Source organism: Homarus americanus, unplaced genomic scaffold (genome assembly GCF_018991925.1).
Source record: "Homarus americanus isolate GMGI-L3 unplaced genomic scaffold, GMGI_Hamer_2.0 scaffold57206, whole genome shotgun sequence".
NCBI classification, from domain to species: Eukaryota; Metazoa; Arthropoda; class Malacostraca; order Decapoda; family Nephropidae; genus Homarus; species Homarus americanus.
In genome coordinates this window covers 472,670-544,758 of record NW_024720077.1, presented here as the reverse complement: position 1 = coordinate 544,758, position 72,089 = coordinate 472,670, and the positions used below count along the sequence as shown (strand labels likewise).

At 42.9% G+C, this 72,089-nt stretch overlaps 1 protein-coding gene across 1 annotated transcript; it reads left to right on the top strand.

Moving 5' to 3' along the window:
* Positions 1-13,411: 13,411 nt before the first annotated feature.
* On the top strand, positions 13,412-59,611 carry LOC121860377. Its single transcript, XM_042357498.1, has 5 exons — positions 13,412-13,459; positions 15,480-15,599; positions 16,271-16,375; positions 17,105-17,189; positions 58,463-59,611. Exons 1-5 carry the CDS (start codon positions 13,412-13,414, stop codon positions 59,083-59,085), a joined length of 981 nt encoding a protein of 326 aa, XP_042213432.1. The 3' UTR covers positions 59,086-59,611.
* The last annotated feature ends 12,478 nt before the right edge of the window (positions 59,612-72,089 follow it).

The window sequence follows — 72,089 nt, the reverse complement described above, 5'->3', positions numbered from 1 at the left end:
AAAAAAAAAGACTGCTCGTATGTAAGTGCGTACATGTGAAAATATATCATCATTATTCTACATAAGAATATGAAAGCAACACTTATTTACTGCTCATATATATTGAAGGGTTAAATGTTGTACTCTGTATAGACAAGCAAGAAACGCCGAACTGCGGATGTAAACAAACCTTAATTTTCCGGCTTTTTTTTTTTAAGGATTAGCCCACGGCATAGGTCACTGACCCACATTGGGGCCTGAGAAGCATTTAATACTCCTGTAAAATAATAATAATTCAGATAAAAACTGCCGATCTACCTATTGGACAAACTAAAATCGTTCCGGACCACGGGAGTTTCCGGACTAGAGAGGTACAACCTGTAGTGTGTTTTTTCTCAGCTGAGAAATGATGCCCCGCCCCCCCCTCCTCAAAATTTACAGCTGATTGGCTGTTGCAAACCTGTCCGATTTTGTCCTGAAGTAATGATGTACTGTATTTCTAAATGAGTTCATTCATAATCGTTGGGATGACCATTTCTGATGAGAAAGATATTTAGTTAAATTATATAAACATAAATACAATCATTATTTCAAACATAAGCACGTAGGAAGTTTATCAGAAGTATTATTCATGAAAAACTTAAAGGCACTCTTAAGGACATAAATAAATAAACACTAGACCTTGGTATCAACTGACAAACATAACACCTCACCTCTCCCCCCTCCCCTCCCCCAATCTTCACATCAGCTGACCACTAGTAAACAGACCATTTCACATCCCATAATTTTAGCTGTGTTGATTTATGAGTGTTTGTTTTAACATAATACTACAAAAAACAATGTTTTGTTTATTCTAGGTTATGGGCTGAGGTGCATCTGGGTAGACTCTCAGTCTTTTTAGTACAGGGTATTTTGTTTCTCTCAAGTACCAAACTAAATTATTCCATTGAAACATCACTTCGATTCAATGTGAATTCGGTTTAAAGTGACATCTCTTGGAACGTATCTCGTGTTATATCGACGTTCTTCTGTATTTCATATACATACTGTTTCTTAGAAATAAATTACCATACTTTGCTGAATTTTCTATAAAATACTGTATAAGATTTTAAGGTAATTACTGTACTTTGTAGTAGTAAGTAAATGAATGTTAAAGTAATGTGAAGCCTGACTGACAGGCCGTTTCTTAATTTATTCTGAAATTCTGCTTGTTAACGCTCATAGGAGCGTTATTGGTTTGTTGCTGGAGAAATAAACCCTCAACGTTGACGCGTACCATATAATTCGGTCAAAACCTGTTAAAGAACATTTCTCATATAACAAATGCTGTTATCTCAGGACACATATTATGAAATACAATCAATATACAGTACATAGCCTGTTAACATCTTAAATATAACTCACATGTTATAACTATTGATACAGGAGACAATTAGTATAATATGATCAAATTACAGTACACAATTATACTTATTAAAGTTATTTAGAGTTTCTTAGCAGATTCTAATACTTCACGATCACTCACGTTTTAGGGTCTAGTGGTGTGAACCAACGTGTTATCTGTCCTGTAGAAATCAGTAGACTACCCTCGGGGGAACTCGCATGCGTGCGTAGTGTCAACAAAGGCTGTATGAGACTGCTCCTTAAAATTCGTATTTCTGACGAATTCAGCGCATCTACCAATCCCAGCCTGTGCAAACAACTATAGTAAGACCCAGTTATCAGCACAGTGGCATATATTTTTTTGTTACTTTTGGACTTTGTCATTTTTTTGGGATAAAACATCTGGTCCTACCACCCGATCCCTCTGAGCAAAGTTTTTCAAGTTTGCGCATGCGCAATGTGATAGTGTGACGTAGCAGTGACGTCATTATACTACTCCACCTGACTGCAGTGTTGCCAACGTGCCCTATGCCCGCCGTTAAACGCTCCCGTTCGTTGGAAACGGTGGCAGTAGGTGACAGTGATGCTGACGACTTTCTTCTTGAAGACACGTCAAAGAAGAAGCAGAAACCTCAGAAGTCAGGGTCTCCAGCAGGGGCCACGGCTCCCCCTTGCACCCCTTCTGGGGCTGTAGAGGGTGGACTCCTGTCATCGGGGTCCCCAAGTGAGCCTACATGTGGCTCAATGACCGACCCTCCGCCGACGATGGACATAGGGATTCCCTTTGTCTCCCTGCCCCGTCGCGCCTTCGTCGTCTCGCCTTCCCTCGGGACTTGCCTCTGAGCACACGGACGACCTGGTTCTTCCGTCACTGCTCTCCACTTCAGGACTCAACACTTCGCCTCCGCCGAGGTCCCACAGCCGTGATAGTCACCACACAAATGGACGAGACGGTACGCCTGCTCACTCAGGTGGGCTTTCCTGCTCCCCAGGGGGAGGTGATGCTGAAGTTCACCATCATCACCCCAGAAACTCGTCGTACCAAGGTAATGGTTCGCCACGTACCCTGGGAGATCCCTATCGACGATCTTCGCCCTCTTCTCCCACAACTACTGGACATGGAACGCCGCATCAACCCGGTCTCCAAACGTCCATCCAACGAACTCATCGGCTGGTGGGTGGGCCCCCTCCCCCCGAAGGTGAATGTAGGACCAATTCACAACTGTCCTCTCGACCGATTTATCGGAACCCCGAAAATCTGTGGTCGTTGCCAATCGTGGAAACACCGCACCTGGGAGTGCACGAGGATGGTCGCCTGCGGTTTCTGTACAGGTTCTCACGAAACAGTGGAATGCAAATCGAAAATTCAGAACAAAATCCCAGTTATTCCACGGTGCGTCAATTGCCATGGCAGTCACCACGCCTGGAATGCCAATTGCCCACAGCGTCCTGGCACTCGCCCGGGCAAAACTTACCTTGTACCACCGCCCTCGTCTCTGACGAAGCCCCTGTCAACCAAACCTCAATCCTATCCAACACCGCCTCTTCCATCCACCAAGGATTTCCCATTGATCTCCTCTCCTCTACCACCCCCCCTATCACCCCTACCACCCATCCTTTCTCCCCTCCCTCCCTCTCCCTACCTTTCTTGGAACAAGGTCGTTGCCGGCCCTGCCACACAGTCACCACCATCTCCTGCCCACCCGGACCCCCGCTGTCTCTCACCAGCACCACCACCTCTTACTCAACTGAACCCTCACCGTCCCTCTCCGTCGTTACCACCACCACATGCCCAGTCGGGCCCTCGGCAATCCTCGCTGCCACCTCCAGCTCCTGCACAGGTACACCAAGTTGGTTCTATGGAAACAATCACTCTCCGTCTGGATCGCCACTCCAAGCAACTCGACTTGTTTGTGAAAACAATTGCGACATTGCAGAAGCAACAACAACTCATTCTGGACACCCTGACCCAACAGGGGCGCACTTTGCAAGCCCTGATGACCCGCCTCCTTCCATCTCCCGAGATGGAGGATCCATCCCTCGCTCTCCCACTCCTCCCTCTCCATTTCTCTCAACAGAATTTGGTACCTCCTCTGGAGCCCTGTCTAGCCCCTCCTACTCATCTCACACCGGAGGCCGTTCCCTCCTCTTCTTACAATGGAACATCCAGGGACTTAGACCTCGCCGGACAGACCTCGCCCAGTTTGTGCTCTCCCATCAAGTAGATGTTGCTCTACTTCAGGAAACCATCACAGACGATGTTACTCCACTCCGCCTCTCTGTCTATACTGTTTACACCCTGCCTCGGTACCGTGGGCAGGCTCGTGGCCTCCTCACCCTTGTGCGTAACACCATTCCATCTGTTCGTCTCCCTTCACCTGACTCACATGGACCCCGTCTGAATTACTTTCTGTCTCCCTTACTCTTGGTGACCGGACCCTTCGTGTAGTCAATGTTCATTTCAAGAGTGATTCTCTGGACCCCCAGGTTCTTCACGACCTCCATGATGGGGTTCCCACTATTGTTCTTGGCGACTTTAATGCCCGCCATCCCACTCTTACTCCGGATCATCCCACTCCATGTACCCTTAACGGATCACATCTCTCACAGTTTCTTAATGGGGATGATGATGTTCGCTTTCTTTGTCCTGACGATCCTACTCGCCTCCCCCATAGTTTCCTTGATGTTGGCTTACTATTGAACGGTCATACTTCCTTTCATCCTACCGTCTGCACCGAGCCTGCTCTGTATAGTGACCATCTTGCCGTTACTACCCATCTCAGGCTCTCCTTCTCTGCCCCGACATCAACTCCTTATCGATCCCCTCGCCTTCGTCTCACACAAGATGCTGTTCCTTCCTTTACCCAATACCTTTCTACCTGGGCGGATTCCTATGTTGTCCCCCAGTCCCTTGACTCTTACAGCGCTGATTTTGTTGATGCCGTGTATGACTCTGTCAATCGCGCTACCCCTCCACGCCCTCCCCGTCACCCCAGAAGTGCCACCAACTACTGGTATCGTATCCCTGCCATGAGACATCTCCGGCAGGTAACCCGTGATCTCCACTCTGCCATACGGAGGTCTCGGTCTCCAGAGGACTGGGAAGACTTCAAAAATTGGTGCTCCTTTGCAACTCAGGAGCGCCTTCGGATACGTGAGGCGGACTGTCTATCCTTCACGGGGTCTCTATCGTTCCAGTCGTCACCCTCTTATGTATGGAATCGGATTAATGCTATACGGGGTATTCGACGGAGGCCTCCTTCCCACCCTGACCCCGCCTCCCTTGCCTGCTCTTTAATGGAGGACTGGGCACGAGCTTCCTCCCCTGAGGTACTTCCAGATCCAATGCAGGAGGCAGTGCAGGCCCGCATCGATGCGTCTGAGCCTGTTGTTCGTGCTGCTTTTACCTCCCCTGCCCCCACTGATCATCCCATCACACAGTTCGAGCTTGACAGTGCTCGTCGCTCTAGAAAAGACACCTCTCCTGGGGATGATCAGATAACCTACTCCGTCCTCAACGCCTGTACTAATATTCCTAACGGCCCCTTGCTTGCTCTCTACAATATGTCTTATGAACATGGGGTTCTCCCGTCCAACTGGAAAAATGCCACTATTATCCCCATCCCTAAGCCGGGAGATCCTGGGAAATATCGACCCATTAGTCTTACCTCCTGTGTTTGCAAGATGATGGAGAGGATACTCCATCGTCTCCTTCTTCACACCATAGGCGGCTTCCACAACTCCCTCAATGGTTTCATTCAACATCGCAGCACAGCACACTCCATTGCTTCCTTTTATTGCAATTAGACTGCCCGCGTCTCCGTCTTCCTTGATATCAAGGGAGCCTTTGATACGGCTCAGCCTGCCCTCATTTTAGCTGAACTTGCGCGGTTAGGGGTTAAAGGGAGACTTCTACAGTGGATCGCCTCTTACCTCACTGGACGTCAGGCCCGGGTTCGAATTGAAGGCTCTATGTCTCCTGTTCAAGAAATGAACCTCGGCACCCCTCAAGGTGGAGTCCTGAGTCCCACCTTGTTTAACACTCTCATGCACTCCATTGCATCACTCCCGTGGCCGACAGAAGTTGTCCACTCAGGATATGCCGACGATGTCCTCCTCCAAGCCCCTGACTACCTCAGCATGCAGGAAGCCCTTGATCTGGTCTCCAGAGAGTGTGATTCACTTGGTTTCCTTCTTTCAACTGCGAAAACAAAAGCCATGTGGCACGGTCGTGTTGTACCTCCACCCCTTTTCTTATCAGGAACGCCCTTGGACTGGGTTAATGAGACAAAATACCTGGGTGTGTATGTAACTCGCACACGTTGTCAGATCCCTGAAGTCCGCTATCTTCGAGACATATGCTTTCGGCGTCTCGCTCCCCTCTCTACCATGTGCAGGGGTTCCCTTGGTGCCACCATCCCTGTACTTCTCACCATGTACAAGTCCTTTGTCCGTTCCTGTGTCGACTACGCTGCCCCTGCCCTCGTCAACATTAGTCGGACTGCTGTCAACCGTCTCGAAGTTATCCAGGAGTTTTACCTAAAAACTGCCGTTTCCATTCTACGGGATCCTAGGGGCAACTATGTCCAAACCAACTTGACTACTGCTGTCCGAGACCGACCTCCATCTAGAAGACAGTGGCGAGGGTCACTCATCCGAGCCCTTCAGGAACACGACCTCCTGCCTGATATTGTTGTCACCCCTGCTGTTGGATCGTCTCCTTCTCCCTGGCTGGATTTTCAACCTGAAGTGATTGCCCTCGGTGGACCGCTCCCGAAATCCCAGGTGAACCCTGTTATTCTCTGCAAATACCACCTCTCCAGGATCGCTCACTGGTCCCCAGGTAGGGTCGTCCTCTACACTGATGGTTCTGTTGACCCCGCTACAGGTAGGGCCGGGGCTGGTGTCTACATCTCCCGTCCTCTACACTGATGGTTCTGTTGACCCCGCTACAGGTAGGGCCGGGGCTGGTGTCTACATCTCCCGTCCTCATGCCCCTGAGCCTATCAAACTGTCTCTCAGAGTTTCTGACGGGGCATCCTCCACTCAGGCTGAACTAATAGCCCTCCTTGCTGCCCTTCTCGCTGAGGAAGAAGCAGATGGTTTCTGCCCCTTGCTTGTCTGCTGCGATTCCAGGTCTGCTCTCGACGGGATCGCATTTGGATCAGGGGAAAATAAGGACCTCATCCTCCGAATACGAGGGTTAACATCCACACTTCAGGATGCAGGCCGTCCTGTGACATTCCTATGGATACCTAGTCATGTCGGTATCTTGGGGAATGAGGCAGCAGATGACCTTGCCAAGACTGGCTGCAACAAGGCCACACCTGACTACGTTGTTCCTCGAACACTCTTACAGATTAGGACCCAAATCCGCCGCAAACAGAGAGAAGCTCGGGAAGCAGCCATCCCCCTGGACTCCCCGCCCACCTGGTACGATGTCCTCCGTAAACTTCCTGACCTCTCGTACGTCTACGGGAAAGGGTCGCGGAAGGGGGACGTGATTGCTGCCCGTATCATCATTGGGTATGACTTTGCTTGGGAGATTGGTATCCCCGCATCCCCTGAGCAACGCTCTTGTGCGTTATGCAGAAGACCCGACAGCCGCACCCTTATCCACTACCTCCTAAGATGTCCCCACACACAACGCTTCCGTGACGCCTGCTGGACCACCACACCACGGCCCCCTGACGGAGACACGATGATCCTCCCAATACTGGCCAGATATTTTGTAAATAATATTGATTATGTGTTAAAGGAATATCCTTCCTTCCTTAGGCCTTAGTAAGCTCCTTTATAATATTTATAGTGTATATACTTTTCACACTTGCCAGATGATTCTGGTGTCATTGTACAGGGGTACCTAGTGACAGCACTAGGATCCCGCTTCCTCTATCAAGGAATAAACAATTGAAATTGAATTGAATTGACTACCCTCGAGGGCAATCTCAGCCCGGAGGCGAGGGCCATATGTTTTCGTATTGAAACACCTCAGCAGATTGGTCAGCAAATTCGTTGTCAACACTATATCTCTTATCTCACCCCCTCTCTCTCTCTCGCCTAGTTTATCTTATTATGGTTATCCCTCTCTTTCTCTCTCTCTTCTAGCTTATCTTACTGTGGCGGTAACACTCCCCCTGTGGGGCTTCGCACGAAATCACTGCATATTATTAGATTCACTCTCCCACCCCTTCCAACAGGCAGAGTTTCGTCACTGGGCGAATTAACACTGAGTCCTTTGTCTTCACTTTATCACTTCGCACCAGGCCATCTTTGCTCGGTAGAGCTTCCAGTACTCTCCCTCGCATCCACTGACTCCTGGGAAGGGGTTGTCCAGAGATGATCACGATATCCCCAGCGTGGAGATTACGGCGAGTTTTGAAGAACCTTTGTCGCTGACGTAATGTTGGGAGATATTCTTTTACCCACCTTTTCCAAAATTGGTCCGCAATGAATTGGGCATGCTTCCATCTTTGTCGGTACCCTTCTGTCATGGAGCGATCGCCTCCGGTGGACAGTGTCTCCGGGTTCATCCGTAGTATGTGGAGCGGCGTTAGTGCTTCTAGATCCTTTGGGTCGTCAGACACTGGGGTGATGGGCCTTCCGTTGATGATCTCTTCTACGGCACAGAACACAGTGCTGAGGCGTTCATCGTCTAGTGTCTGGGTGCCCACCACTCCCTGGAGGACCCTCCTTACAGTGCGGATTTGTCGCTCCCACACTCCTCCCATGTGAGAGGCTGTCGGGGGGTTGAACTGCCATTCTATCTGTTTCTGTAGAAGGGCATTCCCGACCTTGTCACTGTTGTTCCAGCCGTTCACCGCCTCTCGTAACTCTCGGTTAGCTCCAATCATGTTGGTTCCCTTGTCAGACGGAACACGCTTGGGAGGTCCCCTGCGGCAGGTGAATCTTGTTAGAGCATTGAGGAACGAGTCGGTGTCTAGTGAGGTGAGGACTTCTAGGTGTATGGCTGTGGTGGTCAGGCAGGTGAATAAGCATCCCCATCTCTTCGCCCGGGCTCGTCCTTGTTTAACCAAAAAAGGGCCGAAGCAATCAATTTCAGTGTAGGTGAACGGCCGGCCTCCTGGGCGCACTCGATCTTCTGGCAGGTCGGCTTGGCGTTGATGGGTAGGCCTCCAGTTGCTTCTTCGACAAGTCACACTTCCGTATTGTGCGGTCGAGTAATTTTCAGCACTTAGGTATCCAGTACGTCTCACGTATTATGGAGAGAGTGTGTTCTCGTCCTGAGTGTCCAGCTCTAGTTGAGTGTACCTCTCTCACGATGAGCCCCGTGATCCTGTTGTCCCTTGGTAATAGTATGGGATTCTCCTGGTCTGGGTGGAGAACGGCGTGCTTCAGTCGGCCACCTACTCTGATCAGACCGTCTGTGTCTAGATGAGGTTCCAGCCGCCTTATGTTGCTACCTCTCACGGGTTGTCCCTGTAGTAACATTCCTAGTTCTCGAGGGAATTCTTTCCTTTGCATAAATCTTAAGACAGCTAATTTAGCCTCTTCCAATTCGCTGACCTGGAGCCGATTTTTTCGGTGATGTTTGTTCTTTCGCTTCCCAAGCCGCCATTCTATAAACCTTCTAATCCACGCTACGCTCTTCAGAAGTCGATGCCACGATGAGTACCTGGCCCATAGCTTATCGAGGATACCCTCCCCCTGGTCAACGTTCGCCGTCAGCACCGTGGTTTCCTTCTTCACCTCTGGGTCTCCGTCTGTGAGGTCTGGAATCCTCAATGGACTCTTTGGCCAACTGTCTTCTTCCAAAAAGAGGAAAGCAGGTCCCCGAATCCACCTGCCCTCCTCGTTGAGCTCTGCTCCATGTAATCCACGACTAGCGTCGTCGGTCGGGTTCAGTGCCGACGTCACGTGGCGCCATTGTTCTACATTGGAGTCCTCGTGTATCGTTGCCACTCGATTGGCCACGAAGGACTGGAAGCGTCTTTAGGTGTTTCGTATGTATTGAAGGACTGCCGTACTGTCTGTCCAGAACACTGATCTGTCTATATGTAATTCAAGCTCTTGCCGTAGTTGTTTGTCTGCCTTAGCAGCCAGTACTGCCGCGCAGAGCTCAAGTCGAGGTATGGTCTGCTGTTTCAGAGGGGCTAGCTTGGCTTTGCCACACACGAAGGAGATATGGTGAGTTCCATCTTCACACGTGGTTCTCAGATACGATACAGCTCCATACGCTCGTTGGGAGGCGTCACAGAAGTGATGTAGTTGCACAGTAGTCACTGGATTCATATCCTCTGGTTGGTAGCACCGTGGAACGTGAACTTGTGATAGGTGAGGTAGTTCATGCAGCCATCTTTGCCATGCGACCCTGTTTTGTTCAGTGATTTGTTCATCCCAACCAACACCTCGTCTACACTCATCTTGGAATATGATTTTGGCTCCTATGACACTCGGAGCGATAAGTCCTAGTGGGTCATATATGGAGCTGACCATACTCAGAAGGCCTCTTTTCGTCTCCGGTTTCTTAGGGATCTGGACCCGGACCGCTAGTTCGTCCTTTTCCAGATCCCACAAGATTCCCAACGCTCGTTCAGTGGGGAGCCTGTCATCTTTCAAAATTACTTCCTTTACTCCCACAGCTTTCTCTGTCTGTGGAATTGCCTTGAGGACCTCCTTGTGATTACAGACCCACTTCATAAGTCTGAATCCGCCCCTTTTCATCAGCTGTCTCAGGCGATGGGTAATTATCGTTGCCTTTCCCGGCGAATCTACTGAGAGAAGCAAATCGTCGACGTAGAAGTTACGATTCGCTTTCTTGATGTCGTCATGGAGACTTTCCCCGTAATTTTGGAATGTTTCTTGTAGCGCATACCCGGCGCATGAAGGACTCCACACTCCTCCAAAGAGATGTACTGTCATTCGATAAGTGGTGGGGGCCCCTGACAGCTGGTCGTCCGTCCACCATAAGAATCGTAAGACATTTCGATGTTCGGGTACTACTCGCATTTGGTGGAACATTGCCTCGATATCAGCCATGAGTGCCACCTTTCCTTGTCTGAATCTGATGAGGACTCCCATCAATTTGTTGTTAAGGTCTGGCCCTTGCATCACCTGGCTGTTCAACGACGTCGACTCATATTCGGCTGCACAATCAAACACTATTCTCACCTTTTCTGGCTTGTTAGGATTCAACACAGGGTGGTGTGGGAGATACCAGGTCTTCCCGGGTGCAACACTGAGTTCTTGACGTGGGACTCGCTCAGCATGTCCCTCGTCGATTAGACGTCTCATCTCTTCTTTATACTTCTGAGAGAGCCCTGGGTTCTTCAGGAGGCGTTTTCTCAATCCTGCCAATCGCTGCTCGGCAAGTTTCTTATTGTCTGGGAGTCCCGGTTCTTCATGGCGAAATGGGGTGGGAAGTTGGTAGTGTCCGTCCACTTGAGTAATTGATGTTGACCACTGCGTCAGGACTCTCTTGTCTTCGACAGAGATGGGATCATCGTTACTGTAGGCTGAATCGCATTCCCAGAAGCGCCTGACTTGTTTTTCCAGATTTGTCTCCGAATTTAGTGTTGCCATTCTGACAAAGTGGTTGATCACGGCATAATCACGGCTTGCCACTCCAAGCGGTCCATTTATAGTCCAACCTAGCAAGGTGCGTATTGCAAACGGCTCTCCGTCTTTCCCGGTTCTTACTTCTAATGGTGCTAGTGCTTGTGGTACGTCTAGACCTATCAGGAGATCCACTCTTTTCGGTGCTTGGCGTAGCGCAGTACCACGTAGGTGTTCCCACATGGTGACATCTTGGGTGTCTGCGACCGACAATTTCAGGGAAGACGGTAGATTCTCAACAATGATGACCTTGGGGATAATGATGGATCGGCTCTTTCTGACTCCTACGCTAGCCACTCTCACACTGATTTCTTCAGTGTTTACACTATTACTTTCTTTCATGATTGTGCCAATGGAGAGGGAAACTGGCCTTCTCTCTGCCTGCAGCCGGTAAGCTAGACTACGCGTGCAATATGATCGGTTGCTGCCTGAATCCAAGAGAGCTCCGGTGACTACTGCTTCTTTTGCCTCTAGGTTCTTTTCTTCCACCCTGACTTTCACTATTGGAAGTGCGACTCTGCTGGAACTTTGTAGTCACAACTCGCAATCGTTGGGTTCTTCACGCCGATCATCAATTCCATTGTTGGTTATGGTTTCCCTGACCCATTTATGCGGATTTCTTTTCCCCATGGTGCTTGTACCGGCTTCGACCTTCCATGATTTAGCTCTACTTAATGCCGATTCCGGTGGTGGCATAATAGCCTTACGTTGACTCATTCTAGGTCGCTTGTGGTCAGGTGCTATGTCTATTTGGTAGGCGCCCCCCTGTGGTAGCTCTCTTCACCCTTTGGAGGCTAGTCTGGTGTTCTCCCTTCTCAACTTCGCCCCATTGCACCTTGTCATTGCTCGTCAGAGCTCCCGTGAAGTGCAGGAGCCTCGAGTGTACTCCAGAGCAGCCATCTATACCACATACCATCTTCTGGCTGCACTCTGTTATCCGGTGATTATGACCCAGGCAGGCATAGCAGCGACGTTGTTCCCTTACAAGGGAAGTTCGCTTTCCTGTGGACATGCTGAGGAATGTCCGGCACATCTGAAGAAGGTGATCTCCACGGCATAGCGAGCAGCGTTCATCGTCCATTTCTCTGGTTGTCTTTATTCCTGATGTCACCAGACCCACAAGTCTCTTCCTCGACGAGGATTGACGTGAGTCTGCATAAATTCTGCTTGGTTCTTCCTGTCCTCGTCCCTTTGTGACCTCCTCCGCCTTGTCGACCATATCCATTGTGAATTCCAACATCCACTCGATCCCAGGAAGCTTTCCCCACTTCCTTTTGTATTTATGCGCCTTATCCACGTAGTCGTCCTTCATCTTTCCCTTGAACCTCTCAGCTAACGTGCTTATTGATTCATACGTGTCAATCTGACATAGTTCTCCCAAGACCTTCAAGTTCCTCACGCAATTCCCCAGTTCGTCTGAGAACTGTTGGAGGCCCTTTGCGTCACTTAGTCTCACAGTTGGACCTCGCAGGGCCTTCTTTATTAGCTGGCAAACGTAAGTGTGCTTATTGCCGTGACGTTTCTCTAATATGTCCAAAGCTTCCTTGTACCCGGCTTTGGGATCTTGAATTTGCAGACATCCCCGCAAAGCGTCCTTAGCGGGCCCAGCGTAAGCAGCGAGAAGTGTCTTTAATTTCAAGGTATCAGGTATCTGCGCCATCCCAACGTGTCGCTGAAAGACTCGCTTAAATTCCCAGTATTCATTACAAGTTCCTCCGCTGAACTTCGGCATTGGCCTTTGGGAGAACCTCATATTCTCTAGCAGTTCTCTCACCCAAACCTCGGACCTCGGTGGGTCGTCCCTTTTGTCTTTCATCAAAGGTAGTGGTTTCGGCGAACTAGCTTGATGTTCGGAAGTACTTCCGCGCTCCCCCTGGTGAGATGTTCCCGGCTCTGCGGTTAAGGTGAGCGCCGGGAGTCCTCTTGGAGTATATAACGTTTCTTCGTTAGTTTCAATTACAGAGGAAAGTTTAGTCTCTGGTGGTGATAACACCTTTCCACAATCTTCTGTGCTGCCCTTGCCTTGTAGTTGATTCATACCTTCGGTGACGTTGTGCATCATCGCTGTCATGTGAGCGAACATTTGCTGCATTTGTTGGTATTGCTCACATAATTGTCCTTCGATTCCTTTGACAGGTGGTTCCTTTCTCTTCTCAGGAGACAGGTTTACGGTAGACGGGTTTATCTCACGCTGCCTTGGCGAGGTGGGTGAGACATCGGTCTCTATGTCCACAGTGTCTCCTTGTTCTACGCCGGACATGCTCCCCACTTCTAACTTATTCTCTTTCCCGTCCATGACTGCCCGAACAGCAAGCATAATCTGTCTTGCTCGATAAGTGTATGCAGTAACGCTTAGTATCAGGTGCCCACGATCGCAGATATCACACAATTGGAATTGATGTCACACAGACACGAGTGATGTCACACACGAGCGAAGTCCCTCTAAACACGTGACGAGCAATATGCACGAGTGATGTCACACAAACACGACCACAGTGATGTCACACAGTCCCTCAAGCACGTGACGTGCAATACGCACGAGTGATGTCGCACAAACACGACCACAGTGATGTCATGCACGAGTGACGATGTCACACTAACATGGCCACAGTGATGTCACACACGAGCGATGTCCCTCAAACACGTGACTTGCAATACGCACGAGTGATGTCACACAAACACGACTACAGTGATGTCACACACCAGCTACGATGTCACACTAACACAACCACAGAGATCCACAATCAGTGTAGGGACTCGTTACACAACTGATGTCACAAACACTACTGCGGCGCCCTTACTTGCACAACGTTACGGCTTGTCACAACCTTTGTTGTTATTTCTTAATTACACACACACACATACTTATATATACATATAACCTGAATGTTGAACACACTTAACCCACAAATCCCTTTCATTTATGTATTTCTTCATGGTTCCTTATCATCATTGTTTGATATACTATGGTGTCACTGGTATAGGAAGATCAGCTGTTAGTTATAATCACTTGCGTGCGTGTCCGAGCGAACGCTAACTACCAGTCCACCCAGACCAAACATTACGACACTGTCCGGGTGTTCTGAAACCTTAACTCACTAGGTGCGCGGCCACCCTGTTCGGAAATGAACGCTCACAGCCCCGTATGCGCAGACCAAAGCTTTACGACACTGTCCAGATATTTAAGACACTTCACTCAAACACAGAACACTCGCTATCACTGTCTCGCTGCTGACGACGCACGTGATCCACCCACTGTGGGTGGGTGGGTGATCCACCCACTATGGGTGGGTGGGCGATCGACGAGCCTATGCTCTCCCACGCTGAACTCCGGCGTTGGTCTTTCGACAGTCCTCCCGTATACGTTTTGACTGTTAACGCTCATAGGAGCGTTATTGGTTTGTTGCTGGAGAAATAAACCCTCAACGTTGACGCGTACCATATAATTCGGTCAAAACCTGTTAAAGAACATTTCTCATATAACAAATGCTGTTATCTCAGGACACATATTATGAAATACAATCAATATACAGTACATAGCCTGTTAACATCTTAAATATAACTCGCATGTTATAACTATTGATACAGGAGACAATTGGTATAATATGATCAAATTACAGTACACAATTATACTTATTAAAGTTATTTAGAGTTTCTTAGCAGATTCTAATACTTCACGATCACTCACGTTTTAGGGTCTAGTGGTGTGAACCAACGTGTTATCTGTCCTGTAGAAATCAGTAGACTACCCTCGAGGGCAATCTCAGCCCGGAGGCGAGGGCCATATGTTTTCGTATTGAAACACGTCAGCAGATTGGTCAGCAAATTCGTTGTCAACACTATATCTCTTATCTCACCCCCTCTCTCTCTCTCGCCTAGTTTATCTTATTATGGTTATCCCTCTCTTTCTCTCTCTCTTCTAGCTTATCTTACTGTGGCGGTAACACTGCTTCTATTACATTTTCTTTTATTATGTTACAAGGCTGGCCTCACCCTTTTAAAGCAATGTCCTTATTTTGGTATTCATGATACTTTTAAAATGCACATACCCTCATGAATTCAACAAAAAAGGGGCTCTGAGTCACTCAAATTAAGGAGAGCGGGACCGATCAGCTGTTACTGCTGGGATGCGAATGTACTAAATCTCGTACCCGAGCCCTCACACACTCCCTGGCTGTAGTACATTCATGTGGAGGCAACTGTACATGTTACATTTATTTATTTTATTTTATTTATTTATTTATTTATTATTTTTTTTTTTTTTTTACCAAATTATGCAATTTTTACATTACCTTACCTAGGGCACAAAATATTCTTACACCGTCCCTGCTGGACTGTCCAATGTAATGATTAGTTGAGTTGAATAAGTTACTACTGTGGCTAATGATACAAACTAGTTTCTGTTTAAATTGAATTGTTGTTTTTACAGTACAGTATTTTTAAACTATGAATGGTGAATTTTTTTGCATGTATGCTTTATACTAAACTATTACTAAATTGTTGTTTTTACCATTTCTAAGTTCTTTGAAATATATTTTCAGGATGCTGAGAACCCTGAGCAACATGCTTTACATGTATGGCAGCATTATATTAAAGCTGCCAAAGCCAAACACATTGCCATTATTGCTCACAGTTATGGAGGCTGTGTCACCACTGCTCTGGTGAGTCATCAGGTAGTATTTACAACTCAGGGTAGGGCTTGTCTCCTCTTGATACAGTTTTAATTTAATTAGGAGTTGAGTAGCCATGTTTGAGTATTGTATAGTTTTTTGGTACTACAGTATATTTAAATGAGATGTGAATTTTTTTCCTCGCCATAATTATGAATTTCTGTGACTCTTTTTCATGTGACTTTATTCACTGTACATTCACCCAAAGTTTTAACCCCTCTCATAATATCCTGGATTCACCCTTAGATTAGCTTAATCTACCACAAGAATTTACTGTACTGTACTGTACTGGTTAGCTATTGTTCACTGTAAATGACTTACAGAAATGCATGATTTTTAACCCCTCAAAAGTATTATATGTATTTAGTTCAACTCCCTACTTTTTGCATGAAAATATAATCATAAAATCTCAAACTATACTTGAGTATATGCAGTATGCAACAAATTACTTAAGTATAATGTGCAAATTGTGGGCCTCCCCTGTGTATCAAAATGATTTGTGTGAAATCTTCCCTCGATAATCTCATTGCGACTGACACACAAAAAGGATAAGACCTTGTAAAGACTATGTATTAAGTAATAATGTTCTAATCAGTCTTTGTTCATTACTTTTTCTTTGAATTCAATAAAAGTCTGAGTTCTCTTTTAATGTGCTCCTATAGTTTCAACATAAGAAGAAAGAATTCAAGAAGCGAGTGTTTGCAGTAGCCATGACAGACTCGGTGCACTTCTTACCCAGTTCTGATGCTTTCACAGAATTAGTTAAAGTAAGTACTGTACAAAGTTGATCCTCCTTGGAAATTATTGAGAGTTGAACTATGTTTTGCTGATTGGTGTCCCAGTGTCTAGGTTGACCTTAGTGTTAAATGATAAGATGGTGATAAGGATGCATCTGACTTGTTCAGATGTCTGTGAGTATTTCAGTGTCTGTTAGTTGGCGTGTAAGCTGTGACTGGTCATGGTAATACCCTGTAACCCAATACAGGTAGGCTAGTAAAAATTTTTTTTCATAATATCAAAGGTTAGATGTTTAAGTGAGAGAGCTCAGTAATGTTTGTCAATAATTACATTAGTTTTGGTCAAATCAGGTCATGTTTGTGGTTCATTATGTATGTTTTTTTGTGTGTGTGTGTGTGTGTGTTGATGAAGGAATGTTGTGAGAAGCGTAGTACACATGCTCATGAGTGAGGTAACAGTTACTAGTAAACACAGGTGATTTCAGCAGAATTAGGCAATGGTTTAAGGGTTATGTTAAGCAATGGCCTATAGCAACTGCTGTTCCCATGAGTTGTGTAGATTGGAAAGTTGTGTGAACCTGACTGCCAGTTAAGTTAAGATCTCAATTATAATTTTGATGTTATTTTTATGGTTTGGCTGAAGCAGTGATGGTGTACTCTTTGTTATCTGTTATCATTCACAGTAGATGTTTTGTTTTCCAGCCCAAACAATGTGCTTGCCTACCTTAAATCTTATCAAGTATTATGAATATGTTACAGATATCCTGCAACTGGGTCTGCAGCCAAAAGCCACTGGACACACCCGTTGGCACACATTCGAGGGATATCAAAAGGGTGTCTTCAGGTAATTATTAAGATTGAGGTTTATTTATAATATTCTATTTTGATTGATTGTTGTGAAAATAGACATGGAATGAAGTAATGCTCAAATTCAAGTAAACACGGGGACTTGTTCAGGTATACTCCGGAGCCTGTACATGCTCAGTGCTTTACTTGCCAACAGTTCATAAGCTGACGAGGGGCAAAGCAGATAATTAAGTGTATAAGTAAGTAATACTACCACTACTAATATTAATAATAATATTTACTAAGTAAAATCATTGTACTAGTTTATGATTGGTCTGGCATGTGTACTGTATAGGCAATGCAGTTAGAGTGCAAAAATTCCAATTTACAGTACCTAGACAATACAGGTATAAAACTGTGGTAAACTGTAGGGCAATTTGATCAAAGATAGCCCTCAAAGCCATCAGATGTTTATTTCCAGTTTGGTCCTTTGTTCAGGCTGCTACTAATCAGCACAGTAATAGTAATATCTCTGTTAGCCGGAATCCCTCAAACCCGGAACTCTCCGATATCTGGAATTGAAATTTTCCGAGGGGCACATTTTCTGGAAACTTCAGAGAAAATTTTCCCGATACCCAGAAAATTCTGGAAAATTCCAGGGATGAGGGATATTTTTCTGGGTTCGAGAGATGAAGTAATGGGCAATTTCTGAAACTAACGAGAAAATTTTTCCATTACCCGGAAAATTCCAGGGATGAGGGATTTTTTCCGGCTTTGAGCGAGTCGTCTCGCTACCCAGAAATCTCTCATTCCAGAAGTGCTCTGCACCAATTGTTCCAGCTAACGAGGATATCACTGTATATATATATATACAAGAATAAAAGTGAAAATTTGTTGATAAACATAACAAGCATTACCCTTCATGCTTGCATTATATGGTTAATAATTTAAGAATCCCCTCTCCTCTAATGTTGTGTTTTAGCTTTGAAGTGTTTAATAACATTGCAGTACTGATTTTAATGTGGTTAGGTAATTTGTTCCAGTCCATTATAGCTGTAGAGAAGGAGCCATTTTTTGCTTGACCGGTGACACCAGGTACCTTAAAATTCAGTTCACTTCTTCTAGTGCCCTGCCGATTCATATCCCCAGTCCTTACAAAGCTTGTTGTTAGATACTTGGGGCAAATTCTGTTGAAAACCTTAACAGTATGACCAGCCTCAACTACTTTATTATACCTGCCACACTTAACATGTGCAGTGATTGTAGAACTTTGTGACTAATGTGATCTCTTGGGTTCATGTCAGGATTAACCTCATATTTTGCTTTGAATAATTTACAGCTTGGCTTTTAGATTTTTTTTGAAGGCAGAGTACCATGATGAGCAGGAAATGTCCAAGTGACATTGTATAAGCACCAAACAAAGTGTCTTTCTGTCATCACCGAAGAGGCATTTGGAATTTCTATAAAGAAATTTTATCCTAGCAAAACTTTTATTTACTATTTTATCTACAATAATTCTCAATTTAAGCGAGAATAAAGAATTACAGTAGAAGTCCAAAAATCCGGACTGCTTGGGGATTGGGTCGGTCCGGATTTTCGGATTTTCCGGATTCTCAGGCAGTACTTTTAAAATTAAAATTTATGGAGGAATAAAGAAGAGATGAACAGGTACATTTTGATAGTTTATTCATTAGCAAATAAAGCATGCTTCATTTATCAAAACGAGCAGTTTTAAAGAAAAATACAGTCAACACTAGACAAAAATGTAAACAAACTGTCTAATACCATGACGAGTCTTGAAATTCCTAAGCCATCCATCACTAAATGCGCACTCTGATTCAATGTTCATTTGCTCCTTAAAACACTTTGCTTTGGCAATAAGCATCGGCCCAGAAATTGCCATACCTTCTGATCGTTTTAACAAAAACCATTCGTGCAACACTTCATCAAGATTTTCTAATTTGGGCCAATGTAAACTTTTTCTTTCAGCAATTTTAATGTAAGGCTCAGAAGAAGCTGTGAATTCTAGAATTTTATTCTTTGCCTTTTTTATATCATAAATTGTAGACTTTCCAATGTTGTATGTTTCCATTAGAACAGCATTGCTCACATTACATTCTAGTTTCTTAATTATTTCAAGTTTGTCACTCAATTTCAATGTGTTCTTCTTTCTCTTCACACAACAAAGTTTATCTAGTTTAGGGGCCATTATTATGGGCTTGTACTCTGTACATGGAAAGAGTAGGACTCAAAATTACATATGTTGTCAGTTTGATTGCTTGTTTTAAAGTGGCGATCGTGTGGTCGTTTGTTGTCGCTGTGCAGCTGTGGCATTCACGCATGCACACATACACACAAAAGATTTATAGTGCCTCAAATTTTACATTTCAGTTCAAGCTAATTACAAAACTAACAAAATTAGCTACCTATAATTTACAATTACTTTTATTATTAGAATTATGTAAATTTATTTTTTAAAGCAACTCCATTCATTCACATAACCCACAAAAGCCCGCTAAATTTAAAAAGTTTGAGTCTTCGAAAAGTCCGGATTCTCGGGTGGTACGGATTCCTGGCATCCTGATTTTTGGACTTTTACTGTAGTAGGAGGTACAATTGAGATAGGTTCTTTCCCACATAGGATATGGAATTTTTTTTTTTCTTCGGAGTTTTCTTTTTGATCCATATAATATTGCTTCTGTATTTCCAAGATGTAGGGATGATTTATTGTCTATGAGCCATTGTTTGCATGCCTCTAGTTCAGATGATAACTTTTTAGCTATATCATATTGATCTCCACCTGACACTAAAGGTGTCATCAACATACAAGAAAAGTTTAAAAGTAACACTAATGGGCATGTCATTTACATAGTAAAGGAGGAGCAATGGGCCTGAGATACTCCCTTGTGAGTCTCCACAGGCTGTCAACCAGGGTATTGTTTGCAATGACTATTGGGTATTTGTTTTTTGTTGTAAAGATTAAAACCAGTCAACAGATCCTATGCCAAGAACCTGAAGTTTTTCACATACTAGAAGTATATATGTGTTGAAAGCTTTTTATAAGTCTAACATAACTATACCTGTGTTATTTCCATTGGCCATTTGAGTTCCAATATGATCAAAGAGATGGATAAAGCTGGTTTCAGTTGAGTGAGAGCCCCGAAAGCTTGACTAGTAACCGTACAGAATATTATAATCCACCTGAACATACACTGCTTCCTCCAGAAGTTTAGTTACAATACACAGGATACTAACTGAACTGTTTACCTGCAACAGACCTGTCGATTTTCTTACATATAGGTGTTACTCTGTCAAACATATGTTTTTCTGGTACAGTGTTGGTGATAATGGAAAGTTTAATTAAATGTGTTACTGGTTTTTTAATACAGTAGCATAACCTCTTAAAAACCTGGCTGGGATGTTATCAATACCTGTGCTCTTTTAGGGTCCAGTTTATTTAGTTCTTTTAGTATGAAGTCCTCTGTCACATTGTGGAGTTCAAGACTGTTTGAAGTGGTTCTATCTTTCTATAGTAGGATTTAAAAGTCGCTGATCATACATTGTATTTGTTTGAGGCTACCGGCAGCTTGCTCACTAAAATTGATGCTACTGTTGTTTACAACTAAAGATGCAATGTGAAAGAACTCTTAATCGATGTTTCGGTGATTGACCCTAGAGGCTTCAATCAGAGTACTGTACCATCCTCATATCTGAGGGTTGGCAACCACAGTTCTCCACTCTAAACATTCTTGGTCTGTGTTTACCAATCCCTCAAGGTTTTGTATCTCTCTGGAGACCAAGTTTTTAATTTCACTCATCTATCCCAGTCTCTGCCTTCCCCTGGCCCTCCTAAAGGGTTAACAACTTTTAAAATATATTTATAGTTTCACTCTTAATATTTTTGCCAGTCAATAGATTTATGTATCTTTAGGGTGCCGTTTTTATGTATTTTCAAGATAGAATCAAGCTTTGGATTGATTTAAACCTGTTACTGTCCAATCTGAAGAGGAAAAACTTTTTGGCATAAATACAAAACACGGTGCTTCACTGAATTTTTAAAGATTTTTCCTGTACTTTGCTCAAAATTTCAATATGCATTGGGGTATGCTATAACGAACGGATTCTACTACGAATATTCCTATAACGAACGGTTTTACCTATAAAATTGAGAATGCTATAACGAACGAAACTCCTACAATGAACGTGGATGAATACGGGACTATTTCGTCCTGCGCATGAATATCGTTGTACCGCGGCTCATAGCAAGAGCGTCAGGCACCATATTGGTTCATTGTGTAATCAGTGCACCACTGAACTTGTTGAAATTTCGTCTTTTGATGTAGAAATTAGTGTTATTTTTATAACTATTTTGTTATACAAGTGTACAATTGTAACATTGAATCGTCAAAAGCGAGTGAGAAAGTTAATAACTGTTGAAACTAAGAAAGAAATTATAAATAAACAGACAAAGTGCCTGTAAGACAATCTCCAAAGAGGGCTAGGAAGGATGACTCCTCGCCTTCCACCTCTTCTCCATAATTCTCTCCTCCCCCCTCCTCCTCTGCCTCCTGTCCTGCATGCTGAACAAGACTAAGGTAAGATAAAGTACCGTATTTTTTTTAATTTTCACAGAAATTTTTCAGTGTTACTGTAAGTGGTTGTATTTGGGGGCCTGGAACGGATCAATCCTATAACGAACAAATGCTATACCGAACATGGTTCTAGAACCAATTAGATTCGTTATAGCATACCCCACTGTACCAGTAAGCACTTTTGGACATGCAGATTAAAGATACTAGTTAAAAAGCTAATAATTAGCCAAACTGGTGTCAAATAATATTTAATTCCATCTCGCCTCTTTTGGGCCCCCCAGAGGCCTGGACCTTGAAGATTTTGTTGCTCTCTTTCGTGGTTGGCCTGCTAGTACTTTGTCAAGGACAAAGTTGGGCCTTTAAAGTCAGGGAAGGGAGAAGTGATAAATGGCAGTGGAGAAATAAGCAAAGCATTGAACAGCTACTTCTTATCAGTTTTCACAGAAGAAATTCGCGAGGAAATTCCAGAGGTGGAACTGATATTTAGGGGAAAGGAAGAAGAGAAATTAAAGAATAACACTATCAGAAAAGAGGATGTTCGTAAGAGGATAAATAAACTAAAGAAGACAAAATCCCCAGGGCCGGTTGAAATTTTCCCTCGAGTCTTGAAAGAATGTAGGGAACAGATTAGCGGACCCCTCGTAAATAAATTTACAATATCATTAGACACTGGAATTGTGCCAGACTTGTGGAAACAGGCAAATGTAGTACCCATATTCAAAAAGGGAGACAGAGCATCAGCGTCAAATTACCGGCCAATCAGTTTGACGTCAGTAGTGGGAAAATTTCTTGAATCAATTACTGTATAGCAGATAGCATCCGATCACATTTAGAGAAAAGCAAATTAATCTACGACTCTCAACATGGGTTTATAAAGGGAAAATCTTGTCTAACAAATCTGCTGACGTTTTTTTTAGGAAAGTTCGAGGTACAGGTAGTTCTGCTATAACGCGATAATTGTGTTCTTGTAAAATATCGTGTTATAGAAAATCGCGTAATAGAAATAACAGGGCTTATGGAGAAAATAGGGTTAGGTGCAGATTACTCGAAATCGAAAAAATTTAGTAGTTAGCCTAACACAAAGGATAGCACAGTCTAAATAAATGTTACATTCATATCTGATAATGAAATCATACAGTAAATGTAACACTTTACTTGATGGGGGAGAAGGGTGATTTTGAGGTTGATAAAATCGAGCTTCTCTTCAAGTGTTATAGCCTTTCTTTTACGATCATCACCGGGAATTCTATCACCAGAACGCTTCTTGTTGATATTCTTCTTTACTATATTCACAGTTAATACAGTGGGGTATGCTATAACGAACGGATCCTACTACGAATATTCCTATAACGAACGGTTTTACCTATAAAATTGAGAATGCTATAACGAACGAAACTCCTACAACGAACATTATTAAATTTTTTTTTTTTTTCCTAATGTTTTTTATTACAAATATTAATGATATTCTTTATTTCAGGGGTTTAGATGCATATTTATGCACTTTAAAATTTTTTACAATTCTATATTATATTTTTCAGTGTTAAGTGGTTGTATTTGGGGGCCTGGAACGGATTAATCCTATAACGAACGAATGCTATAACGAACAAGGTTCCAGAACCAATTAGACTCGTTATAGCATACCCCACTGTACCACAAAATTGGAGAAATAGTAAGCAAAAATCGCGTTATAGCAAACAAGCGTTCGCGTTATACAAATATCGTTCCTAATTCATAAATCGCGTTAGAGCAAATTCGCGTTATCAAAACACGCGTTATAGCAGAACTCACTGTAGTAGATAATGACGAAAATTACAATGTTATTTACTTAGACTTTAGCAAAGCATTTGACAGAGTACCGCATCAGAGGCTTCTGAGAAAAGCTAAGGCTCATGGTATCGAGGGGAAGTTTTAAATTGGATAAAATCTTGGCTCACCGATAGAACGCAGAGGGTCAGCATAGATGGTGTTAAATCTGAATGGGGCCGTGTAACCAGTGAGGTCAGTACTAGGCCCACTCTTGTTCATAATCTACATAAACGATCTAGATACTGGGATCAGCAGTGATATAAGCAAGTTTGCGGATGACACCAAAATAGGGCGGCAGATTAACTCAGGGCAGGATGCAAAGGCATTACAGGAGGATCTAAATAAACTGCAGGGGTGATCTGAAAAATGGCAAATGAAATTCAACACCAGCAAGTGCAGCGTACTTAATACTGGAAGAACAAATACTGTCAATGTATACAGCCTTAACAACATCAACCTAGAGAAGTCGACTTGTGAAAGTGACCTAGGGGTACTTGTAAGCCCGGACCTACGGCCTAGAAAACAGTGCGTTAATGTTCGAAATTAGGCAAATAGAATAGTATTGGGTTTTATATCTAGAAGTGTAAGTAATAAGAGTGCAGAGGTAGTATTGCAACTATATCTTGCGCTAGTCAGGCCGCACCTCGATTATGCGGTTCAGTTCTGGTGCCCTTATTATAGAATGGATATAAATTCACTAGAGTCGGTGCAGCGAAGAATGACGAAAATGATTCCGGGACTTAGAAACCGTCCATATCAGGATAGGTTAAAGAAACTAAACTTGCATTCCCTAGAAAGACGAAGAGTGCGGGGAGATATGATAGAAGTATTTAAGTGGGTGAAAGGAATCAATAAAGGGGATAATATCCGAGCAGGATTGGACTCGGAGCAACGGATTTAAGTTGGATAAGTTTAGGTTTAGGAGGGAGATAGGAAGGAACTGGTTCACAAATAGGGTGGTGGACGAGTGGAACAAGCTTAGCAACTTTTTAGTAAGTGCTGGAATGCTGGAAAGTTTTAAAAGAAGGCTAGATAGATTCATGGATGATAGAGAGTGGTAGTAACTCTCAACAGGAGCTGCCATGCACAGGCCAACCGGCCTATTGCAGACTCCTTATTTTCTTATGTTCTTCTTATGTTCTTATGATGGGATCAATTCAAATTTTTCAACAGATACATAGTGTTTCTTTTATTATATAGAATGTAATTAACATTGCACACAAAGAACAATAGCAAATTTTAAACATACTGTGGTTACATAGTACTGTACTGTATTTCTCTTACTTTAAAAAGTATGACTAACAATGCATTGTACACGATGAACACTGAGCAAGGTCATCAGTGATCTCGTCATACATTACCTGCCAGCCAACCTCATGATTAGTACTTATTATGACAAGCCCACTGGGACGACAGGGTCGTGCATAGGACATTTCAGATGCAGGGGCTGAGGTAAGAAGGGCACCCCTTTTCCTCCGCAAAAAAAAAAAAAAAAAAAAAATATACAAATAAATAAAAATAATAAATAAAATAATTAGATAAATAAATAAAATCTCGCAGCCTTCATACGGATTTTTTCTTCAGAATTAGTATTAACAATAAAGGGTGGAAGTGTTGGAAATGAAATACTTGAGGACAATATGCAGGGAAGTGGAGGGTGCAAGAGGGATGGAGAGGCCGAGGAGGGTGTGAGGTGTGGATGGAATAGAGGTGAGTGGAATGCTGCATATTGTGAAGCACTTGGGGTAAATCGTAAAAAAATCTGCAGAGCCTGGCTGTGGATGTTTAAGGCCATTTATAATTACATCTAAGGTTTGGATGTTAATGAGTGAGCTGTAGTATCCTGATTTCTGGGGCATCCTGCTTAGGCATGTGACAGCAAGTAGTATGCAAAAATGAATGAAAATAGTAGATATTTAAATATATTTGTATAGTACAATGAGGATTTATTTTATAGTTAAACCAAAAATAAAACCTTAATGAAACCTTTCAATGTTAGAAAGGTTGGTAATGAGCTGCAGAATATTTCACATGTTCTTTCACAGAAGTATCCGCCTCAGAGTCATATTCTGGAAAATGTTGGCGACTTCATTATGATTGCTGGGGTTGTCCTTTTCTATGGCCAGGAACATTACGTCTGACAGCCTTTCCTTCTTGCAAAGGCTGCGAAGCATTGATTTCACCACTCTCAGTTTCGAGAAGGAGCATTCCACTGTGGCAGTAGTTACAGGCAGAGTGGCACATATTTTGAGCAACTGAAATACAGTTGGAAAAATAAAGTTGAGATTATTTTTTTCATATACTTCATCATTGTCTTCACATAGTTTTGGAGGCTTGGATATGCTGAATGGAAGACCTTCATTTCCATAAAAATCCTGTCCTCTTCATGTTTGAATCCATAGGATTTGCAAATGGTGTGAACAGTATTGGTGGCCTCTGTTTGCACTTCTCCCCAGTTTGATGCCCCTGTTAGATACTGAAAGGAACTCAGGTTTGTGTCTGTTGGAGTGTTTTCTTCTCCTTTTAATCTTCTTTCTAATTCTTGAGTAATTGTGTCCAAGAACTTAAAATACACCTTTACACAGTAATATTCTTCCCATGTTTGAAAGGAATGATCCTCTGTTGCTGATGTACAACTGTATTTGTATTTTCCTGGCATTTTCGTTAGTCTTGTTTGTCCAGGAATTTTTGCTGGAATTTTAATTTCTTCTTCATTTGCTTTTTTCTTGACTATTTCAAACACCACCTGGAACTCTTTCTTCTGTCCTTAGTTTTTTCAGTCTTTGCAGCACTCCATCCAGAAGTTTGTATGATGGGTGTATTAAAAATCAATTGGAAAAGCTAAAGGGTCATAAGACCCCTGGCCCTGATAGTGTGCATCCCAGAGTGTTAAGAGAGTTGTGTAACAAGCTTGCAGAGCCCCTTAAAATCTTGTTGTTAAGTTTTAAATGCAAGAAAGTGGTTTTCTTACCGTAGAACTCAGATACCTTCACACTGGTTACTCACCCAGGAGATTATGATGTATGACTACATAGAATTTCACTCTGCTTCCGGCATTCAATGCGTTGTGTACTTGATAAATGATGATTTAATGAATTCCATTAACTTCCAACATCCATCTAAGTTATTGGTTATACTTGTCATAACCAATCAGTCATTACCTTTGATAATAATAATAATAGAGGGGTCACAGATACGGGCAGATAATTGCACTTACGTTTATTTGGCACAATTCCATACACTAGACTTATAATTTGCATGGATAGGTCAGTCACTCACATTCACGCCACAGTACCGTAAGTTATAAGGGAGAGTTTGTCAACCTGGAGAATTAATCGTTTAGATCTAATAGGCCATCCTGGAGTGCTCTTGTAGCAAACAGGCCCTCACCATTGATCACTTCCTTTACAGGATGTGTTAACTTGTTGCTGGACTTAACAACAATCTCGGGGATTTGCACACACAGACTCGTAGCACTGGTAGGACTGTATGGCCCCTGTTCTAAATCCACGGAGCAGGAGGTCTTCTATAACCCAAGGTCTAAAGCCTACTGGCTAAAATGTGGTTTTGAAGCGTGAGATGACCCCTATCGGCTGGCCGGGTACCTTTTCTCTACCTGAACAAACATTTGGGATGGGTTGTGCGGGAGGCCCAGCGCAATCCATGACATTTGTTCACTAGATGTATTGATGAGCAAAAGTTCCCCAGGGACTGAAAAATGGCTTATGTGAGTTCTGTTAGATCCTACTCACTGCGCCATGTTAGATGTTCTGGGTAGTAAGTTCTATATACAGGAGAGAACACAAACACCTGTATAGTTTTGTAGGTTCGGTTTACTGGATAAGAGTATGTACACAGAGGTGGATAGCACTGCTCCCTAGCTAAGGTCCTGGTCAACTACCATAGACGACGTATGGCAAGTGATACATTAGCAGCTTCCATACGTCGCCAGGCACATTAATTAAGCATGTGGGATATGGTAATAACATTGCCACACGCTGCTAGCTAGGCTGAATAAATATAAATGGAGCACATACATAATATACATACATAATACATAATCCAGCATACATAATATACATACAAGTTCCATATTCAAATAGGGTGATTGCCAGTGCACAAATTATAGGCTAGTAAGTTTGACCAGCAAAGTGCAGAAAGTACAAGCGATCATTATATGAAATACCAAAATGGAACATCTACTAAGGAATACCTTGTAAAGGAATGCCAACATGGTTTCATGCCTGGATGCTCATGCTTGATGCAATTACAGTACTTAGGTACTGGATGTGTAGACACAGATTCTGGAGCGTGGTGACAGTATAGATAATGTATACAGTACTTAAATTTTACCAAGGCTTTTCACAGTGCACCTTGTAAAAGTTTGAAAATTAAACTGATAGGGTATGGAATTCGAGGGAGCATTCTGAACTGGTTGAAAGGCTTTCTTCATTATTGTAAACAGGCAGTGTGTGGTTATTAATGGCACAAAATTGTCACATGCAACCATGACAAGCAGCATACCACAGGGCAGTGTACTAGGATCGTTGATATTTATTTGTTTCATAAATGATATGCCAGATGCTATACATACTGTACTTTCCTCCATACAAATATTTGTGCATGATGCTAAGTTATAAAGGACTGTGAAGCATTACAGGAAGATGTCCATTGGCTTCAGGAGTGGTCAGAGGAATGGCTGTTAAGATTCAATGTCATGAAATGCAAAAGGATGCCAATACAGGTAGTGAGGAGACATATCACATGTCCCAATGGGACAAAGAAACATCATTACCTGAGCCCAACGAACTGAAGGGTTAATATTCGGTAGTGACCATGTACAGTATTGTATTGTCTTCTATACAGGGAGAAAGTAAAAAAAAAAAAAAATTCCTTACAAAGCGTTTCCATCAGAAATTTATCGTTTTCGAGTTAATGTAATTTGACTTCACATTCATTTAGCTAAATACAAATTTCCGGGGATATACATTGTTTACTTCTTACTCAGCCAATCAGCAGAAATGTCAAAGTCACGCTATATTCGTGTCGATGCACTTAATCGCTTTTTTAAGAAATTTATATCTTTCAAGTATTTTTTACTTCGAGTTAAGGTTTGGTTCCTGTTTTTTCTTTTGTCTTATTAGGTTAGATTTCCACACTAGGGAAGTGGATAAGAGGGTAGGTCAGTTTCTTTTTGTGTCTGGTTAGGTTAGATTATGTATACTTGTATACTGATATTTGAGTCATTAGGTTAAGTTCCTGGTATTTTTGTTTGGCAAACAAAATTTGCTTCCCAGGATCGTCGACGCTGCAGCTAACTCAAAAAGGCTATATACAGGATCGTCCTGCAGCTAACTTAAAAAAGCTATATGCAGGATTGTCCTGCAGCTAACTCAAAATGGCTATATACAGGTCCTGCAGCTAACTCAAAATGGCTATATACAGGATCGTCCTGCAGCTAACTCAAAAAGGCTATATACAGGATCGTCCTGCAGCTAACTTAAAAAAGCTATATGCAGGATTGTCCTGCAGCTAACTCAAAATGGCTATATACAGGTCCTGCAGCTAACTCAAAATGGCTATATACAGGATCGTCCTGCAGCTAACTCAAAAAGGCTATATATAAAATCTTCTTGATAATTATGTCATGTTTTGACAACATGACATCAGGAAGGTCCTGTATATAGCCACTTAAAATAAATCGAAAAATATACATTTTCAACGATAACGCGATAGAGTAAAGATTTTAGTTTATATCTTTTTCTTTTTTTGCCCTCTCTAAATATAAAAATCAATATAGAGTTCCATGCATGGTCCTACCAAATATTAAACGAGTATTGTCATCCCCTCTAGTTCTAGGGGATATGCTAAACTCAATTGATTGGCAACTTCCAAAGGAGGCCAGACTGGTGCCTGCACTCCAGCACCTCAGGTACCCAGAAAGATTAAAATGCTTGCAGTTGCCTGACATACTATAGACAGGCAAGGGGTGACTTAACAGAAGCGTAAAAGCACCTCAGAGGATATTACTCACTGGAGCTAACGGATGCCCTCCCAACTGGAGGTCACAGCCTCAGGTTGAAGAAGCCGTCCACAAGTTCAGAAAATTGCCAGGCCATACTTTTTTGGCATTGTGAATTTTTTAAATAATCTGCCAGTGTTATGATGGCACTAAGTATCTGGAGAGTGGAGGGGGGTGAATTCGAGAAAGAGGAACATTATTTGATTTCCATCCACTTTTTTCTTTTCGTGTGTGAGTGTAAGCGAGAGAGGGTCGTTGCCGAATTCAACCCCCCCTCCTCCTCCTCCTGTAATCGCCACCTTGCCTCTGGACGGCACCGAGTATGAGCTCATTCTAGACCAAACTTGACCAACACTGGCGCAAGTTCATATATAATCTGGAGCCAGTTTATGCTTAGTAATTACCAATAGTGCACAACAGAGACATAACCGACCGCACAAGTGACTAACAGGAAGATCAGTGGTGAAGAAGAGTAAAGTAGGTGTCTCCAACGTAGTTGAACGATGATAACTGGAGTCCGTAGATTTGTAGGCATGGTTTGTTGGCCTCCGTTTCGTGAAAATTGGCACTGAAGAATACTGACTGACGTTGGTGGGACCAGTTGTTCCTTCGGGAAGTTCAGAAAACACTACATATACGGATTGGAAGATTCGAAGTTTTTGTAACTAAGCGCAAGCTCCATCCACTAATATAGTGACCAACTCTGAGAAACACGAAAGGAGCAACCATTTGAAGATATAGTACATTCTGTACTATTTCTCAATGAATGTACTAGTAGTTACTGAGCAAATCAGTAAATAACGTTTTCTAAATTGATCGGATCGACGCCATAATTTATGCTAAAGACATTTCAGTTTTAATTCCAGAAAAGATAAATAAATTAATGATGACCTTAATTATATATTAGACTCAACAGTTTAAGTGAAAAATCATCAGCCAAGAAGTTTAAACTCTTCCATATTACTCTACGGTCGAATAAAGAGAAAAAACTGGAACCAAATTTGTTCAATGATTACTCCACAGCTGACCATACAGTAGAACGTACAGCAGTTACCGCCATTACTCCCTCCACCTCTGGCAGTATGGGGCAGCTAGTTGTGGGTCATAATGTAATTGGTTCATGGCTGGTGAACGCTGGTTCTCATTATCAATTCTATCAAAATGATTACATGAGAAAGCACTATAATACGAAGGAAAAATCCGTGTAAGTAATGCTGAAAATCCTAAGCAATCTCCTTTACGATTATCGCCTTTTAGAGTTGCCAGACATTACAAATTGTATCGAAGGTATTTTGTCTGCAGCTGTACGAGTATATCATTTCATAATTAAATTAAAGTGAGGTGATGGATGAATTTAGTGTAGTATGGGGTAACAAGGCGTGAAGCCAGTAGATGCGCTTAATTACATTTCTTCGGCCATCTAGGACATGCCATCTTCCTTCACTGTGAGTTGACTCCTCGCTGCTCACCCGTAGGTAATCTCATCATAGTGGTAATGGCTTTCAAGGGGGGACTCGTGGATTTCTGCAAACTCAGGCGGTCCTCATTAAGCAAGACAGATGATGTGTGTGTGGCCTCCCCGGGAAACAGAGAGGAGGTGAAGTGGGGGGACGAGGGTGGGATGGGGGGGGTCCCCAGAGTGTCTGAGAGGAACTGGAGCAGATGATATGAGTGAGTTAGGAAAAATAGTGAACAAAACGATAAACTTAAAATAATTTTCAACAGAAAGTTAAAAAGTTCAAACGGGCGTAAAATGATATAACTGAATTGATGAAGGTTATCATTAACTTATAAAACACAAGAAATGGCCCATTTAAGATCAAAACAAAGATAATGACCAAAAATTAAATCTAATTACACACTAAACCTTATCGTAACTAGAAGACTTATCAAGTTAAAAGTTACGGCTATGAAATAATTTACGAGTCCGAGAATCCGGAACCAGATTGACGAACGACCTTAATATGGTAATAGGAGGCCGTGCATCGATGCGCTCTCCTGAATAACTAAATTGTTGAGGGGAAGAACAGGAGCATTACTGTACTGAAATTAAGGTTTCAGAGCCTAGAGACATGAATGTTAGAGCTTGGGTTGGTGATTTTAGAGCTGGTGGTGGGGAGGTTAGATAGATGTCCGGGTGATAATGATGTGTGTTGGTTCCTGGTAGCTGCGTGATAGTGGTCCTTGATGGTGGTTTGTACCTGGTATGTGGTCCCTAGTAGTTGGTTCCTGGTACCTGGATTGTCGGAGTTGATCCCCTGTATATTGTCCCTAGTACCTTATCCCTGGTAGGTGGTTCCTGGTCCCTGAATCCTGGTAACTATAGTCTCTTATAGCTTATATCTGGTGCCTAAACCCTCGTAATGCTAGGCCCTGGTAGCTGGTCCTTGGTGTGTAGTCCCTGGTAGCTTATCCCTAGTACCCGGACCTTGGTAGTTTATTTCTGGTACCTGAAATCTTGTATAGCTTATCCCTGGTATAGCTGGTTCCTGGTTACCCATTCCTTTAGTGCTTGTTCCTAGTCCCTGAACCCTGGTAACTAGTCCCCCAGTACAGTAGGTGGCGGCCATTCGTTCTGGGAAAAATATTAGAGCGGCGGAGGAAGGGAAAAATGTCAGGTCTCACCGCTGGCTTTGTCGCGGATGACAATTGTTAATGGTTGTTAAGTGCGAGCAAATGGCGGCCGGTCGTGACGAGAGTTTTAGTGGCTGTTTTACGGTGGAGTGGGGGGTGTGGGTGGGTGTGGGTGGGAGGTGGGGGTGGGGTGTAGAGGAGACAGGCGGGAGGGAAGGAGGAGGAAGAGGGGAAGCGAAGAATAGGTGGAGAGGTAAGTGGGGGTGGGGGGTAGAGGGGACAAGCGGGCGGGAAGGAGGAGGGAGAGGGGAACGAAGAGGAGGTGGAGGAGGTAGGCACAGGGAGTAGGTGGAAGAGGAAGAGGAGGACGACGACAAGAACGAGTAAGTGGAGGGGGAGGAGAAGTAGAAAGTAGTGGTGAGAGAGAGAGGAGGAGGAGGAGGGTTAGTGAGTGGGAGAAAAGAAAGGGGGGTTGGGTGTTGGTGATGGATGATGACGGTGGCGGTGAATTAGTGGTGAAAATGATGGTTGGTGATGAGGATTTCTTTGTGGAAGGTGGTGATGATGATAATAATGATGGTGAATTAGTGGAGGTAATTGTAATAATGATGATGATAACACTGATATGATGATGATGACTAGACTGATAAAAAAGTGACAGATAATGATGAACTAGTCTAGTGATGATGAAATTAATGGTGATGGTATATATTGTAGATGGTGACAGCCCCAGTGATGATGTTTGTAATGGTGCTTGTGTAAATATTGCTTAGAGAACACAAACTCTTCCTTCCTTCCTTCCTTCTTTTAATGGATATTTAATTAGAATCTACAGTTCCCTATATACGCTACAGATTCTTTATTGTTTTAGAACAGAGTGAATTCTTGCAGTTATTCTGTAGGTTAGGTTAGGTCAAGTCAGGTCAGGTCAGGTTTAGTTTGGTTAGGTCAGTTTTAGTTAGTTGAGGTTTCGTTAAGTTAGGTCAGGTTTAGTTAGGTTAGGCCCAGTTTAGTTAGGTTAGGTCCAGTTTAGTTAGGTTAGGTCAGGTTTAGTTAGGTTAGGTCAGGTTTAGTTAGGTTAGGTCCAATTTAGTTAGGTTAGGTCAGGTTTAGTTAGGTTAGGTCAAGTCTAGTTAGGTTAGGCCAGGTTTAGTTAGTTTAGTTCTGGTTTAGTTAGGTTAGGTCAGGTTTAGTTAGTTTAGTTCTGGTTTAGTTAGGTTAGGTCAGGTTTAGTTAGGTTAGGTCAGGTTTAGTTAGTTTAGTTCTGGTTTAGTTAGTTTAGTTCTGGTTTAGTTAGTTTAGTTCTGGTTTAGTTAGGGTTGTTGGCACAGTAATATTCCTACCGCCTCCCAAACCCTCACTGATCAACACCCGGGTCTCTCATCACTGTTTTTCCTGAGGGTATAACTTATCTAAACTGAATCTCACTTCCCATTCCTTTCTATTTTGCATTTTTTTACGATCCCCACCTTCCCCTAACCTTCCCCAACTACTTTACCCTCTTTATCTCTCTTCCCCACCGTACCTTCTTCCCCCTTCCACACCTTCTTCATCTCCCTTCCTTCGTTACTTCTTTCCCCTTCCATACATTCCTCACTTCCCTTCCCTTTCTTATATCCTCCTCAGCCCCCTTTCCCTCTGTACCTCCTTTCCCTCCCACACACTCCTCAACCCCCTTTCCCCTTCCATACTTTCCTCACCTCCCTTCCCTCTTCCTTACCCTACTCACCTCTCTTCCCTTCATTACTACCCTCCCCTCTCAAACCCTCTTCCCCCTCCCATATCCAGGTGGGTGAGAGTCATCCTCGCCCATCCACACCCCCATCACCCGCGGCCGCCACCTGCCATGTAAGCTTTTGTTTAAATTCATATTGGGTGCTTTTGTTGACCCACCCGGAGACAAAAGCCAGCGGTCGAAGCAGGTGGGGCGGGGGGTGAAGGAGGTGGGGTGTGGGGTGAAGGAGGTGTGGGGTCTGGGGTGGAGGGTGAAGGAGGTGGGGTGGAGGGTGAAGGAGGTGGGATGTGCGGTGAAGGAGGTGGGGTGTGGGGCGAAGGAGGTGGAGTGAAGGAGGTTGGGTGGGGTTGATGGAGATGTGGGGTGATGGAGGTGGGGTGGGGTGAATGAGCTGGGCGGAGTGAGGTTTTCTTTGTCCTGTCTACTGAGGTTAGGTTATGATAGATTGAGTTTAGGTCTTATTATATAAAGTTAGGTTAAGTTACGTCAACTAAGGTCAGGTTAGATTAGGTTAGGTCAGGTGCGGTTAGATTCGGTTAGGTAAGGTAGTGGCAGGTTAGGTAAGGTAGTGGTAGTAGTGGTAGCTTAGGTAAGGTAGTGGCAGGTTAGGTAAGGTAGTGGCAGGTTAGGTAAGGTAGTGGCAGGTTAGGTAAGGTAGTGGTAGTAGTGGTAGCTTAGGTAAGGTAGTGGCAGGTTAGGTAAGGTAGTGGCAGGTTAGGTAAGGTAGTGGCAGGTTAGGTAAGGTAATGGCAGGTTAGGGTAAGGTAGTGGCAGGTTAGGTAAGGTAGTGGTAGTAGTGGTAGCTTAGGTAAGAGTAGATTAGGTAAGGAAGTCAGGTTAGGTAAGGAAAGGTGGAGCTAGGTAAGTAGTGTAAGGTTAGGTACAGAAAGTATAATAGGCAGTAAATAGTGGGTAGAAAGGAGAGTTAGGTAAGAAATAAGGTAGGAAAAGGGTCAGAACAGTATAAGGGTAAGAGTATAGGACAGAAGTATATAATAGGTACAGAGTGGGCAGGTTAGGGTACAAGTAGTGGTAGGTTAGGGCGTAGTGGTTATAATAGGCAGCAGTGTTATAAGGTAAGTGGCAGTAGCTTAGGAAGGCAGTGGCAGGTTAGGGAAGTGGGTTGAGCAAGGTAAGGGTAGAGTGGTGCTTCAGGGAAGGTAGTGGCAGGTTAGGAAGGCAGGTCAGGTTAGAGTGGGTAGGGTAGTGGAGAGTGAATAGGAAGAAAGTGCAAGAAGGCTGGTAAGGTAAGGTAGCAGCAGTGGCAGGTTAGGGTACAGTAATAGGGCAGGTTACAGAGTAAGGTAGTGGTAGGTTAGGATGTAGTGGCTAGGTACAAGAGTAGGTAGGTACAGCAGGTCAGGCAAGGGGGGATTAGGTACAAGGTGGCAAGCCAGGGTAGTAGTGAGGTGAGTGTAAATGGGGAAGGGGCTGCAGTGGCAGGTCAGGGTAAGGAAGTGGTATTAGGGTACAGAAAGTGGCAGTAGTACAGGTAGAGAGTATTAGGTAAGAAACAGGCAGGTCAGAGGTGGGGCAGTATAAGGTGGGTGCAGTGGTGTCAGGTAGAAAGTATGGTACAGAAGGTTAGGTAATAAGAGTAAGAAGGTTAGGTATAAGGTAGTGGCAGGTGAGTAGGTAAGAGTGAGATAGGGTAAGGTAGTGGCAGGTTAGGTAAGGAAGTGGTATTAGGTAAAGTAAATAGGATGAGTGGCAGGTTAGGGTAAAGAGTGGCAGGTTAGGTAGGTGTAAAGAAGCAGGTTAGGGTAAAGGTAGTAAAGGTATTAGGTTAGGATAAGGTAGTGGCAGGTTAGGGTATGCAGTGGCAGGTTAGGTAAGAGTAAGTGTTAGGTAAAAGTACAGGGGTACAGAGTGGCAGGTCAGGTAAGGTGGTGGGGCCAGGGTACAGTGGCAAATAGGTACAGTGGCAAGTTAGGCAAGGTAGGCAGTAAAGAAAGTAATAGGTAAAGAGTATAAGGTAGGCAGAGCAATAGGCAGAATAATAGGTATGCAGTGGCAAGGGTACAGAGGTAGGTAGGCATGAAAGGTAGTGGCATAGGTAAAGAAGTAAGGCAGGTTAGGTAAGAAAGGGCAGGTTAGGTAAGAGTATAAGGTTAGGGGTAGGTAGTGGTAGGTTAGGTAAGGAAGTGGCAGATTAGGGTAAGATAGTGGCAGGTTAGGTAAGGTAGTGGCAGGTTAGGTAAGGTAGTGGCAGTTAGGGGCAGGAAGTTAGGTAAGGTAGTGGCAGTAGGTGGTAGCTTAAGGTAAGTGGTAAGCAAGGTTAGGTAAGGTAGTGTAAGACAGGGTGAAGGTAGTGGCACAGGTAAGAGAGTGGCAGGTTAGGAAGGGTAGTGGCAAGGGTAATAGGTAAGGTGAGTGGTACAGGTGCAGGTAGTGTGGCAGGTTAGGGTATGTAGTGGCAGGTTAGGTAAGGTAGTGGCAGGTTAGGTAAGAGTGAGGTGTAGTGCAGAGGGTAGCAGGGGTAGTGGCGTTAGGAAAAGTAGTGGCAGGTTAGGTAAGTAGTGGCAGGTTAGGGTAAGGTAGTGGTAGGTTAGGTAAGGTAGTGGCAGGTTAGGTAAGGTAGTGGCAGGTTAGGTAAAGGTAGTGGTAGTAGTGGTAGCTTAGGTAAGGTAGTGGCAGGTTAGGTAAGGTAGTGGTGGGTTAGGTAAGGTAGTGGCAGGTTAGGTAAGGTAGTGGTAGTAGTGGTAGCTTAGGTAAAGGTGGCAGGTTAGGTAAAGTAGTGGCAGGTTAGGTAAGGTAGTGGCAGGTTAGGTAAGGTAGTGGCAGGTTAGGTAAGGTAGTGGCAGGTTAGGTAAGGTAGTGGTAGTAGTGGTAGCTTAGGTAAGGTAGTGGAAGGTTAGGTAAAGGTAGTGGCAGGTTAGGTAAGGTAGTGGCAGGTTAGGTAAGGTAGTGGCAGGTTAGGTAAGGTAGTGGTAGGTTAGGTAAGGTGAGTGGCAGGTTAGGTAAGGTAGTGGCAGGTTAGGAAGGTAGTGGTAGGTTAGGTAAAGGTAGTGGCAGGTTAGGTAAGGTAGTGGTAGGTTAGGTAAAATGTAGTGGCAGGTTAGGTAAGGTAGTGGCAGGTTAGGTAAGGTAGTGGTAGGTTAGGTAAAGGTAGTGGCAGGTTAGTTAAAGGTAGTGGTAGGTTAGGTAAGGTAGTGGCAGGTTAGGTAAGGTGGTGGCAGGTTAGGTAAGGTAGTGGTAGGTTAGGTAAGATAGTGGCAGGTTAGGTAAGGTAGTGGCAGGTTAGGTAAGGTGGTGGTAGGTTAGGTAAGGTAGTGGCAGGTTAGGTAAGGTAGTGGCAGGTTAGGTAAGGTAGTGGCAGGTTAGGTAGGTAGTGGTAGGTTAGGTAAGGTAGTGGCAGGTTAGGTAAAGGTGAGTGGCAGGTTAGGTAAGGTAGTGGTAGGTTGGGTAAGGTGGCAGGTTAGGTAAAGGTAGTGGCAGGTTAGGTAAGGTAGTGGCAGGTTAGGTAAGGTAGTGGCAGGTTAGGTAAGGTAGTGGTAGGTTAGGTAAGGTAGTGGCAGGTTAGGTGGGTAGTAGGTAAGGTTAGGTAAGGTAGTGGTAGGTTAGGTAAGGTGGTGGCAGGTTAGGTAAGGTAGTGGCAGGTTAGGTAAAGGTAGTGGCAGGTTAGGTAGGTAGTGGCAGGTTAGGTAAGGTAGTGGCAGGTTAGGTAAAGGTAGTGGCAGGTTAGGTGGGTAGTGGTAGTAGTGGTAGCTTAAAGTGGGTAGTGGCAGGTTAGGTAAGGTAGTGGTAGGTTAGGTAAGGTAGTGGCAGGTTAGGTAAGGTAGTGGTGGGTTAGGTAAAGTAGTGGCAGGTTAGGTAAGGTAGTGGTAGGTTAGGTAAAGTAGTGGCAGGTTAGGTAAGGTAGTGGTAGGTTAGGTAAGGTAGTGGCAGGTTAGGTAAGGTAGTGGCAGGTTAGGTAAGGTAGTGGCAGGTTAGGTAAGGTAGTGGTAGTAGTGGTGGCTTAGGTAAGGTAGTGGCAGGTTAGGTAAGGTAGTGGTAGGTTAGTGGCAGGTTAGGTAAGGTAGTGGTAGGTTAGGTAAGGTAGTGGCAGGTTAGGTAAGGTAGTGGTAGGTTAGGTAAGGTAGTGGCAGGGTTAGGTAAGGTAGTGGCAGGTTAGGTAAGGTAGTGGCAGGTTAGGTAAGGTAGTGGCAGGTTAGGTAAAGGTAGTGGTAGTAGTGGTGGCAGGTAAGGTAGTGGTAGGTTAGGTAAAAGTAGTGGCAGGTGGGGTAAGGTAATTGGGTTAGGTAAGGTAAGTGGCAGGTTAGGTGGAGTAGTGGTAGGTTAGGTAAATAGTGGCAGGTTCAGTGCAGGTAGTTAAAGTTAAAGTAGTGGCAGGTTAGGTAAGGTAGTGGCAGGTTAGGTAAGGTAGTGGTAGTAGTGGTAGCTTAGGTAAGGTAGTGGCAGGTTAGGTAAGGTAGTGGCAGGTTAGGTAAGGTAGTGGCAGGTTAGGTAAGGTAGTGGTAGGTTAGGTAAAAGAAGTGGTGGCAGGTTAGGAAAGGTAATAGTGGGTTAGGTAAGGTGGTGGTTTAGGTAGGTGGTGGTAGTAGTGGCCTTAGGTAAGGTAGTGGTGGCAGGTAAGGTGTAGTGGCAGGTTAGGTAAAAGTAGTGGCTAGGTTAGATGAGTAGTGGCAGGTTAGGTAAGGTGGTGGCAGGTTGGTGATAGCAGGTTAGGTAAGGTAGTGGCAGGTTAGGTAAGGTAGTGGCAGGTTAGATAAGGTGGTAGCAGGTTAGGTAAGGTGGTAGTAGGTTAGGTAAGGTAGTGGCAGGTTAAGTAGGTTAGAGTTGGGTTAGGTAAGGTAGTGGCAGGTTAGGTAAAATGGTGGCAGGTTAGATAAGGTAGTGGCAGGTTAGGTAAGGTAGTTGGCAGGTTAGGTAGGATTAGGTTAGGTTAGGTAAGGTAGTGGCAGGTTAGGTAAAGGTAGTGGTAGGTTAGGTAAGGTAATGGTGGGTTAGGTGGAGTGGTAGCGGGTTAGGTAAGGTGGTGGCAGGTTAGGTAAGGTAGTGGCAGGTTAGGTAAGGTAGTGGTAGGTTGGAAAGGGTTAGGTTAGGTTAGGTAAGGTAGTGGCAGGTTAGGTAAGGTAGGTGGTGGGTTAGGTAAGGTAGTGGCAGGTTAGGTAAGGTAGTGGCAGGTTAGGTAAGGTAGTGGTAGGTTAGGTAAGGTAGTGGCAGGTTAGGTAAGGTAGTGGCAGGTTAGGTAAGGTAGTGGCAGGTTAGGTAAGGTTAGGTTAGGTAAGGTAGTGGCAGGTTAGGTTTCTCAGCACAGGTATACAGGCCTGCACACCTACCTCCTTATCCTGAAGACACAACACCTGGTACACTAGTGATGCTTCAACAAGCAGTAAGGTGTTGAGTAGTTAGGGTCGTTGCTAAGCGAGACACACACACACACACACAGAAAAAAAAGAGAGAGCAAGAGACCTGATTCCATTTAAAAGAACTTCTCTATACAGTATATCTATCATATTTCCCCTAATTAATTACTGACAACTTTATATAAAAGTAGACCAGAAGTATTACCTTGAGTCTGATTCTTGGCACCTTGCAGTATGTTGAGTTTTTTCTTCATAATTTTATTTAATTTCATAATATGGCGCTAGTATTTGTGTCTGTCGTGTGTTATGCACTCTGAAGCAGTCGGGAGGTAGGTCATCTTCACGTCATTCATTCTTATTTCTATATGTACCCAAAAGAAGGAACACATGTAAGTTTAAGATCCAAAAGTAATGTTAAATGCCATGCTGATCACCCAGTCACGGATATTTTGTTGTTGTTATAAAATGTATGTTAAAAGAGTTAGTGTGTTTTGTTTCGTTTGTTTTATAATTGTTGTGAGCGTCGTGGGTGCGGTGAGGATGACGTAGGTGTAAGTGGGCGTCTAGAGTGTGGTGGTGATGAGGATGGCCGGGTGTAGGAGGGCGTCGCTGCTCTTGAGATCAACAGCCCTCGAGCAGCGACGTGGCGGATCCCGAGCCCACAGCTGAGGGCCCTTATCGTTCCACTCCCCGACCCCAACTTCCTCCTCCCTCACCACCACCACCACACTCTCCCGTATATATTTTTACAAATTTTTGGCGTTCGTTATTAAAATTTTCTCTGCAATATCAAAATGTATGAAGGTGTGGTTGTCTGCTTAAGACGTTTACTGAGTGAATTTGATGGATTTTGGCAAATCAGTGTACTTGTGGGAGAGGGGGTTGGGGTTGGAGGGGGACAATGGGCAAAACAACAATAGGTGGAGTGCTCTCAACGCGGAGTCAACAGCGAGGGTAATCCACGCTTATTGCCGTAATCTGGACTAATGCATCTTTTGTTCCTTCCTGTTGTGGCCACTCTACAAGGCCTCTGCTTCCTGCTCGAGGGCCAATGGGATGGGGACTTTGCACATCTGCCCACAACTCACCGCGGATATACGCATAATTACTCCAGTTTCCAGCCATTTTACGCAAGATGATCTCGAACGATAATGTAATGACTGACAAACAGAGGACTTACGCTAGATGGTGTAGGGGAGGGGCCGCGTACCGAGTGGGAAGACAGAAGCTTCAGTTGACTTCAAACTTCCCCTCAACTAATCGGGCGAAACAGGTGTAGTTTTAGACGATTGAACTATAAAAGAACGTCACTAGACCATACAGTAGAGGCAGGCGGGCAAGCGCTCTTTTGGCGTGTCTTTCTTAAACGTGTTGTTACGGGATAGATGTGAACGCCAGGTTGTGTTGATTGTTGGTGTTCCATCATAGTCTATTGTTTGCACTTAATGTTCTGTTTACCCGCTCACCATCTTCCCAGTTGTCCTCCAGAACTATAGATATAGTGCCAAATATTTATTTTTCCGAAAGATATGAGTTGCTTTTCATTCTCGCTGATCTTTAGACTACTGTATATTATGTGATGTAAAGAAAAAATGTGTTAGCCATGGTGTGATGTGTGAGCTGGGAAAGTTAAACACTTGACGCCAAAAAACATAATTTATTTTTATATTCGCAAACCAGATTCATAAATAAATAATTCAATTATATATATATATATATATATATATATATATATATATATATATATATATATATATATATATATATATATATATATATATATATATATATATATATATATATATATATATATATATATATATATATATATATATATATATATATATATATATATATATATATATATATGTGTGTGTGTCTGTATTTAAACGCTAAAACGAGTTGACAGATATAACATAAACTTTTCGGATAGCTTTGATGTTTGCCACAGTCGCTGGCCAATGGTCACAGTCCTACACAAAGCCCAAGTTGATGTTTCGCTCAACACTTTCAAATTTAGTTCCATAAACTATTGACATCACGTCTCAGGAACCCAAGTGACGTGTGTGACCTCAAGATCAAATCTGAAGACCTTATTTTGTAGATACAAATCTCAATTTCATTGGCCAACACGACCAGGACATGGTTTATACATGTCCATCACGATATACTGTAGATATAACAAAATATGGACATGTGACGTGAGTTTTTATCGACCTACGTGGGCGGGAGTGAGGGTGTTGTGACGTGTACACCCGCCACCCTGTTCTCTCTGACCACCAATAGCCAATACTTGCAAGTTTTCGAGAGTTTTCTAAAGTTCATCAAGTTACGGAGATTCTTTAATGAGTTGGTTTAATGACGGGAATTTTTGAGGAAAGGTTTAAGAATTTGTCACTTAACGCTGATGAGTTTGTCAAAGTTCGCGCGTCATCAGAGAATTAAAGCAGTATTTTTCCGCGCTGGTCATTGATGGACACTGATTACATTGAGGTCACGAAATAATGTTTTGTTTGTGATAATTAGCCACGCATTTCAACCTATTGGTGAAAATGAGCAAGAATGTTTTTTTTTGTGTTGTGTAGAAAGTCCAGTGAACGTGGTGTATAATTTTAATGTTCAGTTGGATACGGTAAGTGATGCCATTAATTCACCAAGCTGTGTTATATAGGCCTGTTTTATACATAATTTAATATCTATCTTTCTATCTATCTATCTATATATCTATCTATCTGTCTGTCTGTCGGTCTATCTATCTATCTATCTATCTATCGATCTATCTCATGCTAGTTTTATCATATTTTGTGGTTTAACTGTACACTGTAGTCTCTTGGGGACCAACTATGACTCCTGTGGTTTTTTTGTGGGTTTATCCAAAATATTTTATGTAGTTATGTTTGGAAAAGCTTAAAGTTTTATCGCCTGTATAAACATGTTCTATATTTTTGATACAGTAAATATGATATTACGCGTAAGTAAATAATGTTATAAGCGTTTGCAGATCTCTCTCTCTCTCTCTCTCTCTCTCTCTCTCTCTCTCTCTCTCTCTCTCTCTCTCTCTCTCTCCCCACCCATTTGCTTTGCCACTTTCCTATCCCTCCTTCCCTCGCCCCATTCCATCTTCATCTCCCATTTCTTCCATCTCTTCTCTTCCCTCTTCGCCTGCTCCCCGCCGCCCCTCTACCTACCCCCCCTCTCCCTCCACCCAACCCCCCTCCTGCGGCGTTGGGCCAGCTGCACCAACAAAATCCTCCTCCCCCTCCATGCGCTCCCCACCTCACCCCTCTTGCAGTGTCCTCCCTCCTCCCTCCATCCATATCCCCCCTCCTCCCCCCTCCTCTGCAGTCATTCCTCCCTCTTTCCTTGTCTTCTCGCCTATTATTCCCCTCATTTCATCTGCCCTCTCTATCCCTCTTTAGTTCTCCATTCTCTTCTATTTTTTCCCGTCTCTTCTAATTCTTTATTCCTTCTGTACATTTGTTTTTCCCTTTTATATTACTTCTTGGCCTTATGTCTCTTTATCTGGGTTGATGATGATGACGATGATGATGATGATGATAATAATAATAATAATAATATGTAATAATGAGGCAAACATTGCGTTAAATTATCTGTATTACATCAGCTGATTTAATTTGTTATTTGAGTCTTTCATGTAACCTTTTTTTTTTTTTTTTTCATTGTGTGTTGACCCCCAAACTGCCATGCTGCCTCGTCTCTCTCTCTCTCTCTCTCTCTCTCTCTCTCTCTCTCTCTCTCTCTCTCTCTCTCTCCTCTCTCCTCCTCCTCTCCTCCTCCTCCTCCTCTCCTCCCCTCCTCCTCCTCCCTCCTCCCTCTCCTCCTCCTCCTCCTCCTCCTCCTCTCCTCCTCCTCCTCCCTCCTCCTCCTCCTCCCCTCTCCCTCCCTCCTCCTCCTCCTCCTCCTCCCCTCCTCCTCCCCTCCCTCCTCCTCCTCCTCCTCTCCCTCCCCCCCCCCCCCCCCCCCCCCCCCCCCCCCCCCCCCCCCCCTCCCCTCCCTCCTCCCTCCTCCCTCCTCCCCTCCTCCCTCCTCCCCCCCCCCCCCCCCCTCCTCCTCCTCCTCCTCCCTCCTCCTCCCCTCCTCCCCTCCTCCTCCCTCCTCCTCCTCCTCCCCTCCTCCTCCTCCTCCCTCCTCCCTCTCCTCCTCCTCCTCCTCCTCCTCCTCCTCCTCCTCTCCTCCCTCCTCCCTCCTCCTCCTCCTCCTCCTCCTCCCTCCTCCTCCTCCTCCTCCTCCCCTCCCTCCTCCTCCTCCTCCTCCTCCTCCTCCCTCCTCCTCCTCCTCCCTCCTCCCTCCTCCTCCTCCTCCTCCCCTCCTCCTCCTCCTCCCTCCTCCTCCTCCTCCTCCCTCCTCCTCCTCCTCCCTCCTCCCTCCCCTCCTCCCTCCTCCTCCTCTCCTCCTCCTCCCTCCTCCTCCTCCTCCTCCCCTCCCTCCTCCTCCTCCTCCTCCTCCTCCTCCTCCTCCCTCCTCCTCCTCCTCCCTCCTCCTCCTCCTCCTCCTCCTCCTCCTCCTCCTCCCTCCTCCCTCCTCCTCCTCCCTCCCTCCTCCATATAACCTTTACTCCCCTTATTCTCCCCATCTTTTTCCAATTGTCACTTTCCCCATCTCCATCCTCTTGTCCTGCATCTGTTCAGTCTCCTTACTTTTGCCCCCTTCTTCCCTCTTTCTGTATTCTTTTCCTCTCCTCCCCACCTGTATCTTAACTCCTCTTTCGTTATCTACTCCCATCTTCCTTGTCTATCTCCTCCCGTCTCCCATGCCCTTCTGCCCATCTACTCTTCCCCCACTTCCCACATCCACCCCATCCCCTTTTTCCTCATCCTCCAACTCTCACCTCACCTCCCCTCTCTCCCCCTCCTCTCTCTCGCCCCCCTCCCTCCCCTCCCCCTTGGGCCGCAGCTGATAATGGGTGACAGCAACAGAACGAGACTAATAATTATTCCTTCAAACGACTTCCAGAGTAAACTCTTCGTGGCGACGCTCGACAAACTTATCAAGTAAAATGTCTGGTGTGGGACGGGGGGGGGGCGCTACTGCTGGGGGTCACTACTGCTGCTGGGGGAGGGCGCCACGCTGCTGCTGCTGCTGCTGCTGGGGAAAGGCGCCACGCTACTGCTGGGGGTCACTACTGCTACTGGAGGGGCGCCACGATACTGCTAGAGGTCGCCACTGATACTGGGGAGGAATGGTTACTGCTGGTCACTACTGCTACTGGGGGTGGTGGTGTGCTACTGCTGGGGAGGTGTCACGCTACTGCTGGAGGTCACCACTGCTGCTGGGTAGGGGCGCAGCACTACTGCAGGGGGTCATTACTGCTGCTGGGAGGCGTCGTGGGAGGACGCCGGACTACTACTGGGGGCTAGAAACACCAATACGAAGTGGGGTAAGGGTCAAGGTACAGAGAATCACTGACGGGAGGAGGACGCCTGTACTGGTCCTGGTGTCCGTGGAGTGGCCGAGCAAGTGTCGTAGAGTCACGCTGGTGCTTATAACCTGCCACCAATTTATGCTTTATGATGTCATGTGTGTCCGTCTGTACCTCCGTCCCACCTTAGTGTGTTTGTAAGATTTCTCAGAAAGTTGCCAGTGTAGACCAAAGAACTTTTATAAACTTCTCAACATGTATCCTTGGACTACGTGATTAAACATTCAACCTATTTGATTGATGCAACAGAATGGACATGAGTACTGTACATCACAAACGGGCATATTCAGTATATATGTCATCAGTAGAAAATGCGTCAGTACCTCAAGAAAGGGACATTATGAACTAACTATCCCTCTTAAAGCAGGTCTACAGTTATCTCTTTATTTAGTCGTGAATGACAATCACTTTCTACAAGAGAATTTACAATCTTCCCTTTGGTAACCTCCCGACTACCCCCCACGCCATGGCTTAATATACACTAGCGATACGTCATCACAATTATCATTACCCCTGGTGGCCCCGTGTGAGGTTTAAACGAGGCGGGAAGTAGTGAAAGAGAAGGGCGGAGAGGGGAGAGGTTCGATGGGGAGGGGAGATGGAGATGGACTTCGAGGGGAGGGAGGAGGGGAGGGGTAGGGAGCAGCAGCTGAGGTAGGAGAGCGGAAGTGAGGATACAGTTAGGACCGTCGTGGCCGCAGCAACGCCGCCGGAGATGGCATATGCACTTTTACCCGCCTGCAGTTTTACGTGAAAGGAGACGCTCATCCAAGGCGGCCTCCCACCCTCCCTCCCTCCTTCCCTCTTCTCCTGTTGTTCTTGTTGCATCCGTCACTCTTGTTATTGTTCTTGTTGCATCCGTCACTCTTGTTATTGTTCTTGTTGCATCCGTCACTATTGTTATTGTTCTTGTTGCATCCGTCACTATTGTTATTGTGTGTGTGTGTGTGTGTAGTGAGACATGGAGAGTGTGGCCCGTAGAGTTAAATGCAGAGCTATCGTGCTGTTGTAAGGCTCCCAGCGATAGGCTTTTTTGTTTCAGTGTCAGTATTTAAGATTATGATAATAATAATAATAATAATAATAATAATAATAATAATAATAAGATTCACCATTGGATTGCAGTAGTATTTTGCTATTAGTATTTCTGTTTGTAAAAAATACCTGAAAACTATGCAAATCTGTATGTATGTATGTATGTATGTTATGCCACTTTTAAATAAGAATCACATGAATTTCACCATAACTTACCAACATGTATCATTTACCCATCAAATATACACATAACATTACAGATAACCTCGCTAATACATACAACACATACCTCGCTAATACATACAACACATAACCTCGCTAATACATACAACACATAAACTCGCTAATACATACAACACATAACCTCGCTAATACATACAACACATAAACTCGCTAATACATACAACACATAACCTCGCTAATACAAACAACAGCACATAACCTCGCTAATACAAACAACAGCACATAACCTCGCTAATACAAACAACAACACATAACCTCCTACTACAAACTACAACACATAACCTCGCTAATACAAACAACACCACACAACTCGCTAATACAAACAACAACACATAACCTCGCTAATACAAACAACAACACATAACCTCACTAACACAAACTACAACACATAACCTCGCTAATACAAACAACAACACACAACATCGCTAATACAAACAACAACACATAACCTCGCTAATACAAACAACAACACATAACCTCACTAACACAAACTACAACACATAACCTCGCTAATACAAACAACAACACATAACCTCACTAACACAAACTACAACACATAACCTCGACAATACAAACAACAGCACATAACCTCGCTAATACAAACAACAACACATAATCTCATCAATACAAACAACAACACATAACCTCACTTATACAAACAGCCACATAACCTCACTTATACAAACAGCAACACATAACCTCGCTAATACAAACAACAACAACGCATAACGTCATTAATACATACAACAACATAACCTGTACAAACAACAACACATAACCTCCTTATACAAAACAAACACATAACCTCACTTATACAAACAGCAACACATAACCTCCTAATACAAACAACAACGCATAACGTCATTAATACATACAACAGCACATAACCTCGCTAATACAAACAACAACACATAACCTCCTAATACAAACTACAACACAACATCGCTAATACCAAACTACTCGCTAATACAAACAACAACACATAACCTCACTAACACAAACTACAACACACAACATCATACAAACAACAACACATAACCTCACTAACACAAACTACAACACATAACCTCGCTAATACAAACAACAGCACATAACCTCGCTAATACAAACAACAACACATAATCTCATCAATACAAACAACAACACATAACCTCACTTATACAAACAGCAACACATAACCTCACTTATACAAACAGCAACACATAACCTCGCTAATACAAACAACGCATAACCTCGCTAATGCAAACAACAGCACATAACCTCGCTAATACAAACAACAGCACATAACCTCGCTAATACAAACAACAACACATAACCTCACTAACACAAACTACAACACATAACCTCGCTAATACAAACAACAGCACATAACCTCGCTAATACAAACAACAACACATAATCTCATCAATACAAACAACAACACATAACCTCACTTATACAAACAGCAACACATAACCTCACTTATACAAACAGCAACACATAACCTCGCTAATACAAACAACGCATAACGTCATTAATACATACAACAGCACATAACCTCGCTAATACAAACAACAGCACATAACCTCGCTAATACAAACAACAACACATAACCTCGCTAATACAAACAACAACACATAGCCTCACTAATACAAACAACAACAACAACATTCACTACCATCAATGGTGTCTAATAGTCATGGTAGTAATTCTTAAAATATATGAATAAAGCGAGGTTGTAATAACTGGATATCATACATTGTTGTAATGAATAGCCAGATAATGAAATAAACAATAAAGTCAATGTAAATTTTTTTTTAAGTAACTTAGTATAAAAGGGAAGATCGTATGCCTTAATTTCTTTTTAGATTCGGGGTTGAGAGATTACTGTCAGGTGGAGGAGGATAAAAGGAAAGTAATTGTGGTGGAGGAGGAGGTGGACTAAGGGAAAGTAATTGTGGTGGAGGAGGAGGTGGACTAAGGGAAATTAACTGTGGTGGAGGAGGATTAAGAGAAAGTAACTGTGGTGGAGGAGGATTAAGGGAAAGTAACTGTGGTGGAGGAGGGTTAAGGGAAAGTAACTGTGGTGGAGGAGGGTTAAGGGGAAGTAACTGTGGTGGAGGAGGATTAAGGGAAAGTATTTGTGGAGGAGGATGACCAAAGGAAACTAACTCTCACCTCTGGTCTATGAGAGCAGGAAGACCAGGTCAAGCCAGGTCATCCCAGGTCATCCCTCATAGTCTCTTAACTCGCTGTGGGCTCTTCCCCCGGTAGTGTCGACGTATACTGGGTATACATGGATTAAAGTCACGAGCATCTTCGACTTCAGCGTATAGGGGGAATTGTTTAACTAGGATGTGGCAACATTCATCAGCGTCTACTGGGGGCTCGAGGACAAACCCATCAATACTAAGTGTTTCATAGACCACAGGAGTCTGACACTTGATAAAGTTACGGTTCTTGCCCCCTCGGGGGCAAATATAAAAAAGAAATATATATATATATATATATATATATATATATATATATATATACACACACACACACACATATAACTCGCTGTGTATGGGAGATAAGAGCTATCAACTGTAGTGTGAGTTCACTTTGTATTGTCTTTGTGTTTTAGATGGTGTTGTATTTAGGCTTTGATTAAGTAATTTTGGGGCGGTTTTTTATCTGTAAGGGACTACTTTTTTTATTAACTGAGGTCTGTAGTTATAATGATATTCCTGAATTAATTACTAGAACCTGCAAACGAGATGGTTTGTTGTTGATGGTGTGTCAGTACACGAGGGTGTTTGTTGATGTTAATGTGTGTACGTATAGGGTGTAGCTGAGCAGAGGAGGCCTTTGTGTCGACCATGAAGTGTATACCATAAGTTTAATGTACGAGGTGTAGTTCCTGTGGGTGCTATATGATATTCATTCGGTATATCAACACTTTCAACCTATATTCTGAGCTTCATACATCACCCCATACAGTCTTCCACTACTTGAGCCCCCCCCCCTACATCGTTACCGTCACTTCATTACATCATAAACTACACCAGAAGGGCAGAGCATCACAAATCAACAATTACTATCACCCCGTCTTCACTAAATCCCAGTTGTACACTATCACCCTGCTCAAAAAAATCTTCACGGCTCCCAAACATCATAATCCCTCACACCAAGATCTCATATCTCGACTCAGTCACAGTATCACCACCATCACCAAACACCGTACTCAGATCAACACAGACTCGTGTCATCACCACCACCACCGCCATATATCACCACAGAATCTCTTTATGTCCTGTTTTCACATTTCTTCGCCCACACACTACCATAAGGACACTAACACATTTAAGCTCGACCACAATCACACTCCAACCAGATTTTCACCCCACCAGATTAGGAGAGTTCAATTACATGGGTGCAGGAAAGCGTGGGTGGGTCATCGTGGAGGGCAAGGGGCGGATTGTGCCTACACACACACACACACACACACACACACACACACACACACACACAATAACTCCTCAACATTCACAACAAGCATTGCATCGTCTATAAACTTTCAGTCATTACGCATCAATATACTTATCACATTCTGGTATGGTTTTCTTATTTTGCTTCTTTCATTTTATGTTTTTAAGCATCGGGATAAAATCAACACAGAAAGATATTGTTTGTTTTTTACATCCGATGTTCGCTGGCAGGTGGGTGCGCCCTGGCAAGCCCTCTTGAGCTTTGTATATATATATATTTTTTTTCGATATAACAGTCGACCCCTTAGTAGCGAGCACAACACTGGCAGAAGGCGTCTATCATCGCTAGTGAATCTTGTATACAAGATGGTGCAGCTGGCCTCATTGTATCCAGCTGTGCTTCACCCTGGCGGCAGCCACGGCGCGCGACCCCTGCCCTCACAGCTGCTGCTTCACCCAGCCTCCGCTACTCAAGTGCCAAGCTGGACAAAAAACTGGCTGTAAATTGGCATCCAGGAGCTTTGCATGTCTACAAGGAGTGCTGAAAGGCGGCCAGGAATGTCTGTGACGGAAGATGCAAATCCAGATGGTCCAAAATGTTTTGGTGGATTAAGGCGTTGGCATATAATTTTGTCTCGAGGTGAGCCTGGGCGAGACTGTGGCAGGAGCTGGATGTTCCACATTTTCTCTCTTTAACGAAAATTGTGTTGTGGCCTGGAGGAGGTAAGAGTGTAGATTAAATCGCTCAATAACACTATCTTGTCTTTGTGATCTGAGTACGCTGTCTCGGGCTGTTTTTCTGTGATAACATATTTAATCTTCAGTCCTCTGGGTGACACACAACCTTCACCATGACGCTCACACTCCCGTCATATTGGTTACACTTCAAAAATACGACTCAGATCGGAGTGTATCACTTAATATGCAGATGCCATGATGTAATAAATACAATTATATTTTATTTTTATCAGTGACAAACATTCCTGAGAGTACAGACACAAATGGACGATACAGGTGATGGGGTGAGGGAGGTGGAGAATGCTTGCCCTCCTCCCCCGGACCCTTACCCAGCGCCAGGCAGGGCGAATGGTGGTCTCAATTGGCGTATCACTGCCGGGGGGGGGGGATCACCTGGTAAAGTTGATAACACATTGATTTGGGTCATAGCTGAGGGTGCTGGGTCACACTGCTGCACACCAAGCTGAGGGTGTTATTTACTTTAATTTATTTTTAGACATTTAATATTATTTTCTCGTCAATTGTTTTCCTCCACGTGGGCAGAGAGTTGTTGACGTCGATATTTACCTCTAGGTGTTCGTCTGGGTAACACTCACTTAACAAAACGAGCTGTCTAAATAATGTTCTGCGTTAACATAAAAAATTAACTAATATTCTTTATCTTAAAAAAATAACATCTTACCCATAAAATTTTCCTCACACGATCGGTAATTTTTCACGTCATAGTCTCTGGTGTTGGAGGACCACGACTACCAGCATTTTTCCCCCTTTTCTCACAAATACCTGAGTTAAACAGCGTAGGTTTCATATGAGATATGTTTTCTGGTGTCACCTCTCAGTACCTCACTAACAGGTAACTCGGATACAGCCGTGGACAGTAACCCTAATCTTAGAGAGGTTCGTGCTATGGAAAGTATTAAGGCATTTAGTGATGTGCCATAAGGTCGAGTGAGGAGTAAGTGTGAGTCAGGGCCAGAGGAGGCACATATCTAACTGGTCCGCACTCCACCGTGGCGGGTCAGAAGGTGTCAGCGCGCGGCCTCATGTCCCCCGTGTTATTGGCTATTTCTGTTTGGTGAAGGTGAGCCCTAGGGATCACGCGGACTCCCCTCGGCTCCCGCAGGTAACCGGTTACTGGTAGAGAGGTATTACTCGCCTGATTACCTCTGATTCCTCGCTGATCCTCGCAGCCGCTTGGTGAGCCGCACCATTTAAGCGGATCCTGACACCAGTCAGGGGTGATTATGTCATGTTATTGACTGCTCGTTTGTCTCCCCTTCGTGGCCTGGTTAAGTGGGTGGACAGGATGCTGGCGGGGCTATGGGTAACATCGTCTGTGATTTCGTTGTAGTTTTAAGATTAACCTGTCAGCTGTAAAGTAACCTGTGTTATGTTCCTTGTAAATATATAAGTAAAGTAATATTATATACTGCCACTTCATACATTGTTGATGATCTGCGTCAGCCGAGTCTCCAGTGATGACTTGTAGCACCTCACACCTCGCCCTGGACGTTGAACGCGTGCTAAATGGTACTCCTAGATAAAAGGCGCAGCAAATATTTCTTTTAAGTCGTGCCTGTGTCACCTGTAGAGACGGACAGTCACTCATCGCAACTTGATAATGAACCTGTATAAATGGAACAGTAGAAAGATACTGTATACCATAGCGTCTATTTATTATAGGTTTTGTTTCGAGGCTTGTACAGTTCAGCTCTCCCCCTGTACTTACTGCCTCTCTATCGCACTTCATACATTCCGGAATAGTGAGTAGAGCACAAGTCACAATGTGTGTTCGAGTACCCAGTGGTAGATCACAGACGTAGAGTAGTGTGTGTGTGTGTGTGTGTGTGTGTGTGTGTGTGTGTGTGTGTGTGTGTGTGTAAGAGATCTCACTTTCAAGTATCTGGAAAATATGATGAAAGGAGGCAGGTGAAGGTGGCTCTATTTCTTCCACAGTACAAATATTCATAAATTACATTGATTTAAGACCCTGTTACCGCCTCTGTCTTGCAGTACTACTTTGAACACGTAAAAGGTGTGACCAGCAAGATCACCTTCACTCCCCTCATACACGTGGCTCCCTGTTGCTGATGACTGTGGGAACCTTCCTCCTCTCCTTTTGGTTCTCTTATTCTCTTTATTTATCTCGTTCTTATTAAATGTTTGTACTTTTGTGGCTATCAAGTACACACACACACACACACACACACACGTGGGTCACATGAGTAATGATAAAAAATTCTAATTTATTTATTTATTTTTTCATCAAGAACACACCGTCCCGAGTAAACAAAAGGTAACACATTGATTTCATAGCAAATATTCAGTAAAGGGAGGACATACGAATTTATTTATAGTCCTAAAATAAGAGAACAAGAACAATTAGATGAACTAACCTTCTGGTGCCTACATGTTCTTCCGCCATTCCTTACATGTGTGGAAGTAGGTCAATGTTGTTCTATTACTGTGAATGTTTGTCCTTATCATGCCTCGAGAAAGAGAGAGGCTATGGCAGTGGTTCTCAACCTTGTTTGCCCCAAGCACCCCTTTCACCATATGTCAGAATGTCATTCCCCCCTCCTTTCCAAGATTGTCTGCCTCAAAAAGTGCATTCCAAATAATATGCGTATAATACTGAAAATGCTTTATTTTTTCCATATTAGTACATATACATTTACAATTTTACATGGATTATTTTTATAGTGGAGTTTTACAACTTAAATGCCAATTGAAAATGTTGATGGATTTATAAAACTTGAATAAAAGTAAAAAAGTTTTTTTTTTTTTTTATAATGAATTACTTAACAGACCAAACTGAAGCATAATGCAATAAACAAAAAATTCAATAGAATATCAGGATATTGTAAATTTGTAATTAATTTTATTCGGATGAAGATTACAGTCAATGAGAAACCTGTGATTGTTTTTTCTTCGCCAATTCTGGGATACGCGGAGGAGTGCTTGAAAGGGCACAACGCAGGTCATTTTCTACCTCTAATCTACTACGTTGCTTCGTTTTAATTTGCAACAGAGTTGAAAAGTCTGACTCACAAAGATATGTCGACACAAACGGAAGCAATGCACGGATAGCTCTTTCTGCCACTTTTGGGTAGGAATCGCACATCAAGGCCAAAATTCTGTGATTGATTTCTCATCGAACATATCTCTTGCTCCCGAATCAGTTTTCCCCCCCCTGAAAACCTGAATTCCCCCCCTGGTTGAAAACCCCTGGGCTATGGTGTTTATTCTTGGTGTGTATATTTATCAGGACAAACCCTTGGGAGACTTACTTGTGTTATTAGGTGCGGAGATCCTGATAACAGCCACTTCCCCCCAGTAGGCAGCACGTGATCGGATCGTCAGCGGGTGGCCAGGAGGATTAGGGGGAGTGTGGTGGTGGGTCATTGAGTGAAGGTGTCGCAGCGGATAACTAACTAACGCGTCGCCCCCACTCATCCTGTTGATCCACTACCCGCCACCATTTTGTTGTTCACCTCCACGCACCAGTCAGGGACATTACGTAAAAAACATTTTGATTACACGTAAACTGATATCTGTACTTGGTGATACACACACACACAGACATATACATATACACATAGAAACACACACACATATACACACGATATCGACTATAAAAGCTGTGCATTTCTTAAACAAGGTAATGGTATCCCTTAGATTTTATTTCGACCGGAGAGCTCGTCGTGTTAAGGGAATGTTCAAATTGAAATTTTAGATAAATAGACCTAAACCCAGACCTTTTTTTAGAGACCAGTTTTACTTGTGTCAAAAATCTGAATGAAAATATATCGTGACGCAGTACTTGATTGCCAATCCCAGTGTGTGATAGAGGAAGCAAGTTTTAAAATGTGGTTTGTTTGTGTATCGGTCGAATTTTGTGGCTGGGTCCTGCCTTGGCTGGGGAGAAATCATTTTCGAGTTTGCTTCTGGCTTGTCTGCTAGTTACAGGAATTATCATAAAAATGTGTAGTTCTCTGCGGTTAAATTGCCTCTTTCGTCAGCTGGTTTTTGCATTTATTTCTGTTGTTAAAAAATAATATCTGTTATGTTATTAGATTTAGTTATCTATCCAGAGTATAGAAGATATTTAGCAGTTTTTCTTGGTGATGTACTGTGACCTGGTGTTAGGCGTTGTGGTCGGCTGGTCAGTGACAAGTTCGTCAGCTGCCCGGTAGATTGCTGGTTGTAGCTGCTGAGGCCGTTGTTGATGGTGCCAGACGCTGAACCTGATTTAGGGAGTCACTCTTTTGTGAATCCCTGTGTGTAAACCCCGTGTGTAACCCCTTTGTGTGTACCTCTCCCTGTGTGTTACTTCCCCTGTGTGTGTATCTCCCCCTGTGTGTGTATCTCCCCCTGTGTGTACCGCCCTTGTGTTTACACCCCATGTATACACAGTCAACACACCGCCTCACTGCCAAATTTTAAAAGCCTATTTATCTCAGCAGCTGGTGTAGTGTTATATTGACTCGCAGTGTTTTGTTATCATGCACAGTATATAATGGAATATGTTTGTCTAGAGTGAACGAAGATGATAGCTGAGCATTTGATGATGATGATGATGATGATAATAATAATTATAATGATAATAATAATGATAATAATAATAATAATAATAATAATAATAATAATAATAATAATAGATGATAATAATAATAATAATAATAATAATAATAATAACAGATAATAATAATAATAATAATATTAATGATGATAGTGATAATATTAATAATAATATTGACGATAATAATAACAGTAAGAATAATGGGTGCTACTAAGTAACTATTGTATGCGGTCTACCGAGCTGGAGTTGGTCTACCTGAATATTTACACCGTAGGACCTATCAACCCAACCTAACTTAATCGAATACTGTATATCTTAACCTAACCTAAGTTAATCAAATATATCTTAATCTAACCTAGGTTAGGTTAAGTTAGGTTAGGTAAACATCTCGATAGACACAACTTCAGCTCGGTAGACCGCATACTATAGAGTATAGGTAGCACCGAATAATGATGATGATAATAATATTAATAATGATAATGATAATAATAATTATTATAATACTGATGATGACAATAACGCTGATAAAATAATAATATTGGTGATAATAATGATGATAAATAAATAATGGTAAGAATAATGATAATAATAATAATAATAATATTTATAATAATTATTATAATACTGATGATAGTAATAACGACGATAATAATAACAATAATAATAATAATAATAATAATAATAATAATAATGAACAGTAATAATAATCAACATTTAAAATTCATCCACAAATCGATATAAAAGACAAACATAGAACTACTCATAACCCCTGCAAACACTTACTAATTAATATAATAAACCATACAGGTGATTTGACCGTAAAAAAAATAAACCCTGGTCATTAGAGTGCTAACCCTCTACCTGCTGCTTTTAGTACTTCTTTATACGTACACACCTGTTGACCATATGCCATGACCTATCCGCACTCTCTTCGCCTACCTGTCAGGTTTCATCAAGATTGGCTCGCTAGTTCGTTACGTCTTGTTCTGTATTATGTTAAAAGTTTAGTGGGTGTTTTAGTTATGTTAGAAAAGTGAGAGCCTATTGCAATATTTTACATTCCTTTTACTAGCGGGGATAATAATAATAATAATAATAATAATAATAATAAGGGTATTTGCTTTTGCTGACTGATTTGTGATAAACCTTCCAGTGTTTTAAGGTTATGAGGTGTGTTTCTGTACGTCTGTGTGTGTATGTGTGTGTTTAGGACCTGTCATTGTCTGGTTGTTAGGAGAGGCAGAGGAAGAGGCAGTGCTCCCTTCCCCTGCCCTTACCCCCACACGCCCTCGCTATCAGCTGAGCCAGGCGTGGTGCGGGGCGGCGCGGGCGGTCACGCTGTGGCGGATTAACAGATTAGTGCAGGATTACCGCCCACGGCTCACTGCCTGATTACTGCCTCCCTGGCGGCTCACCTCAAACACAGCAAGTAGCTCGTTGTTGTGTTATGGCTCACCTCAACACAGCAAGTGGTTCATGGCTGTTTTGGTTCCTCTCAACACAGCAAGTGGTTCATGACTATGTTATAGTTTACCTGAAATACAACAAGTGTTTCATGGTTGTATTATGGCTTACCTCAACACAGCAAGTGGTTCATGGCTGTGTTTTGGTTCCTCTCAACACAGCAAGTGGTTCATGACTGTGTTATAGTTTACCTGAAATACAACAAGTGTTTCATGGTTGTATTATGGCTTACCTCAACACAGCAAGTGGTTTATGGCTGTGTTTTGGTTCCTCTCAACACAGCAAGTGGTTCATGACTGTGTTATGACTCACCTCAAACACAGCAAGTGGTTCATAGATGTATTTTCGTTCATCTCTACCTAGCCATATGCCATTGGCTGTGTTGAGATGAACCGCTACACAGCTAGGAGTCACTTGCTGTGTTGTGATTCATTTTCATCCCGAAGTAAATCCAGTGCTGCCAAATCCCCATCCGCATGTCAACAAAGCCACACAATATTTCCCACGTGACCAAATCACGTCACCAGAATATGGTAATATAACTGACAAAATCCCACTAAATGTGTTCTGATGGTCAACAACAACAACAATAATAATAATAATAATAATAATAATAATAATAATAATGATAATGGTAATGAAAGTAATAATAATAAACAGCTTGAGAAAATCCCAACCACTCAAAAGTTTTCTTGGGTCTGTGTCCAGTCAGGGGAGGTCGAGGTTTTTGTTCTTAACGCCACCAGCAACTTGCGTCGGGGTGGGGGGAGGGGGGTAAGTACGAGGTTCGTGCATGTATATCAGAGCAGATCCTTTCCTAACGTCAGCAGTAGATGAGGAGAGTTAGTCAGTGAGGCAAGTGTCGAGAGTAAGTGAAGCAACCTACCTACCAAAGTGAGAAAACTACGAGGGGACGTCACGTGATGTGGTTATGAAGTAAACCCAGACACACGAGTTTCTCTCTCTTCCTGTCTGTCTCTCTGTCTTTCTCTCTTTCTTCATAATTAAATTCGCGCCTCATGTCCAGTATTTACAGAACCAATATTTGGCCTCCGAGACACGCGTCCTTTTGTCTCGGAGCGGCCTTTAACTACCAAGCTAACAGGTTACCCCATCCCGGTCTCCTTTCTATGTTCTGTACGTTAAATTTAACCTAAATTGAAACTAATGCAAAAAATTAGTGCCAAGAATAGTGTCGAAAGTGTACGATGATTTTGGAGTAAGTAGACTAGATGCGTGCTCCCATATCCGGATAAGGAAGAAATGACAAGAAACTAGTTTAGGCTATTTCACAATACGGACCCACACCTCCTTGTTTGTACCTCGTATTATTGTGATGTGTTTTTGGCCTCTGTAAACTTGTCAGTTACCTTTGTTTTGGTGCGTATCTTCAAAAATGGAGCTAAGGGAAGGTGATGGGACTGATGATGAGAGAAAATGACGTAGTGAGACGCTCTTGTGGGTAGAGAAATTGTAAGTTCTCTTTTCGTGTTGTTAGAGGTGGTCGGTGGGTGTGACCGTGTTAGCTAGACAGTGTGGTGAATACTGAGAGTGTGGCGTGAGTGAGGGGTCACACTGTGTTACCCAACCACCACCCACACTCAGCAATACCACACCTGGTGCTGGACGTACTCATTGTTTACATGGGGGCGAGTCACACGAGAAAGAGAGGCGTGAGAAGGTCAGCAACAAGGTGAAAGTTCTCTCTCTATTTATCTATATACCTCTTTATCTCCTAATCTGTCCATTTTTTTTTCATTTTTCCCATCTACGATAACATTTGCGTTGAAGGGTTGAAGGCGTTGACATTTTATCCTGAGTACAGTGGAATAAATGATGTTAGGCTGTGAACCAAACATGGTGCTAATCGTACCTGTCTTGTGACCTGCGTCCAGTGGTACACGTCTCAGGGTACACTGCAGGGAGGGGGCGGTAGGGGCAGCGAGGGAGGGTTAGGCGGGAGGGGGAGAATAATAAGCTGAGACAACAGGGCGTATTTACCTACCTGCACGAGTGCTGTTCCAGGGTCTCTCTTCTGGGAGTGAGTGTGCCTTAACGGTGTGCTTGGATTTCTCGTATAGGAATGAAGATGGTCTTATAATATACAGAGAAACCTCCACCTAACAGACCTCGATATGACGGATATAGTCCGTCATATGGGGACTTCGATCTAACGGACTTCTCTCTTTATATGCTGTAGTTCATTGACATGAAGTTTCACTGCACAGGAGACTCCCGTTGCTCTACCTGGTAGAAATAGCAGTAGTGTGACATTTGAACTGCGTTTGTGTGCCTGTGAATGCCTACTATATAGTTAAGTTCTTATTTTACTTCTTCCACAGGTGTGACCGTACACGAGATGACGTCTTGGGCCAGCTTCCAGAGTATCTTCAAGTTCCTAGACAAGCGCCTGAATGCAGTGAAGCGTGGCGGTGATCCTGGCGAATCCACCACCGACAATGCTGTCGAATCCACCACCGACAATGCTGTCGAATCCACCACCGACAATGCTGGCGAATCCACCACCGACAATGCTGGCGAATCCACCACCGACAATGCTGTCGAATCCACCACCGACAATGTTGGCGAATCCACCACCGACAATGCTGGCGAACCCACCACCGACATTGCTGTCAAATCCACCACCGACAATGCTGGCGAATCCACCACCGACAATGTTGGTGAATCCACCACCGACAATGCTGGCGAATCCACCACCGACGATGTTGGCGAATCCACCACCGACAAAGCTGGCGAAGAAGAAAACGATGCCCCCGTAATGAACAATAGCTCTCAGGACGGTCAAGCTGACGGTGCCAGTAAGAGTAGCGGCGGCCATGGGGACGCTCCTGCCAATGGTAAAAGGCATGAGCATCCCGCTAGAAGGTATGGCGGCCATGACATGAGTGATGATGAGGAGTGTAAGGCTCACGGCAAAAAGAAAAAAACTAACACGTTGAGTTAAGACTTATATACCCGGGAGTAGTAGTACAGTAGTTGTGGTAGAGGTCGGAGCCAATGGCGATGCCACAAATTGTCACATGCTATTAACATTATTGGTAAGGACTGCTGGTGATTATGTTGTTGTTGATGATGACTTTTAACAAGTATAGTATAGTATAGTATCGTTAATATTGATATCAGTAATATTGATTCTGGTCATGACAAAGAAACACTCGTTGTCAGGATTAAGCGTTATAGATGTTCGAGTTCATGATATACTGAAAATAGTGATGGTGATCGTAAAAATGGGTGAAGGTAATGATAAAATCGTAACTTATAGCGGTGAAGATGACGCTGATGAGAGTAAATTGTGAGGATGTTGCAGGTAACAAGAATGATGAAGTTTGTGGAGGTAGCCCTAACAATTTGCATAAATAATGATTCTGGTGAAAACAATGATGATAACACCTGAGAGAAGAAGGTAAATAATATCCATAATTTGTTGGTAGAGTTTATGGTGGCAGGGTGGGGGTGTGTGTCTAGGGGAAGGGAGATGAGGGTGTATCTGGGGGAAGGGGGTGGGGGTGTGTGTCTGGGGGAAGGGCGTGGGGGTGTGTGTCTGGGGGAAGGGGGAGGGGGTGTGTATCTGGTGTCTGGGGGGGGGTCTGAAAAACTTTGGATCGGTGGGTAAATGTATAAAGAATATTGCTATGAATTGGTAGTCAGTAAAAGAGAACGATTTTCACAGTGGTTCCAGATTTTTTCGGACACAGTAGTAGAATTCGAGACGGTGCTGTGTGTAGTGTGTGTAGTGTGTGGTATGTAGTATGTTGTGTGTGGTGTGTTGTATGTGGTGTGTTGTGTGTGGTGTGTTGTATGTGGTGTGTTGAGTGTAATGTGTTGTATGTGGTATGTAGCATGTTGTGTGTAGTGTGTTGTATGTGGTATGTTGTGTGTAGTGTGTTGTATGTGGTATGTTGAGTGTAGTGTGTTGGATGTGGTATGTAGTATGTGGTATGTAGTATGTTGTGTGAAGTGTGTTGTATGTGGTGTGTTGTGTGAAGTGTGTTGTATGTAGCATGTTGTGTGAAGTGTGTTGTATGTGGTATGTAGCATGTTGTGTGTAGTGTGTTATGTAGTATGTTGTGTGTAGTGTGTTGTATGTGGTATGTAGTATGTTGAGTGTAGTGTGTTGGATGTGGTATGTAGTATGTGGTATGTAGTGTGTTGTATGTGATATGTAGTATGTTATGTGAAGTGTGATGTATGTGGTGTGTAGTGTATAGTGTGATGTATGTGGTGTGTTGTGTATAGTGTGATGTACAGTATGTGTTGTGAATAGTGTGATGTATGTGGTGTGTTGTGTATAGTGTGATGTACAGTATGTGTTGTGAATAGTGTGATGTATGTGGTGTGTTGTGTATAGTGTGATGTATGTGGTGTGTTGTGTATAGTGTGATGTACAGTATGTGGTGTGTTGTGTATAGTGTGATGTATGTGTTGTGGTGTGTATAGTGTGATGTATGTGGTGAGTTGTGTATAGTGTGCTGTATGTGGTGTGTTGTGTATAGTGTGATGTATGTGGTGTGTTGTGTATAGTGTGATGTACAGTATGTGGTGTGTTGTGTATAGTGTGATGTACAGTATGTGGTGTGTTGTGTATAGTGTGATGTATGTGTTATGTTGGCATATAGTGTGATGTATGTGGTATGTTGTGTATAGTGTGATGTATGTGGTGTGTTGTGTATAGTGTGATGTATGTGGTGTGTTGTGTGTAGTGTGATGTATGTGGTGTGTTGTGTGTGGTGTGAGATGTATGTAATTGTGTTGTGTATAGTGTGATGTATGTAATTGTGTTGTGTATAGTGTGATGTATGTGGTGTGTTATTGTATGAGTGTGATGTATGTGTGGTGTGTTGTGTATAGTGTGATGTATGTGGTGTGTTGTGTATAGTGTGATGTATGTGGTGTGTGTGTATAGTGTGATGTATGTGGTGTGTTGTGTATAGTGTGATGTACAGTATGTGGTGTGTTGTGTATAGTGTGATGTACAGTATGTGGTGTGTTGTGTATAGTGTGATGTATGTGGTGTGTTGTGTATAGTGTGATGTACAGTATGTGGTGTGTTGTGTATAGTGTGATGTATGTGATGTGTTGTGTATAGTGTGATGTACAGTATGTGGTGTGTTGTGTATAGTGTGATGTATGTGGTGTGTTGTGTATAGTGTGATGTACAGTATGTGGTGTGTTGTGTATAGTGTGATGTATGTGGTGTGTTGTGTATAGTGTGATGTACAGTATGTGGTGTGTTGTGTATAGTGTGATGTATGTGGTGTGTTGTGTATAGTGTGATGTACAGTATGTGGTGTGTTGTGTATAGTGTGATGTATGTGGTGTGTTGTGTATAGTGTGATGTACAGTATGTGGTGTGTTGTGTATAGTGTGATGTATGTGGTGTGTTGTGTATAGTGTGATGTACAGTATGTGGTGTGTTGTGTATAGTGTGATGTATGTGGTGTGTTGTGTATAGTGTGATGTACAGTATGTGGTGTGTTGTGTATAGTGTGATGTATGTGGTGTGTTGTGTATAGTGTGATGTACAGTATGTGGTGTGTTGTGTATAGTGTGATGTATGTGGTGTGTTGTGTATAGTGTGATGTACAGTATGTGGTGTGTTGTGTATAGTGTGATGTATGTGGTGTGTTGTGTATAGTGTGATGTACAGTATGTGGTGTGTTGTGTATAGTGTGATGTATGTGGTGTGTTGTGTATAGTGTGATGTACAGTATGTGGTGTGTTGTGTATAGTGTGATGTATGTGGTGTGTTGTGTATAGTGTGATGTACAGTATGTGGTGTGTTGTGTATAGTGTGATGTATGTGGTGTGTTGTGTATAGTGTGATGTACAGTATGTGGTGTGTTGTGTATAGTGTGATGTATGTGGTGTGTTGTGTATAGTGTGATGTACAGTATGTGGTGTGTTGTGTATAGTGTGATGTATGTGGTGTGTTGTGTATAGTGTGATGTACAGTATGTGGTGTGTTGTGTATAGTGTGATGCATGTGGTGTGTTGTGTATAGTGTGATGTATGTGGTGTGTTGTGTATAGTGTGATGTATGTGGTGTGTTGTGTATAGTTATGTTGTACAGTATGTGGTGTGTTGTGTATAGTGTGATGTACAGTATGTGTTGTGTTGTGTATAGTGTGATGCATGTGGTGTGTTGTGTAAGTGTGATTTATGTGGTGTGATGTGTATAGTGTGATGTATGTGGTGAGTTTTGTATAGTGTGATATATGTGGTGTGTGTTGTGTATAGTGTGATGTATGCGGTGTGTTGTGTATAGTTATGTTGTACAGTATGTGGTGTGTTGTCTATATTGTTGGCCGCTGTATCCGTCACAAACCAGTTATGTACATTAATCGAATTCCTTCACAGAACTTCCTCTTTTTTTTCTTTTTTAAATAATTAGTTTTACATTACATTCATAATTTTACACGTTGAAAGATTATTACATGACTTTCTCTGTAGTTCATAGCTTATATCTTTTTTTTTTTATATACTGAAATTAATAGTGATGTACCGGTGACTTAGAGTTATATTGATAATTATTTTGATGGATACAGCTTTGGAAGGTCATAATATAAATTGTTGGTAATATTCATATAACGATCTATACGTTGCTGGTAGGTAATAGTGCGCCCTCTAGTGGTCACGATGGTTGTTAATAATCACGAGTTTTTATTTCGTTTATTTTGGTTTGTCAACGTAAAATGATCCAACTTTATTACTAGAAAACGTCCAGCAGAGTGTGTGTGTGTGTGTGTGTCTGTGTGGTTTTAAATTTTTTATTGATGAAACTTGGTTGAGACTCAGGTGGTGCAGCGTTAGGGCACAAGAGCGGCTACTCACCCTCACTCAACCATCACCAGCAAGTAACTAATGTACTGGACTGGGAATATCTCATGTTATCTTTGTATTTTAGTGGCCATATTGACATAAAACAAACAGACTATTTTAGTATAGTAGTTGATAATTCAGGAGAAGCACGCTGACCTAATTGTAAACCTGTATAACGATTTTAGTGAATAAAATATATATCTCTCCATCTAAAATGTATACAGAAAATTAATCCACATTATATTGATTGAAAAGTAGAAGTTAGCGTGTGTAGAATAGTAACATATGCCTATACTGTATTTATATGTATTAGGTATAATAATCTGCATATTTTTACTCCACGAACAGTATTGAAATAATTTGTGTTTGTATTTTGCGTACTGTATAGTTTTATGTGTAGTTGTATGGTTTAGGTTTAAGGTGAATTGTGCCGTATATATTAAGTGATTTGTATTTTGTTTTATTTAAATCTTACAAAATTTTAGTACAGCGTATATTTAGAATATTTTACAATATTTTTTTTATGATTATTGAATTAGCTGAAAATTACTTCTCGTGGTCACTGCTTCGGCATCTTCTTTTTAATTCGAATTACTTAATTGTTTTTTACAGTGTCGAGAAGTAAACCTTGTTGATGGCAGAGCAGACACAACTATGCTCTAAGGTTATTAGAGACGACTTGAAGATATTTAGTGTTTTGTTCTTTATTTGGAGCGTCTGAATATTTGATGCCCCAGCTTGTTTTACCCGAGGATTAAATCTCAACGCTTACTTAACCTAACCAAAATTAACTTAACACAGTTAAACCTAATATAACGTAACTTACCCTAATCTAACCTAACTTAACCAAACTTATCCATTCTTAGTCTAACTTAACATAGCCTAACTCACCGTAACGCTAAACTTAACCTAACCTAACTTAATGTAACTTAATTTAACCTACCCTAACGTTAACCGAACTTAGCCTATTATAAATTACCCTAACTTAACTCCCCAGGTAGCGTAAGGTTGGTTAATCTTCAGGTGAAATAAACTGGGGTGTCTGACCTTCTGGTAATCCCTTGTGTTACACTTCTAAGTGTACCGTATGTCTAAGGTTACCACCGCTTGCATCTCTTGCACAAATACTTCCTGTACACTGAACCTAACCACTATGTATTTTTGTCTGTGGTGAAAATATTTACAATAAGAACCAGTATTCAACATTGTGGTGATATTGGCTGTTCGTAATAAAACTGACCATGATCTAATGTTTTTGTTTTTGTATAATTTGATCTTTGGGTCGTTGTTATTGCAACGATGACAGTCGTACTGTATCTGTGGTTGTTCTTTAATATGCATAGTTATGTAAATTAGCATTATATACCAGTTCATTAGGATACAATAGGCGTTGTCTATTGTATATATTTGTTTCTCAAGTATCTTTAGTTGTCAGATGTAACTTTAAGTAGAGTTTTTTTTTCCATTTTTGGAGTTCGTCTTGTTACTGGTAGCCTAGTGTAAGGTTCATTATTAACTGTTTAAACAATATTGTCCGTTTGTAGTGTGATTGAACTTAATATTCACTTATGGTCATAGGCTTGAGTAACTTGGGGTTGATCAAAATAACAGTGTTTATGGATAATCAACTAGTGAGTAATATTATCCCTCGGTATTATCAAGCCCGGGGTACTGGTTAGTGGATATGATATTATCTTGGAGTTGTTTTACATGGCATTCCTGGCCTTTTATGTGTTAGTGATGATGACTCTCTTGTTCTTACTTACCTGTTGATGCATAGTGTTAACTGTTGCTTTGGTCTTACGATTTGAAGTCTTCATTTCCTTTAAACCTGTTGGATCACTTGAAGATTCGCCCTCCCAGCATATTTCACATGAAGATTAATCACTCAAACGGTACCTGGAGGGTTAGGTTAGATTAGCGCCAGGTTAGGTTAGGTTACGTTAATGTTATATGAGTTCCTTCATCTCTGTTATAAATATGATTATTATGTGCCACCATAACACAAGAAAATGATAATGAATTTCCTCAGTCGACTATCTTCTAAATAAACAATATTGTCTGTACATGCAATTTATATGGCAGTAACATTGTGGTAAAGCAAATATTATGGACACAGGTACACCTTGTTCAGTCATTAGCAGGACAAATAGAATCAAATTTAATATTCAACGTCACACAATGCTTATATGGTCGAGCTGTTCTTGAGGAGAGTTAAGTTTTTAGTTCTTGTGACATTTAAGATGATGATATTACATAAAGTTTTACCTGTAGTGTTTGAGTAGCCAAGAGTGAAGTTATATATGAGTTGTATTTTTTATTATTAGTGGAGGTGATGGTAAATAGGCGGAGGTATTGTGAGAGAGAGAAGAGTATTGCTGATCGTCGCTGGCTGGGTCGTTTGTCATGGCCGTCTGCACTACCGCTAAGTTGAGGTTATAAAATAGTGTTTAATATTGGTGAGTTCTTATACTTTTAGCAGTGTTGAGGTCCTACCAGCAGCAACACCAACAATATCAATTCCATCACTAGCAGCAACACCATCAGTAAAATTAGCACCACCTCCAACACCACCACCACCATCATCGGCAAAGCTATAGCACCAGCAGCAATTGCCATCACCAACTTTACTAGCAACGCCAGCCTGGAGTCCTGTCACCTTCACCAGCATCAACGCTAGCACCCTCACCAACACCAAACTCGATAACACCAGCATTAAACCCGATAACACCAGCATTAAACCCAGTAACACCAACACCAAACCCAGTAACACCAGCACCAAACCCAGTAACACCAGCACCAACACCAGTAATACCAGCAGGCGACGGTGCTCACCAACTCGCCAGTCAATTGATGCATGGTTGATACCGAGGCCACACGCGCTTGAAAGCTTTTATCTTGACGCAACCTCAACTTTACGATCTTCTCCCCCTCCTCCCACTCTCCCTCCCTCCTCACTATCCCGCCGGCATCCCTCCCCTCCGTCACCACTGCCCTTCTTCCTCTCACTCCACTCCTTCACCCTTTGACCTTCTTGTTTTACCTCCATCAGCCTCCCCTCAGCCTCCTCCTTCCTGATCCACAAGAATCACCTCTCCACCTCCACTCTCCAGGTGTACTTCCAAGCTCCTCTAACTCCCTACCCTTCACTCTCTCCGCCTCCATTCTTCACTCTACCATTCTAATCTTCCTCGTCACCCCCATCCACTTTCTCCCCCTCCCCCAGACTACCTCCACCCAGGGGCCCCGTCTCCCAGCACAACAAACATTGGGTCAACAACAGCCCCTGATCACCTCCCTCAACAAACACACCACAGTCTCCCCCACCCTCCCCTCCTCGCCATATCCCCACAAATGTCTCCTCCTTCCCCTATTCCCGCCATATCCTTCACCACAGTCCCCCCTTCTTCCCGCCAAGTCCCCAGTCCCCACACCAAATTTCCTCTCCCCTTCCTGCCATGTCCCCACACCAAATTATCCCCACCCTCCCTCCTGCCAGGTCCACACCACAGTTTCGCCCCCCCTTTCTCTCCCGGCCAGGTCCCCCACACCACAGCTTCACCCACCCCAACCTCCCCATTAGTTCCCCATACCACAGTCCCCCAACCCTCTCCCCCAGCTCCCCATTGGGCAGTCACGTGACCTTGTTGTTTTCACTACATTCCTCTTAGCTGGGCGATATTTTTCAGACAGTTTTTTGGGGGCAAAATGATTGGGTTTGACAGCAGCTGGTGTTCATTATATGGCATCCTCAAGTGTTGTTCTTACGGTGAGTGTAACCTTGTCGTCGTCTTCCTTCACAGAGGCCACAAAGAAGTTCTTGTTCTATCATTGAAACTCAAGAGCAATTATTTATGTAACGAAGATAGGTTAAGTAAGATTAGATTACGTTAAGTTACAATAAGTTAGGTTAGGTTAGGTTCATCTACCGTTAGCCGTTGCCTTGATACCTTTGTCGTGACTAAAGAATTTTATATCCTCTGGGGGTGACACTTTTATAAGAAACTGAATTTCCTCCTGAAGCTCCATAATAATCAAGTTTCTCGATATTATCACGATATGAAATTGTCTTGTGTGTGAGACTCCAAACAAAGGCAGAGTTGATGTTTCGTGGGTCATAAAAGTTTTTTGGTCTGGCTCACTCGTGTGTTGTTGTGATGGTTGCTACACCCCGGCCCTCACCTCTCGCTCACCCTGATCACCACAGTAGGTCTTGTCCTATAGAAAAGATCTATAAAGAAAAAAGTTACGGACCTATAGATACCAATTTGTTTGTGTTTTGATCACCTGAACATTAGCACTCCAGCTTAATTCTCCATAAGATTAAACACTTTAACGTTACTTACAAGGGTTAGGTTAAATAAGATTAGTTTAAGGTTATATTACGTTACGTTAGATAAGGTTACATGAGGTTAAGTTAACGGGAGGGTTATTTAATCAACAAATGAATAAGCAGGGGGGACTAATTTTCACGTGATCCATTGAATCTTTTTAAATTCTTGACCTTAATTTCACAGCGCCAGGATCCTCAACTTCGGCGGGCATGACGGATCGCTCCGCCACTGTACGAGTCTCAAGTCCAGAAGTTGTGAAAGAGGATTACAGTGAGGGTGAGAATCTGGGCCTTACTGTAGACGAAACTTTTCCTTCTGAGTCGAGCAAAATTCTCCTTAGTAGTGAGCTCGTAGGCTGGAGCGATTATAGTTTGTCTAGGTAAAGAATTTGAGTTTATTTATTTATTATCATTATTATTATTAGTAGTAATAGTAGTAGTTGTAGTAGTAGTAGTACCGAAGTTACCTATGACAGATGAACTCAGCAATATAAATTGTCCAATTGAATTTAAATTCTATTTTTTTAATCGTCTTAAGAACTCCACTGTTGTGTAAATTCTACTTTGTGTTCTTGTAGCAGCAGGGAAGACTTACCACCGTATAAGCAAACTCATAAAACGCTCGTTTTTCTTGAATGTAGCGAAACTTATCTTTCCTTGAGTGAAAACTGTAGTTTGTTATCAGTTGTGATCAGTGTTGTAGACGTGGTTCTGCCGCCTCTTGCCGCTTGTTGTGCCGCCTCCTGCCGCCAGCAACCAGTCATCACCCACCTCGTCACAGGTATCTCACACACCCACCAGATAACTAAGTGCTTCCTAATGGCTCGCTGGGCACTCGGGCAACAGATAATACTTCACTAATAAAACGAAGGCCAGTAACAGTATAAACACTGACGAAGAAAGAATAGACATAAATATTACTCAAAATGATATAGGCGTGGCTGAAGACTTAATGTCAAATATACGGTTATGTGAAAGTTTTCCTCCACAGCTTGAAACCGACATTGCTCAGTCTTCAGTGACAAAAACAATTGGTACTTGGCTGTCACTGTTGTGTTTACGAGGCAGAGAACTTGAGATGTCCTGTTACTACTAGTGTGACGCTTGTGAGGTTATGGAACATCATAATGGGGCGGCGGGGTGAAGGGTTTAGGTTGATGCCTCCTCTAGCAGGTTAAGGTTCGTCCCTGTAACTCCCTGACTGGCTGCGGGTGTTGCAAGTCATGACCTTCCTGCTGGGGTGACGCCCCCACACACACACCAACTTTCACCACAACCAGGACGATGGTGAGAAGTCGATCACCAGGAAGGCTCCCCGTGAGGCGGAGTTGTGTGACCACATTCCTGATGCTCTTCATGGTGACCTGGTGACCCGGGTGAAGGAGGTATGAGACTCCCCGCGCTGGTGGCCTTAATATTGTGTTCTCCTGTGGGAACATTACTGCGCTAGTCTTGCCTAATCATGGCGCTGACTCCTGGCTGGCCTTCAATAAGCCACTCAACAAAATGGAAACGCTTCACATTGCGTACATAATATGCGATGATTCATCTCGATGTTATGCAAGAAGAAAACAGGGACAAAAACCTAGCTGTTGGTCAAGTGAGTGCTGAGCGAGTAAGGCAGGAATGTGGTGGTGGCAGCGACATTTAGCGAGAGGTGCGAGGTGGCCACAGCCACACGCTCGCCAGGTGGGGGAGCCAAAAGAATGGTATCGGAGCCGAGCCTCAGGATTCTCGTAATCCAAGAACATTTTATTATCATTGAAGAGAAAGTGCGAGGAAGTACATTCGTGTACATGTGAGGGGAGGGAGGTGAGAAAGATAAGTCGCACAAAATAATATAAATTCAATAATGTAGTCAGATACCACACTTATACGCACACCAGCAGGTCCCACTATTTATCTGTAACATAATCGCGAATCATAGAAGCTACAGCGTGACATAGACCAACAGAGGATATAGTGTTAGTGTGTGGTCAGCTGGGTGTTGGGTGACTTCCTTTTCATTGTTTACGTTGGACAAATACTTCTTCGCTGACCTTATTTTAGCATTGGTCTCTTCTCTATCATAAATTTCTTCACTAATATATAGAAATTTATTTTATTTTTTTATTTTTTATTTTTTTTCTGTAGAATATCCTGACAAGATATATATATATAGGCTGTTTTTTTCTTTTCTTCTTTTTTGCCTTCGATTCCGGGAAATATTTTGACCTTTTAAGGGGTTCGGTTTAAATATAGAACACTCATGCTTTGTTGTATGTAGTCTGGTGTGACTCATTGTGTTTTCGGGCCATGTTGAACTTTGATGACCTTTTTTTAGTTAAGTTCAGAGGTCAAGAGTCGTTCTGCCTCAGGTCTAGTGACTGGATAATAACACAAGCCACCACGGCACTGACTCAAACCTTCTATATTGAATTTTCTCAGCATTTTGGTCTTTCTTATAGTAATCATTCTATCTTATTATTCTTATTTGAGTTCCCCCTCTCACTTAACCTTGTCCTCCCTCCGTGTCCGACAACATTCATTGATCACCTGCACATTGCGGACCTTTCAGCCTCTGTCCTCCCTCTGTTAGTGATGCTATAACGTATTACTAATTTACTACGCTTCAGCATCTTAGGTCTTAAAACGTGTATTTTAGACTTCAACAACTGAGGTCTTTAGGTGTTTATTCTATGTTAGTAAATACTGTACACTTTTCATCAACAATTAATAGTTAAAAGAGAGATACATCTGGTTTTGACGGCGTAGCAATGATTTTTTCATGCATTTTATCTTTAATAGCAATGAATAAGCATTTAAAAATATATTATGTAAAAATTTTCCCAGGAAGGAGTGTAAAATTAATTATACTTTTTTATATAATTTTCGTACATTGAAAAGTAATTATTAAGATCGATAAGATAATGTAACATCCTTGCAATGTAACACTGTTTTTCGAGATGAATATATTTGAAAATAGAAATATATTTATGAGAAAATTGTTTGTGATAAGAAAACTGATGTTATGTCAGTGGAACTAAGACGTCGATATTTTTGCTATGGTCAGCGAGGTGTTCGGAGCGTTCCATATTACGATTGAATAGTCTTATTTTTATCTTACGACTTTTTAATGTGACAATTTGTTTGTTATAGGCCTATGTATTTGATATAAGAAAAACATTGATCCAAGTACTTATTGCTTACTAAGCTATATTATCGAATGCAAGTGACAGTAGGTATTAAAAAGAAACCAGTTATTTTGAAAGATGAAGGAAAGTTTTCAGTACGACCTTAAACAAGCCTTACAAGTTCTTCTGTACAGTATAACATGTGAAAAACATACATCAAATTGGGTAAATGGTTCAGAGGGATACTGTACATGGCAGGATACTTACAGCTTTTCATGGAGATTGTTTGAATGTTTATATTGTAATAGTAACATTGTCTTAACTTGTGGTAGACCTCGCATATCAACAAGCGAGGACATTGTTGCTCTTATACTACAAGCATTCACATGATCTCCATGAAAATATACAAGGCGGTAAGTATGCTTTTTTTTCTGAGACATTCTGTATTAGTCCCCGAGAGTTGACTGCGTCTGACTCCGTTGGTTCAGTCTCCGACTCCATTACATACCAAAGCCACGCATTCAAAGTATTATAAATTCCTGCTTTCATCTCACTCACTTCTTACTATTCTCAGCCTTAGATTCTCTATTATTTTCCTTCTCAGCTTCTCACATGCCTCTCTTAATTCTCTTACTCCTGCCAGCTTGTTGGTCGCTAACCTGTCCTACCCTAATTTAGGCTGTGTTGTGCACTGTGCGAGGATATCATCATGTTCTATGTTTTGGTCCATTTTATACTTTTACGATTAAACAAAAATGTGTGTTTTATATATGTTATATATTTTGATTGTGTGTTTGTGTGGGTCTTATGTATCGTATCCTGACCCCGTAAATGGATAGATCTTAGTAGCATTATCACAACTATCTTGAAACCTAGTCATTTTCGTGTTAGTGATGTCCGTGAAGGTGACATTTTTCAATGTGATAATGTAAGCATAAACACTGATTGAATAACTTCAGCCTAAATACTGCGTTTGATTAATATTAACTTAAATATTAACTTAAATAAGGTTTTGGGGTAATGTTGGCTTAAACATTTTTTGAATAATATTAATATTAACTTAAATATTGTATTTGAATATTGTTAGTTTAAATACCATGTTCGGAGGGTGGGTCCCAGACTGTGTGGTGGAGTATGTGTAGCTGGCAACCTTGCAGACGCTCATATTTACTCCTCTAAGGCTTCCCTTATCCTAGTGTTGTAGGAAACACCACCACCACCAACCACAAATAGATCCAGTTTACACGACTTTTTATGTAAATAGTTCAGTACACTACTGTTGTCAATTGTATTTTATCTTCATGACATACGACTACTACTACTACGACTACTTTTTTTTTTTTTAAACGTGGCCTCCAGCCTCCCCCAATAGCCACACCTTCGCCACCATTTATTTACCTTAATATTAAATATCCTAATACATAAGTAGCTATCCTATCTGTGTTAAATTAGTTGAGCCGCAGAGCTATGCGGCATTCAGTGACAGTAGCCTCATAGTCAATATCTGCAGCAGTTGTCGGAGCTGGGGCAGAAGCTCTCGTTCCCCTGAGGCAGAGCAAAGCCGACCGAAAGAGAGAGAAAGACAGTCGACATCTCATCCAGGCTGTAACATAACTTCTGGGCTGCTACTTCTGTTCGGGGATCACCTCCGCGAGTCTGGCGTAGAAACATCTTGCACTTGGT

Coding starts and splice junctions, on each gene's coding strand:
- LOC121860377 (XM_042357498.1), top strand. CDS start 13,412: ATGTCACACAAACACGACCACAGTGATGTCACACAGTCCCTCAAGCAC. Junction 15,600..16,270: donor GCTGTGTCACCACTGCTCTG/GTGAGTCATCAG, acceptor GTGCTCCTATAG/TTTCAACATAAGAAGAAAGA. Junction 16,376..17,104: donor CTTTCACAGAATTAGTTAAA/GTAAGTACTGTA, acceptor AATATGTTACAG/ATATCCTGCAACTGGGTCTG.